Source organism: Staurois parvus, unplaced genomic scaffold (genome assembly GCF_062004578.1).
Source record: "Staurois parvus isolate SC_StPar_1 unplaced genomic scaffold, SC_StPar_1.0 ptg001032l, whole genome shotgun sequence".
NCBI classification, from domain to species: Eukaryota; Metazoa; Chordata; class Amphibia; order Anura; family Ranidae; genus Staurois; species Staurois parvus.
In genome coordinates this window covers 2,028,912-2,101,000 of record NW_028318828.1, presented here as the reverse complement: position 1 = coordinate 2,101,000, position 72,089 = coordinate 2,028,912, and the positions used below count along the sequence as shown (strand labels likewise).

At 46.8% G+C, this 72,089-nt stretch overlaps 2 protein-coding genes across 2 annotated transcripts; one reads left to right on the top strand and one right to left on the bottom strand.

Annotated features, from left to right (window-relative positions):
- Nucleotides 1–25,958: 25,958 nt before the first annotated feature.
- Nucleotides 25,959–53,758, top strand: LOC149441056 (uncharacterized). The gene is made up of 12 exons (XM_089657823.1): nucleotides 25,959–26,039; nucleotides 45,266–45,455; nucleotides 45,568–45,690; nucleotides 47,793–47,819; nucleotides 47,917–47,976; nucleotides 48,080–48,223; nucleotides 48,317–48,373; nucleotides 48,468–48,563; nucleotides 48,661–48,732; nucleotides 51,606–51,740; nucleotides 52,575–52,649; nucleotides 53,586–53,758. Exons 1-12 carry the CDS (start codon nucleotides 25,959–25,961, stop codon nucleotides 53,714–53,716), a joined length of 1,191 nt encoding a protein of 396 aa, XP_089513949.1. The 3' UTR covers nucleotides 53,717–53,758.
- Nucleotides 53,759–59,309: 5,551 nt separating this feature from the next.
- Nucleotides 59,310–62,192, bottom strand: LOC149441055 (uncharacterized). The gene is made up of 2 exons (XM_089657835.1): nucleotides 61,397–62,192; nucleotides 59,310–61,281 (listed from the first exon to the last, which is right to left on the bottom strand). The coding sequence occupies exons 1-2, from the start codon at nucleotides 62,061–62,063 to the stop codon at nucleotides 61,019–61,021; spliced, it is 930 nt and encodes a 309-aa protein (XP_089513961.1). The 5' UTR covers nucleotides 62,064–62,192; the 3' UTR covers nucleotides 59,310–61,018.
- Between the last annotated feature and the right edge of the window lie 9,897 nt (nucleotides 62,193–72,089).

Genomic DNA, 72,089 nt, shown 5'->3' with positions numbered 1-72,089 from the left:
TCAGTACCAGGAGATATTGGATGGAAACGTGATGCAGTCCGTCACACACCTGAGGCTTGGGAGACGTTGGACCTTTCAACAGGACAATGATCCCAAGCATACCTCCAAGTCCACTAGAGCATGGTTGCAGAGGAAAGGCTGGAACATTTTGGAGTGGCCATCGCAGTCACCAGACTTAAATCCGATTGAGAACCTCTGGTGGGACTTAAAGAAAGCAGTTGCAGTGCGCAAGCCTAAGAATGTGACTGAACTGGAGGCCTTTGCCCATGAAGAATGGGCGAAGATACCCGTAGATCGCTGCAAGACACTTGTGTCAAGCTATGCTTCACGTTTAAAAGCTGTTATAACTGTAAAAGGATGCTGTACTAAGTACTAAGATTGAATGTCACTTGGGGGTTGAATAAAACTGATAATGCTGTGAGCACAGAAAAGACATTTGTGGTTATTTCATTATAACTGTTATGTTATATTTGTCTGACCTACAAGTGCCTCTTTAATGTAAATGTAAGCAAGATGACTGAATGATCAAAAGCAATGTCAAACTGGCCAAAACACTCAATTTCAGTGGGGGTTGAATAATTTTGGACACAACTGTATGTGAAAAACCCCTCCCACCTCTACAAATCCCCTCCCACCTCTACAAATCCCCTACACATACATTTGTCAGCAGGTTTGTAAGAAAAATGCATTTGAGTCTAAATAAGCAAGCAAAATTAAAACAAGAGCAGATTTTAAACAAAACGATTGACATGTGTGAGGCTTTCAATGCAAAAAGAAAAAACAATCATTGTGCAATAACACACAAACACACTTTACAAGGCCAAAAATATGCAAACATTTCCAGCCCACTTCCAAACACAGCCTGAGTGGTGTCTGGGGCAATTCAGCACAAAATCTCTTCCTCCCCCCAAACCACTACAAGCAAGGACTTAGTCACAAACCACCCGGCCTAGTAACAGGCCAAATCACTCCCTACTGCACATCTTTATATAAGCTAGGTTGTATTTGGAGCGCGCCAAACAAGGCCCCACACCCAATGAAGCCACACCCACCACTGACCTTAGTTTGGTCAGTGAAAGTGTTTTCACCTGATGAATCCGCTTCCTACCTGCATTAACCCTTGGTATACAGGCCCCACAAATCAGAAAGATATATACAGTGAAATGTACGTGTGCAGCATACAACAGAACATTGAGCAGGGATGTGAAAGGGAACCCCAATTGGAACCTTTATTGCTACTATGGTCACAATTCCCTCCAGATTCTCGCATGAGTTAAGACAGTCACATGACCACATCTTGTATGCAATACTGAAAATGACAAATCGATTTGACTAGTATGGTGAATTTCCCATCAATTGGTAAAACACTCCAGAAATCAAACATCACAAAACATTACACTCTGGGCAAAGCTGATTTACAAATCATGCAACTTACAGTAAAGTTGACCATTTCAATGCAATTTTCAAGACATCTGACACAGATCTCTATGCAAATTGCCACTAAAGTAGTACATGTACTACTATAGAAATCACTGTTTGAAACGCACCCATGTGGTCACTCTAATAGCAGACAATAGGGTGCGACTTTGCAGACGATTTACAGCTTGCATGTTGTGCAAATCACATGCCAAGTCCCACTCAATGAGCACGCTATTGGAGCGTTCATATTGTTGTGGTTCAAACTTGGTAGGAGCCGCAAGTAATAATAGAGTAATGAATACACTACTTTTCATGCAATTTGCTGAGAGATCGATGTCGAATGTCTTGCAAATTGCACTTGAAATCACCATGTACCCCGACTTTGAAATCATGCAACTTCTATGCAAGTCACATGATGTGACTGTGGTGTCAATAACACCACTTAGAAATCTGCTTTAATGTGACCGGGTAGCCCCCAGTAACATTGTTTGCGATTGCCATGCAATTGGCATGACAGGCGACTTGCAAATCGTAGACCAAGTCGCACCCTATTGGCCACTGTAGGCTCTGTTCACATCCAATTGGATTGTGAACTCGTGCAACTTCACTGTAAGTTGGACAATTGCCGCATCGGATTAGATGTGACAGTGGTGTTGGCCCCCAGTAACATTGGGTGCAATTTGCCATGCAAAGAGCAAGCTGCTGGCCATGCCAATCACATGACAAGTCACATCCAGGGTGTGCAATTTCAGGTGCGATTTGTGCATTGACATCGTACCTGATATTGGATATAATGAATGTGAGTGTATTAACATACACCATTTGTTGCAGCGAGAGTTCAAAGGTATTTGAGAATTGTGGCCATTTATTAGCAATTTAACATCTAGACTCAAATAGAAATCGCAATGCTACACACAATTGAAAACACAACTAGTTAGTAATTCTCTAGAAAACACAGTAAAATTGGCAACTTAAAGAGTAATTTTCAATTGCATATAGTGTGAGCGAAGCAGGAAAATCAACAAAGGAAATAAATCTTTGAAGGCGTGCGGTACCTGCCTGCTGGGATAAGGGTCTGCTATGCATTTGGGGGAAAAATGCACGCCAGGATTTGTGACAAGTTTGATGTGTGGATTCACCAACCAAGTCTTTTCTCTCTCGTTCACTCTTCTGAATGTCTCTCTTTATCACTCTTCAGTATGTATCTCTTGCTCACTCTTCTTTGTCTCACTGGCTCGCTCTTCTCTCTCGCTCACTCTTCTGAATGTCTCTCTTTATCACTCTTCATATGTATCTCTCGCTCACTCTTCTTCGTCTCACTCTTCTCTCTCTCTGTCAGCTCTTTGCTTGCCAAATCCTTCACAAAAGTGGGTGGAGTGTAAACCATCATTATCAAATCTATTAGTGATTCAGGCCCTTATCTTATCCCATTGTATGACATTCACATAAGGTGCAGCTTTGAAGGTGTTTCAACAGACAAGGCCTCATTCTAATTCACATTTTAGGGATCATTTAGACAGAATGTAAAGATGTTGCCAGAACATGTATGTGAAGACAGCCACACACGGAGCTCATGCTACTACCTCGCTGGGGTTGGGATTCGAACCGACAACCCTAGAGTTGTGAGGCAGCAGTGCTAACCACTAACCCACGGAGCTACATTGCTAACCCAGCCTGTATTTCTGTGCTGTGAATCAATCCTAGGTCCCTGGGCATGGTCAGTTTAACTAGCCAGATATCTCCAATGTGACACAAATGTTGTGCTATGTTGCCAATTCAGATGTATGTTGGTTCTATGTATCCCAATACAAAGGATTGCAATACTAATACAGGCGTACCTCGGTTTACCAACGCCTCAGGGAACGTCATATTTGGGGTACAAATGTCAAACCATTTCAGTTAATTGGTCTGTTTACAAATGTTTGAATAATTTGGTATGGGCATGTGGCCTGGTATGGTTCAGGAGGGGGGGAGGCACTCGCTCGTCGTCGTCCCCCCCTTTCCTGACCTGCCGGGCTGCATGCTCGGATAAGTATGTGTTATGGATTTAGGGGGGTACCCCATGCTGTTTTTTATTTAATTTCAGCGTGGAGTTACCCCTTAACATCCATACGAGACCCGAAGGGCTTAGTATGGATGGGAGGGGGGACCCCACGCCAGTTATTTAAAGAACTGTTTATAAATCACTGCAATACTTTGACATTCAACTGTCAGTGGGGAAATCCGCCGACAGCTGAAACATGAGCGCTGCATTGGTTTTCATTACTAAAATGCTGCATGAGTTGATAACATAACTCATGCGGGATTGTAGGAGCGACAGCCATGAGTTAATGTTTCATCTGTCAGCGGGGTTCCCCACTGACAGCTGAATGTAAAATAATTCCCTTTATTGCATAAATAATAAAAAAAAAGCGTGGGGTCCCCCCTCCCATCTGTACCAAGCCCTTCGGATCTGGTATGAATATTAAGGAGGAACTCCACGCTGGAATTAAAAAAAAAACCAGCGTGGGTCCCCCTCAATATCCATACCAGACCCTTATCCGAGCATGCAGCCCGGCAGGTCAGGAAAGGGGGGGGACGAGCGAGCGCCCCCCCCCTCCTGAACCATACCAGGCCACATGCCCTCAACATGGGGGGGTGCTTTGGGGCAGGGGGGGCTCCCCCCCCAAAGCACCTTGTCCCCATGTTGATGAGGACAAGGGCCTCTTCCCCACAACCCTGGCCGGTGGTTGTGGGGGTCTGCGGGCGGGGGGCTTATCAGAATCTGGAAGCCCCCTTTAACAAGGGGGCCCCCAGATCCCGGTCCCCCCCCCCCTACGTGAATGATTCCGCAGTACACGGTCCGCAGACTCATTCACAAAAAAACTAAGTGTGGTGTAAAAAAAACACAGTACAGGGTCTTTGACAAGTCCTTTATTAAAACAATGTCCCCCGAAGTAGATCCAACGTCAATCGCGGCGGCGGCGACCCGAAAAAAGGAAACAAAAAAAAGGTTCCGCTCCCGTCCGAGGCTTCCAGCCTAGTGAAGAAAAGCCTAGCTGACAGTTCTTATATAGGTATGGGCGGGGCCAGCCGGGAACAGCAAGCATGTGACATGGGGCGGGTCACTGGGATGATGTCCCCGGCTGGCCCCGCCCATACCTATATAAGAACTGTCAGCTAGGCTTTTCTTCACTAGGCTGGAAGCCTCGGACGGGAGCGGAACCTTTTTTTTTTTCCTTTTTTCGGGTCGCCGCCGCCGCGATTGACGTTGGATCTACTTCGGGGGACATTGTTTTAATAAAGGACTTGTCAAAGACCCTGTACTGTGTTTTTTTTACACCACACTTAGTTTTTTTGTGAATGAGTCTGTGGACCGTGTACCGCAGAATCATTCACGTAGGGGGGGGGACCGGGATCTGGGGGCCCCCTTGTTAAAGGGGGCTTCCAGATTCTGATAAGCCCCCCGCCCGCAGACCCCCACAACCACCGGCCAGGGTTGTGGGGAAGAGGCCCTTGTCCTCATCAACATGGGGACAAGGTGCTTTGGGGGGGGGAGCCCCCCTGCCCCAAAGCACCCCCCCCATGTTGAGGGCATGTGGCCTGGTATGGTTCAGGAGGGGGGGGGCGCTCGCTCGTCCCCCCCCCTTTCCTGACCTGCCGGGCTGCATGCTCGGATAAAGGTCTGGTATGGATATTGAGGGGGACCCACGCTGTTTTTTTTTTAAATTTTAGCATGGAGTTCCCCCTTAATATCCATACCAGACCTGAAGGGCTTGGTATGGATGAGAGGGGGGACCCACGCTGTTTTTTTTTTTTTTTTTTTTATTGCGGACCTTTATTTTTACATTCAGCTTTCAAAATAAATTTTATCCAGACCTTCAAAATAAGTAAAATCATAACAGAAATAATTATAAAGGATAAGAAACAAAAATATAATCACTAAAACGAAGGAAATCTAATTAGATTACATGAAGATATGCTTAATGCTGTTTATTAAACACAATAGTCGCGACCGAGTGCCGGCTGTCAGAGGAATCCACAATCAGATTCACTATTAGTCAGTGGCTAAAAAGCAAACGCCCATGGCAGAGGACTAAAATGTGTTCTGCACATGCTCAGTTCTATCTGCCAAAGACACTGCACGGGCATCTAGATTTTTACTGTGTCGATTTCCTTGAGAAAAACGATTTTTAACACATTCTTAATTTTTTTGGAAATAGCAGATATTGTTTAAAGTGAAGTCCTGATATTTGGCAAAGCAAATTTCTAAGTGAACATGTCTCTACAGTGATTTTTCATGGTGTTAGACGTGCTTCTTAGCAAGTCTGCTTTTGTGAGTCTGATTCCGGGCGTGTGTCTTTTTGTGAATTAGATTGGGCGTCTGCTTATGGGCTCTGCTCAATAGTGAATTAGGTTGCAGGGTCAAAAATGGACGGACGCCCATGAAAATTGGGCTTAAGACCATAAATATGCGCCCACGCCCAATAGTGAATCAGGGCCTTTTTGTTCACATGAAAAAATCTGCATGTTTTGCAAGGAAATTACTTTGAACCCCAAACATTATATATATTTTAAAGCAGGCACCCTAGTGAATAAAATGGTGGGTGCTGCAATTTTTTTTATGTCACATAGTACTCACGCAGAGATATTTCAAATACTAATTTTTTTTTAAAAATACACTGTTTTTACTTTTAATGCACAAAAACACAATATATTGGCCAGTTATTTGGTAAAATATAAAAGATGATGGTATGTTTGGTATAAATATATACCAAACATGACATGTTTTAAAACTGCGCATGCCCGTACAATGGTGACAAACTTTATACATTTTTAATATCTATAGGCAACGCTTTAAAAGCTTCTACAAGCTACCATTTTAGATTTACAGAGGAGGTCTAGTGCTAGAGTTACTGCCCTTGATCTGACATTTGCGGCGATACCTCACATGCATGGTGCAACGGCTGTTTACATATTGCCATGGATATTTTTACAATTTTTTTCGTTATTTTAATTTTTAAAATTATTTTTATACTGTCCCTCTCATTTTTTTTTTTTTTATTGATCACTTTTAATGCTATCACAGGGAATCCAGGTATCCCCTGTAACTGCAATGGGCATTGACATATATTCATTTTTGAGAAATCTGGGGACTTTCAGAATCTAGATATCTCCTCTGCCCTTACATTATCTAATCTCACCAAGATCGGTGTGATCAGATGCTTTCCCAATTTACAAATGGCGCTGTTTATATCTTGCGAAACTGAAGTGATGAAATGCTCTTAGCTTCCATTTTCATAGACTATCGATGATTGGAGCCATTCCTGCCTCCAATCAGCTCTATGGTCAGCTGGCAGAAACACCGGCTGCATTATCAGGTTCCCCCGATGGCACAGGACTGCCCAAGAAGGCTGTGGAAGGCAGCGGGGGGGGGGGGCATCTTCTCCCGCTGCTTGTAAAAGCAATTTTGCAGCTAATTAGCCACTAGGATTGCATTTACATGAAAGCAGATTGCTGGCTGAAAACAATTATACCAAGATGATGCCTGCAGCTGCAGGTATCCTTCTGGTATAACCACTCAAAGTCCAGTGAATGTACCAATACGTCGCTGATCCTTGTTGGGTGTATATGCTATGTTTTTTTTTTTTTTTTTTTTTTTTTATGCAGCCTGAGTGAAAAATAGAGAAGAAATCTCTGCCAGAAAAAGTGTGTGGTATTAGAATATACCTCCCTGCATCCACCCACTTCTAATGGTGGGCACACATGAAATGTTCTTTTTTTGTTGTTTAGCTCGTTGGCTGAAAAAAAAAAAAGAACCTAACAGATACTTCTATTCACATCGGTTGATGTGGATGAAGAATTTTTTTTTTAAATATATACCGAAGCAGAGGGTCCATCCACTCACTGGCCACCGCAGGCTCCCATGCTTCGGCATATATGCTCTTTTTTTAACTGTGGATGAAAAATCTCATCCAACAGGACTGCACACACGTACTTATGTATATTCTGAGAGCAAGACCCTGTTGCTGTCAGAATAAACAAGTTGGTACTGCAGCTGAATGGCATTCCTGCAAAGAAAACAGCAATGGTTAACAATAAAACAGTAACTCAATTAAACAAATGTTTTATTGAAATATGTGCCCCAAAATGTTATAAAATATATATGCCAACGCATAGGGGCCATCCACCCACTGGCCAACCCAGACCCCCATGCTTCAGCATATATGCTCTTTTTTAACTGCGGATGAAAAATCTCAGCCAAAAGCACTGCACACACTGACTCTTGTATGTTCTGAGAGCAAGTTCCTGTTGCTGTCAGAATAAACAGGTTGGTGCTGCAGCTGAATGGCATTCCTGCAAAGAAAACAGCAATGGTTAACAATAAAATTGTAAAATCTTAACAGTAGAACAGTAACAACAAAATAAACTACAACTATTTTTGGTTTTTAAAATTTAAACTTTTTTTTGTACTTGTACTTTTTATTTTTTATGTTTTTTGTTTACTTGAACTTAAACTAGATTGTAGGGCTTCTTAAAATGCAATAGCCACTTTCCTGACTACCTAACATCTTTAGAGAGCCTGTGCAAATATGTGCCCTGAACAGTGCCGTGCTGTACCCTATAGTAATACTCCACTAGTATGTGGTAGTGACGGAAGCAGTCCTTGAGGCAGAGACCCGGTTGGCCAGGACAGGAGGGACAGAAAAAGCGGGTGTCATGCCTAATTCCATATCTGCTACAGACACATCATTTTTTGGGGGTGTCCTTTGGGTTGGGGTACCAGGAGTGTCATCAGGAAAATGCCTCTCATGCAGCTGGCTAACTGCATCTGTGTTGGGGGTTTGGACCACAGCACCTACTGGATACAAAAGAGCCATGATAATCTCTGCCTGGAATTTTAGGAAGGTTCCAATTCGGCCGGTTGCTTTGTAAAGTACAAAAGCATTATATAGAGCCAATTGAAATAAATAAACAGACTTTTTTTGTATCAGCATCTGGCTTTTAGGGAAACTAAGTACGGCTTCATCATCTGGTCATTAAAGTCCACCCTTCCCATGTTAAGGTTATAGTCGTGGACACAGAGGGGCTTCTCAACAACAACGGCTGCCATGGCAATTTGGATGGTCAGAGTTACACAGCTAGTCTGGCTGAAAAAAGACAAAATTCCAACTAGTTCAACCATTAAAAAAAGTTATAATCTTACACCCACAGTTGATCCAGAGAAAGGCAAAAAACCCCAGCAAAGCATGATACAATTTGCTCCTGCAGGGGAAAAAAATTCCTTCCTGATCCCCTGAGAGGCAATCGGATATTCCCTGGATCAACTTTACCTATAAATGTTACTAACCAGTTATATTCTGTGTATCCAAGAAAGAATCCAGGCCTTTTTTACAGCAATCCACTGAGCTGGCCAGAACCAACTCTTGAGGGAGTCTATTCAACATTTTCACAGCTCTCACTGTGAAGAAACCTTTCCGTGTTTGGAGATTAAATTTCTTTTCCTCTAGACGTAAAGAGTGCCCCCTTGTCCTCTCTGATGACCTCAGGGTGAATAGCTCTACACCGAGTTCACTATATTAACCACTAATGTATTTATACATGTTGATCATATCCCCCCTTAATCTCCTCTTCTCAAGAGAGAAAAAATTCAGTTCCACTAATCTTTCCTCATAGCTGAGCTCCTCCATGCCTCTTATCAGTTTGGTTGCTCTTCTCTTTACTTTCTTCATTTCCCCAATGTTCTTTTTGTGAATTGGTGGCCAAAATCGAACTGCATAATCCAGATGAGGCCTCACTAATGATTTGTACAGGGGTAAAATGATATCTCTCTCTCTGGAGTCTATTCCTCTTTTAATACAAGAGAGGATTTTGCACACTTTAGAAACCGCAGCTTGGCACTGCATGCCATTATTAAGCCTATGATCTACCAGAACCCCCAGATCCTACTCCACCATTGATTCCCCCAGTTGTACCCCCCTAGTATGTATAATGCATGCATATTCTCAGTCCCCAAGTGCATCCCCTTACATTTATCAACATTAAACCTCATTTGCCACATAGTTGCCCAATTATACAGTGCATTATTATTGGTCATGTCTGCGTGAATGGAAAACATCCCGTTTGTCCTTCCACTTCACTGTGATCAATTCCTTATTTCTCAAGCTTTTCACCCCTTAATAAGAGGGGTATGTCCAAGCCGTTGGGGGAAGCCCCGGCGATTAGGTCGCACAATGCCACATGCGCCAATGCCAAGATTGTACAAATGTCTAAATAGTGGCACACTTGAACAAAAATTGTCCACGTATAAGTGACACCAAGTTCCAAACTATCTTGCCACTGCTCCCCATGTAGTCTGGGCATCTTTTCCCTCGTAAATCCGAAATTTATATGTATAGCCTGTTGCCCTCTCACAGGTCTTATACATCTTGACCCCATATCTGGCATGCTTGCTGGGAAGATATTGTTTGAATGCAAGGCGGCCAGAAAAATTACTGAGGGACTCATCAACGCAGATGTTTTGCTGGGGAGTATAGACATCTGCAAATTTTTGGTTAAGGTGGTTTACGAGGGGCTGAATTTTGTGGAGCTGGTCAAATTCAGGGTCACCCCGAGGACGACATTGTATTGTCATTGAACTGCATAAAGCGCATTATACTCTCATATTTTGCCTGGCCATGGCAGCAGAGAACACTGGCATTTGATGAATCAGGTCTGTGGACCAATACAACCACAATTAATTTTTTTAGTAATGCCCATGTTGAGGGTTAGGCCCCCTATTAGGAAACCCATTACGGTTTCTAAATTTAAATTCAGAAATCATAATGGTCAGGCAAGGTTTGAATTTGGGTTGGCGGCGATAAACTGTTGTGCATATAAATTGCTTTGATCCAAAATCAATGTCTACAGATCTTCTGTGAAAAAAAGCTCCAAATGAAATCAAGGAGAGTAGTTAAATTTGCTGTTTCCACCTGATTGCTGTGTTGGGCAGTGAATGGGGGAAGTACAGGTGCTGCAGAATTTGTTGGCTGCCAATGGGGATTTGCAAACACATCCGGAAGGATACTAGGGGCTCTATGGTCCTGTGTGCGAATTCTTGGTGGCTGCGGGATACTACTTGTGCTCGCCACCGCACCAGCTTGTACTGCACTTATGGGGCTCGCCACGTCACCAAGTGATATTGCAGTGCTGGTATGTATAAGACCAGGATGTACTAGGCCGCTGGTGCTAGCCAGTTCACCAAAAGTTGGAGCAGCACTAGTACTGGCACTCTGCTTCATATGAGAGTCATCATGCGATTGTAACATCTCAGTAACCTGGGAACGTGGTTGGGTATGCCTGACCTTAGCAGAGATGTCTTCTCCATCGTCTGAGCTATCTGTCAGGGTGCCTCTGCTGTCTACAGGTTCGTATTCTGAGGCTGATTGTGTCAGTGAGTCTTTCCCTTCGCTCTCACCTGACATGCTCAGAATCCTGTTGGCCTCTTCACTAGAGAACCTTTAGTTTGATCTTTTGGCGACTAAATTTATAGGTAGCTAGTGCGACTCACAGGAAAAAGAGCACCTGGCTGTCAGGGACTGTTGAACCACTACAAAGAAATTTACCGGCAAATGCTAACAGAGAACAGGCCTGATTCTGCAAACACTGTGCAATGTATCAAGTGACAGTGATCTACTGACATGGCACTTGCTGGTGGAGAGGGGGGCGTAAGCATAGGGGCTAAACACAGGTTCTGGCAGGGCTGATCCCACTAACGCTGCGTTTGTGGGAACACTATACTAATGTGAACACTGGTATAGTGCTGATCTGATCAAAGATATTGTTCCGTTCAGACACTATACTAGCAATGGAGGTTTATTGTGTATGTGAGCGTGTTCCTGGCAATCAAGGGGTCAAATGTGATGACTGGTGTAATGATGGGCAATCTGCCGCTATCTGGAGGGATGATAACTGACGCTAACGCTATCTGAAGTCGCCGGTGTAGCAAACTTGCTCATCAGAGATGGACGCCGAGTCCCCCTTTTTATTAAAAGTAATCCTTTATCCTCTTTCCCCCTCCCTTGGTGAGAGGCACAGTGACAGATGTGTATGTGTTAAAAGTCACTGGCAGGTAGAGCAGCAGGGGGCCCAGAGCTACAAAGCCCCACCCCCAGAGACAGAGCCTCTCAGAGACTCTCTGTCCAAAGAACCTGTGTAACTTCACACCTCGGGGAAAGATAACAGAGCCTTCTCAAGAGTTCAAGGCATTCCCCAGAAGCACAAACCAGATAACATTTTTAAAAGATCCAGTTTTCCACTATGTTTCATATCTTGGAATATGAGAGACATACATAAAAACCAGACTTATAATCGGATGGGCGGTGAGCCGGCGAATCGTTTAGTAGGTCACTCCACTAGTTTCGCACGCTCAGGGAAGCCAAAACATAGAACTCGTACACCGTGTAACGTACAATTTCATAATTCATCTCTAAATGATCCTTAGACTTATGTACCAAACAAAATACCCGTGGAAAGTTTGTCGCTTGTGCAGCTGGAAAGTTATAGGCCAGAATATAAATTATGAAAGATGCTGGTTCTGATTTTGGGTTCCGCCTGCCAATTCCTCCCTAAACAGAGATTGGCCAGTTACTCAGAGTCACCCCCCTGCTGGGGGACTTTAAAACACAGGCTAGCAGGCCTAGAAGGGTAAGTTGAAGACATCTCCTATCTTTCCATCGTAACGTAGGGAGATCAAAAACCCTTTCGCTCTGCAACTTGGATCTGCTTACATCAAAGGCTTAAATGGCAAGTAACTTAACCCTTTAACTTCTCCCTGTTATCTCTTTGCTGTGCTGTGCTGTTTTCTATGCATATTGTGGGAACTCGCTTCAGAGTGGTAGAGCTTCTTCAAAGCACACAGCAACTCGCTTCTTTTTAAGGGCCTTTTTGCCCAATTTTATTTACAAGAAAGTTCAAATAACAAAAAATGCTTCCCACGCAGGGGTATCCACCATCAAGAAAAACAATTCAGCCTTCTGGCTCCTTCAGCTATACCGCTCTATATCTGTCTCCTACAGACTTCTTCCACAGGGTTGTTTTAGCACACAGCTATTCTCAAACAGCTCCTTGCTGCTTTTGGCTTCCACCTCTCCTTGGTGGAGCCCTCCTGACTCCTATCTGCTGGGGTGGAGCCCTCCTGACTCCTATCTGCCGGGTTGGAGCCCTTCTGACTCCTATCTGCCGGGGTGGAGCCCTTCTGACTCCTATCTGCTGGGGTGGAGCTCAGAATCATGGCCTGGCCTCCACAAAAAGGCCTGCACACACCTGTGCAATCAGCGCACTGGCTGCTCCCAAAATATGGGCCCAGGATTGGAGATTTCATCCCTCGCAAATCTCTTAGAAATCTCCAGGCTACAGGTCCCAAGACAGGCTTTACAAACCAAAGAGGAAACTGATTGTTAGGAATGGACTGGCCAGCAATGGTGGGACTCACCTGCCTTTTGATCTGCAGTACCAGGGCTGGCCAGCGGGTGCTCCCAGCAATCAGAGACTCAACCTTTCAGCCAGCTAACACCTGGAACTGATTATGCTAGGGTATTTAAGGGATGGCCAGACCCACAGACTCTGCCTTGGTGTTGTGTTTGTCCTGGGCCCTGTATCTGTCCTGCATCCTGCATCCTGTTTCTGTCCCTCTGCCTGACCCTCTGTACTACGCTGCTTGTTACCTGTTTTGATCTCTGGCTTGTGACCCTGACCATCCCTCTGCCTGACCCTCTGTACTACGCTGCTTGCTACCTGCTGAACCTGGCCTGTGACCCCGACCATTCTCTGCTTGCTCCCCCTGTACCTACCTGCCCAATTGATATTGACCCGGCCTGCCTGACGACGCTTGCTTGTATGTACTGTTATCTGTGGGTGGTTTGGTTTGGTTTGTTTGCACTGTATTATGTTTAGTATTGCACTGCGTTTATGTTTGTATGGTTAGTGTTAATAAATTGTATTGTTTATCACATATCTGAAGTTTGCGTTTCCCTGCTTCAGTCACACACCTCTGGTCATACCTGGGAGCCCTGACATTACACCAAGGCCAATCCTGACCAGAAGTGGCTGCACAGGGAAGCCATCTTGGCTTGTTGATGGGAAGGATGGATCTTGATGAGGTTGAATATTTATATCTGCTAGTGTTTGATGACAGGGAGTATGCTTATCAAACTCTGAAGGAGTATACCCGGGATGAACTGCTAGAATGTATACGGCTCGCTCATGTTCTAGTAGATCAGGGCACAGAGTTCTCTGAGGTGCAGCCTTTGATTGAGGTTTGTGCTGAGTTGGTTTCATCTGGTTCCCCCGAATGCAGGGATGAATTTTTGCCACCATTTAGTGCAGACCAGGTAGAGTCCCTGGTGTGGTTATTAGAGGATGATGTGGGTTACTTTCTGGAGCGTTATTCCACATGTTCACCACAGACACTAAGAGATTGTATAAACGCAGTACAGTCATTGACCAGACAGGCTTTGTGTAAGCTCAGCTTTGTTCAACCCATACTGCAGACATGGACAGATTTGTTGCACCCAGCCTCAGTCAGCTTACAAAGACCCAGTCCTGCTTCTAATCTATTTCCTCAAAACTCTATTCCTGCATTCCCAACAGCTCCTCCTGCCCTGCTATCTACCGCATGTCAGTACCCTGTTCCCACTCGCTGCACCTATCCTGCCTTTAACCCTGTAAAGGAGCCCTCTGTAGCAACCGCTCCCTCTCCTGTTCCATCCTCCAGTTCTTCTCTGTCTCCAGCTGCTCCATTCGTTTGCAGACCTGCGTTTACTTGCAGTGCTCCAGTAGTTGAAACCAGAAAAAAGCGAAAATTCTTTCCAACCAATACCATCCTGCCAGTATCCAAACCGGTGAGCCTGCCTTCCGTGGTTCAGCCTGAAGCCTCTACTCAGCCTGAAGCCTCTACTCAGCCTGAAGCCTCTACTCAGCCTGAAGCCTCTACTCAGCCTGATGCCTCTACTCAGCCTGATGCCTCTACTCAGCCTGATGCCTCTCTTCAGCCTGATGCCTCTCTTCAGCCTGATGCCTCTCTTCAGCCTGATGCCTCTCTTCAGCCTGATGCCTCTCTTCAGCCTGATGCCTCTCTTCAGCCTGATGCCTCTCTTCAGCCTGATGCCGGTACGCAGCCTGATGCCTCTCTTCAGCCTGATGCCTCTCTTCAGCCTGATGCCTGTATGCAGCCTGATGCCTCTCTTCAGCCTGATGCCTCTACTCGGCCTGAAGCCTCTACTCGGCCTGATGCCTCTACTCGGCCTGAAGCCTCTACTCGGCCTGATGCCTCTACTCGGCCTGATGCCTCTACTCGGCCTGAAGCCTCTACTCGGCCTGATGCCTCTACTCGGCCTGATGCCTCTACTCGGCCTGATGCCTCTACTCGGCCTGAAGCCTCTACTCGGCCTGAAGCCTCTACTCGGCCTGAAGCCTCTACTCGGCCTGATGCCTCTACTCGGCCTGATGCCTCTACTCAGCCTGATGCCTCTCTTCAGCCTGATGCCTCTCTTCAGCCTGATGCCTGTATGCAGCCTGATGCCTCTCCTCGGCCTGATGCCTCTACTCGGCCTGAAGCCTCTACTCGGCCTGAAGCCTCTACTCGGCCGGACGCCGGCATTCAGCCTGATGCCTCTACCCAGCATGATGAACTGTTCCAGCCTGACGATCCTATTAGGCCAGTTGACTCGATGCCCGCTGTTGATCCAGATGATCCGGTACCTGATCCGGTGCCCGCTGTCGAGCCAAATGACCTGATGCCTGGTGACCCAGTGCCCGCTGTCATACCTGGTGACCCGATGCCCGCTGTCGAGCCAGACAATCCGGTACCTGATGACCCGGTGCTCACTGTCGTGCCTTTTGACTCGGAGCCCACTGCCTTGCCAGATGACGCGGTGCCCGCTGTCGAGCCAAATGACCTGATGCCTGGTGACCCAGTGCCCGCTGTCCAGCCAGACGATCCAATGTCTGACCCAGTGCCCGCGGTCATACCAGTTGACTCGGAGCCCACTGCCTTGCCAGATGACGCGGTGCCCGCTGTCGAGCCAAATGACCTGATGCCTGGTGACCCGATGCCCGCTGTCCAGCCAGACGATCCAATGTCTGACCCAGTGCCAGCGGTCATCCCAGTTGACTCGGAGCCCACGGTTGTGCCTGGTGACTCGGTGCCCGCCGCCCCGCCTGGGGGCCTGAGACCTGCCGCTCCGCCTGGGGGTCCGGCGCCCGCCGCTCCGCCTGAGGGTCCGAGACCTGTCGCTCCATCTGGGGGTCCGGCGCCCGCCGCTCCGCCTGAGGGCCCGAGACCTGTCGCTCTGCCTGGGGGTCCGGCGCCCGCCGCTCCGCCTGAGGGCCCGAGACCTGTCGCTCCGCCTGGGGGTCCGGCGCCCGCCGCTCCGCCTGAGGGCCCGAGACCTGTCGCTCCATCTGGGGGTCCGGCGCCCGCCGCTCCGCCTGAGGGCCCGAGACCTGTCGCTCCTCCTGGGGGTCCGGCGCCCGCCGCTCCGCCTGAGGGCCCGAGACCTGTCGCTCCGCCTGGGGGTCCGGCGCCCGCCGCTCCGCCTGAGGGCCCGAGACCTGTCGCTCCGCCTGGGGGTCCGGCGCCCGCCGCTCCGCCTGAGGGCCCGAGACCTGTCGCTCCGCCTGGGGGTCCGGCGCCCGCCGCTCCGCCTGAGGGCCCGAGACCTGTCGCTCCGCCTGGGGGTCCGGCGCCCGCCGCTCCGCCTGAGGGCCCGAGACCTGTCGCTCCATCTGGGGGTCCGGCGCCCGCCGCTCCGCCTGAGGGCCCGAGACCTGTCGCTCCATCTGGGGGTCCGGCGCCCGCCGCTCCGCCTGAGGGCCCGAGACCTGTCGCTCCTCCTGAGGGTCCGGCGCCCGCCGCTCCGCCTGAGGGCCCGAGACCTGTCGCTCCGCCTGGGGGTCCGGCGCCCGCCGCTCCGCCTGAGGGCCCGAGACCTGTCGCTCCGCCTGGGGGTCCGGCGCCCGCCGCTCCGCCTGGGGGCACGATGCCTGTCGCCCCGCCTGGGGGCACGATGCCTGTCGCCCCGCCTGGGGGCACGATGCCTGTCGCCCCGCCTGGGGGCATGATGCCTGTCGCCCCGCCTGGGGGCCCGATGCCTGTCGCCCCGCCTGGGGGCCCGATGCCTGTCGCCCCTCCTGGGGGCCCGGCGCCCGCTGCTCCGCCCGGGGGCCCGGTGCATGTCGCCCCGCCCGGGGGCCCGGTGCCTGCTGCCCCGCCCGGGGGCCCGGTGCCTGCTGCCCCGCCCGGGGGCCCGGTGCCTGCTGCCCCGCCCGGGGGCCCGGTGCCTGCCGCCCCGCCCGGGGGCCCGGTGCCTGTCGCCCCGCCCGGGGGCCCGGGGGCCCGGTCGCTCCGCCCGGGGGCCCGGTGCCTGCTGCCCCGCCCGGGGGCCCGGTCGCCCCACCCGGGGGCCCGGTGCCTGCTGCTCCGCCCGGGGGCCCAGTGCCTCCTGCTCCGCCCGGGGGCCCGGTGCCTGCTGCTCCGCCCGGGGGCCCGGTGCCTGCTGCTCCGCCTGGTGGCCCGCTGCCTGCTGCTTCGCCTGGTAATCCGATGTGCCTCTGCCCGGAGTCCTGCCCGATGTGCCTCTGCCCGGAGTCCTGCCCGATGTGCCTCTGCCCGGAGTCCTGCCCGATGTGCCTCTGCCCGGAGTCCTGCCCGATGTGCCTCTGCCCGGAGTCCTGCCCGATGTGCCTCTGCCCGATGTGCCTCTGCCCGGAGTCCTGCCCGATGTGCCTCTGCCCGGAGTCCTGCCCGATGTGCCTCTGCCCGATGTGCCTCTGCCCGATGTGCCTCTGCCCGGAGTCCTGCCCGGTGTGCCTCTGCCCGGTGTGCCTCTGCCGGTGTGCCTCTGCCTGGAGTCCAGCCCGGTGTGCCGCTGCCCGGAGTCCTGCCCGGTGTGCCAGTCTTTGATATCCCGCCAGTTACCAGACCCGGGCGGTGGAACATTTTGCCCAGCTAGGACTGTTTGGAGCGTCCTGAGGCCGCTCCTTGGGGGGGGGGTACTGTTAGGAATGGACTGGCCAGCAATGGTGGGACTCACCTGCCTTTTGATCTGCAGTACCAGGGCTGGCCAGCGGGTGCTCCCAGCAATCAGAGACTCAACCTTTCAGCCAGCTAACACCTGGAACTGATTATGCTGGGGTATTTAAGGGATGGCCAGACCCACAGACTCTGCCTTGGTGTTGTGTTTGTCCTGGGCCCTGTATCTGTCCTGCATCCTGCATCCTGTTTCTGTCCCTCTGCCTGACCCTCTGTACTACGCTGCTTGTTACCTGTTTTGATCTCTGGCTTGTGACCCTGACCATCCCTCTGCCTGACCCTCTGTACTACGCTGCTTGCTACCTGCTGAACCTGGCCTGTGACCCCGACCATTCTTTGCTTGCTCCCCCTGTACCTACCTGCCCAATTGATATTGACCCGGCCTGCCTGACGACGCTTGCTTGTATGTACTGTTATCTGTGGGTGGTTTGGTTTGGTTTGTTTGCACTGTATTATGTTTAGTATTGCACTGCGTTTATGTTTGTATGGTTAGTGTTAATAAATTGTATTGTTTATCACATATCTGAAGTTTGCGTTTCCCTGCTTCAGTCACACACCTCTGGTCATACCTGGGAGCCCTGACACTGATAAACCAGTTTCCTCTGCATTATGAGATCTGCCTGGAGCCCCTCAACCTGTATGGTTGAGAATAGAGATGAGCGAATTTCTCAAAAATTCGATTCGGCTGATTCGGCGAATTCCAGTGTGAAATTCGATTCGATGCGAATTTCTTCGCTACGAAGATGACTTATAAAAAGGGTTTCTAGGCTTCAGAGAGCCTTTAAATTAGTGCAGAACACTGTACCTTTAATTTAAATGCCCTTGGAGATGAGGAAAGAGAAGGAGAAGGAGAAGGAGAAGGAGAAGGAGAAGGATGAGAAGAAGGAGAAGGAGAAGGATGAGAAGAAGGAGAAGGAGAAGGATGAGAAGAAGGAGAAGGAGAAGGATGAGAAGAAGGAGAAGGAGAAGGATGAGAAGAAGGAGAAGGAGAAGGATGAGAAGAAGGAGAAGGAGAAGGATGAGGAGAAGGAGAAGGATGAGAAGAAGGAGAAGGAGAAGGATGAGAAGAAGGAGAAGGATGAGAAGAAGGAGAAGGAGAAGGATGAGAAGATGGAGAAGGAGAAGGATGAGAAGAAGGAGAAGGAGAAGGATGAGAAGAAGGAGAAGGATGAGAAGAAGGAGAAGGAGAAGGATGAGAAGAAGGAGAAGGAGAAGGATGAGAAGAAGGAGAAGGAGAAGGATGAGAAGAAGGAGAAGGATGAGAAGAAGGAGAAGGATGAGAAGAAGGAGAAGGATGAGAAGAAGGAGAAGGATGAGAAGAAGAAGGAGAAGGATGAGAAGAAGGATGAGAAGGATGAGAAGAAGGATGAGAAGAAGGATGAGAAGAAGGAGAAGGATGAGAAGAAGGACAGTTCTGTGACAGTTTCTGTCTATTTCTGACAGTTCTGGGACATTCACTCCATACAGCTGTTTCAACCGCTGTATGGAGGGAATGTCATGGAACTGTCAGAGTCCCAGAACTGTCATTAATAGTCTATTTCTGACAGTTCCATGACATTCCCTCCATACAGCGGTTGAAACAGCTGTATGGAGTGAATGTCCCAGAACTGTCAGAAATAGACTATTTCTGACAGTTCTGGGACAATCACTCCATACAGCTGTTTCAACCGCTGTATGGAGGGAATGTCATGGAACTGTCAGAAATAGACTATTAATGACAGTTCTGGGACTGTCCTTCCATACAGCGGTTGAAACATTGTATGTATTTGTTTCCATAAATGGATCCATTTATGGAAACAAATACAGTCATGGCCGAAATTGTTGGCACCCTTGATATTTTTCCTGAAAATCAAGTATTTCACACAAAAAAGGTATTGCATTAACACATGTTTTGCTATACACATGTTTATTCCCTTTGTATGTATTGGAACAAATATAAAACAGAGGCAGAAAAGCAAATATGACATAATGTCACACAAAACCCCAAAAATGGGCTGGACAAAAGTATTGGCACCCTTAACTTAATATTTGGTTGCACACCCTTTGGAAAACATAACTGAAATCAGTCGCTTCCTATAACCATCAATAAGCTTCTGACACCTCTCACCCGGAATTTTGGACCACTCTTCCTTTGCAAACAGCTCCAGGTCTCTCTTATTGGAAGGACACCTTTTCCCAACAGCAATTTTAAGATCTCTCCACAGGTGTTCAATGGGATTTAGATCTGGGCTCATTGCTGGCCACTTCAGAACTCTCCAGCGCTTCTTTGCCATCCATTTCTGAGTGCTTTTTGACGTATGTTTGGGGTCATTGTCCTGCTGGAAGACCCAGGATCTTGGACGCAAACCCAGCTTTCTGACACTGGGCCCTACAGTGCGACCCAAAATCCTTTGGTAATCCTCAGATTTCATGATGCCTTGCACACAGTCAAGGCACCCAGTGCCAGAGGCAGCAAAACAACCCCAAAACATCATTGAACCTCCACCATATTTTACCGTAGGTACTGTGTTTTGTTCTTTGTAGGCCTCATTCCGTTTTCGGTAAACAGTAGAATGATGTGCTTTACCGAAAAGCTCTATCTTGGTCTCATCTGTCCACAAGACGTTTTCCCAGAAGGCTTTTGGCTTACTCAAGTACATTTTGGCAAACTGTAGTCTTGCTTTTTTATGTCTCTGTGTCAGCAGTGGGGTCCTCCTGGGTCTCCTGCCATAGCGTTTCATTTCATTTAAATGTCGACGGATAGTTCGCGCTGACACTGATGCTCCCTGAGCCTGCAGGACAGCTTGAATGTCTTTGGAACATGTTTGGGGCTGCTTATCCACCATCCGGACTATTCTGCGTTGCAATCTTTCATCAATTTTCCTCATCCGTCCACGACCAGGGAGATTAGCTACAGTGCCATGGGTTGCAAACTTCTTGATAATGTTGCGCACTGTGGACAAAGGCAAATCTAGTTCTCTGGAGATGGACTTGTAACCTTGAGATTGTTGATATTTTGCCACAATTTTGGTTCTCAGGTCCTCAGACAGTTCTCGTCTCCTCTTTCTGTTGTCCATGCTTAGTGTGGCACAGACAGACACACAATGCAAAGGTTAAGTGAACGTCTCTCCTTTTTATCTGCTTTCAGGTGTGATTTCTATATTGCCCACACCTGTTACTTGCCCCAGGTGAGTTTACAGGAGCATCACATGCTTGTAACATTCTTATTTATCCGCAGTTGTGAAAGGGTGCCAATACTTTTGTCCAGCCCATTTTTGGAGGTTTGTGTGACATTATGTCGAATTTGCTTTCTTTCCTCCCTTTTTTTGTTTTGTCCCAATACACACAAAGGGAATAAACATGTGTATAGCAAAACATGTGTTAATGCAATACGTTTCGTGAGAAATACATGATTTCCTGGAGAAATATCAAGGGTGCCAACAATTTCGGCCATGACTGTATATGTGTGTGTGTGTGTGTGATTTTGCGCACCCGTGCTGTCCTGTAGCAGTATTTCTGCTATAGGGCGCTCGGGAAGCAGTTAAGGGGATTTCTGACCCCCAGGTCAATTGTGGCTTCCCCCCCAGAACTTGTGTCCCCATTGGAAAATTTCCCCTCTACTACTTTTCTGGGGACAACCCCTAATTTGGGATTTTCTTTTACTTTGAATGATAACAGTCAACAGGACAAAGAGTAAATCTCCCTAACAGGGCCACAGACAAAAATTAAAACCTAATAGGTCCTAATAAAAACCTAATCCATCTCCACTCTGTCTAAAACAAAAAACATAGTTTTGCTCACTTACTCACTTAGGAGCCACTAATTGAATAATTTTTGTGGAACTAAAATGTTTAAATATCAGGGTATCCCAACCACTCTGACAGACCCTTAAGACAAAAAAAATTTGAATTTAAATTGTCATTAAATATATTCATAGGTGTGCGCAGGTGGTGTGCTGGTTGTGCCTGGGCATACCTCTGAATATAATGGGCCTAAGCACACCTGTAATCCAGGGGCAGCTCCAGGGGGGTGCTTGGGTTCTGCAACCATCTCTGTCACTGGGTTGGCAAGATCTACCTTTGACATTCTCCCCTGGTTGCAGTGTTCATCCAGGGGTGTGGGGCTGAACTAAATTTTACCTTTCTGTGCAGGGCCCGAAATGCCCGGGACGCTTACAAATTTTTGACAGCTGCCATGGACAGCCCTTGTCCCGGGCTGAGTCCTGAAAATCAAGATTTCTCATGGACAGCTACATACCTCACCTCACTCTCACCACATCTGACAGGACTGTGTACTATGAGTATGGTACATGTATTTTATAATGCTCTTTTATTATCACAGGATCATTTGTTTTAGTATATCACTGTGTTTATTTTTTTTGATTGTTCAGCAGGCGATTTTATCAGCATTTGAAACGCAGTACGCTTGTAAACGTGGAAAATCGCGTTTAAAAGCATTTGCGTCTGAAATGTTTTTTTAACTCTTCCAGTTCCCGATGCTGTCCAGAGCCTTTTTTCATCATGAAAAATGCATGCAAAGCATTTTCAAGGTACTCGGATAGACAAAACACTGAAAACAGGATGTTCTGGGGGGGAGTGGCCGGCTGCGGATCGGGATGGCTGCTTGTGCGGTGAGCTCCGGGAGCCGAGCCATACAACACCAACGTGGGGCAGAGGAGAGTGTCTCTCTCACCCCTGGCTGCTGTCCCATAGTCCCTGGACCTGTTTTGGCAGTCTTGCTACCTCACTTATTTACTTGGTTCTATCTAACATTATAAATGTAATAAGTGTTTACAACCTTTTATCTATACATAAATGTAGCCAATCCTAATGTGGCTATTGTAGCAAACTAGCTCATCAGAGTTGGACGCGGAGTTCCCCTTTTTTCTTTTCTTTTAGGGAAAGTATTCCTCACACTCCCTACCACCTCCAGTCCTGAGAGGCAAACGTTTTGTGATATCTCTTTGTAAATATTTTATTGCACCTGTTCGACTCTTTTAGTAATAAATATTTCTTTCTGAAAGTGTTAAACTGTTTTTAAGCGCTTACCTGCAATTCACGAACTCCTGCCTTTTGAAGAGACGCTACTGTGTTTGTTTACTCCCTGCCCAATTGACCATATTGGACAGGTGACTTTTCAATCATTATAGTGTATTTCTGACAGAGTCCGTCTTCTCTGTACATTTCAAGACGGTGGTGGCAGTAGAAGGGTTAGTTGCGTAATTAACCCAACCCAGTAACAAGCACATTCAGGCTGCTGGCACTGATTGTAGCCCATTAGCTGGACAATCGCTGTGCAGGGTGCAGCTGGGTGGGGCCTTGTTACGTGCGCCACACCGCGGTTTTAGATCAGGCGGTCCTTCGGTCATGAGTTTGGTGAGAAGGTCTGGGGTCTGACGCCGTGGGCGTGAAATATTACTGTTAGTCACGGTCGTGCAATTGTCGCATGTTGGTGGCGGCAACCGTGCAATCGTGACATATTGGCTGGCAGCGTACGTGGGATAATTGCATTAAGAGCTTCAGTGCAGTGTTAAAAATTGGCTCTGCACTGAAGGATTGTAACCTTTGTGGAAACAGTCCTTAGAAACCAGAGGTGCATATTTTATTTTATATATATAGGTTTATAGAGAGACACATTCCTTCCTTTTCCTACTTTTCTCTTCTATCTTTGCTTGCAATTATGCCTGGTGAAGCAGATTACGAGAAAATGAGCAAAGGTGATGTGAAAGCTGAATGCGCCTCACGAGGATTGGACGTCGTTCGCAAAACTCATGAAGATTTGATTAATGATCTAGTGGAGTATGATATCCGAGCAAATCAGAACTCGGGGAAACTTGAACATGGAGGGGTTCCCATTACCCACATTGCCAGTGGCTCAGAGACGGCCTCACAGGATGGGTATACAGAGACTGACACTGGAAGATCACCAAATGTTAGCGTCACACCACCGCCTGAGCGCGCTAGCACCGTGGTGCCTGTAACCAGCAGAGACTCCTCTCAGATGCAGGAGGCCTTGAAACGCCTCATGGAGACAGATCTGGAGGCATACCTGCAGTTCATGGAACGCCAGGCTGACAGAGAAACTGCAGAACGCCGGGCTGAGAGGGAGGCGGTGCAGAGGGAAGCTGATCGTCGGCCCGAGATGGAGATGGCAAGGATCCAGCAGCGACCGGGTCAGAACCTTGGGTCCCTAGATCACAGGGATGCCACTCTTTCCGTGGGCGCAGCCAAGTTTCCAGTGATGGAAAAGGACAGTGACATTGAGACATACTTACTGTCCTTTAAAAAAAGTGCCGTCAGTACCATGTGACCCAAGCTCAATGGGTTCGGTACCTGACACCAGGGCTACGAGGCAAGGCCCTGGACGCATTTGTTGAATTGCCAGAGGGGCAAGATGATGATTATGAACTTTTAAAAGATGTCATTATCCGGAAGTACCAGATGACCCCGGAAGTGTACCGCAAGTGGTTCAGGTCCATGCAGAAGGGACCTGGCGACTCTTACACGGATGTGGTAAGTCGCTTACGCAGCACATTCCGACAGTTGACTAAGGGACTGAAAGCTAATTCCTATGAAGCTTTGGAGGATCTCATGATCTGAGATCAACTCTTGCACATTTGCCCAGCAGACGTCAGACAGTTCGTCTTGGAGAGGGAGCCAGCATCTACTAAAGCTGCAGCAGACCTGGCAGATACCTTCGTCCACATGCGAGTGTCTGACCTTCGCAAGGCTCCTCCAAACAGCTGGAAAGGGGGGAAAACGTCCCTAGCAACCTCTCCTACTTCAGTGAGTCAAGCTTCTCCTCCGCCCACCCCTACAGCGCTTGGAGCCAAGCCATTCCTGCCTGACACCCGCAGATGTTTCACCTGTGGGAAAACCGGACATCTCAGGACCCAGTGTCCTGAGCAGAAGCAGACGACATCATCTGGCCAGCCGGCCAGCAACTCTTCTTCTGTGCTGCTAGTTCGCAGGAAGATGCGCGTAACCCCCGCCAACTTTCAGCCCGTTACCGTGGGCAACCGGTCTGCAACTGGTTTCCGGGACAGCGGGGCAGAAGTCACCTTGATCCGGCCAGAGCTGATTGAGCCACAGAACCTCATCCCAGGAAAGTTCCTGACCCTCACAGGAGTTGGGGGGACCCGTTCACGCATACCCTGTGCAAAGGTATTCCTAGATTGGGGTGCGCGGAGGGGGATGAGAGAGGTGGGGGTCTCAGATGAACTGCCCACACCTGTTTTGTTGGGTGCTGACCTAGGCACTCTTGTTTCATATTATGCCCCTGCCGAGAATACCCGGAAGGGCCCCCTGGAACTCTCTGGACAAGCCAAGGTATTGTGGACAGATATTGGGGTAATGTCTGGGTCACCAGTGGATGGACAGAGGGAAGGGGCTGGGAATGGTGTGGGGCTACAGGATTCTCCATTAGCTGGAGAACAAGAAGAAATCCCCTTGCCTGGGGAGGTATTGAACTCATGTGTCATTGATATTATGAACGTGACTGTTGATGATCGTTGTGGTGACACTGAGGGTGATATTACTAATGTCAGTAACATTGATAGTAAAGTCAGGAATATCATTAATAATGTCAGTAACCTTGATAGTGAAGTCAGTAATGTCGTTGATAATGTTAGTAACATTGAAAGTAAAGTCAGTAATGTCATTAATAATGTCAGTAACATTGATAGTAATGTCATTGATAATGTTTGTATTGTTGATGGCAATGTTGGTAATGCTAACAATGAGTATGAGATTCGTGATGAAACAAAGGATACATTTTCACTGTTGGGGGCTGAGGTACAATCTCTGGGGGCTGAGCAAAGGGATGGTCTGGATAGGCCTGTCCCGTGCCCAGGCTCAAAAGATCGTGCCTTGATAAGTGCCCAGCCGCTGGCCTTGCATAGGATTAGGCAGCTGGCTGGGACTTGTAGTTCCATGCCTCAGGCAGCACTGAAAAGTGAGTCCCAAAGGACCTTCAAAGGTAAGCTGGCTGGGACTTGTAGTTCCACACTTCAGGCAGGCCTGAAAAGTGAGTCCCAAAGGACCTTCAGAGGTAAGCTAACTGAGGGTTGTAGTCCCACAGGGAAGACTGCTCTGGAAAGCCATTCATGTGGAGATTTTAGTCCAGGGCTAAGTGTGAACCCCCCTGCTGGGGAGAGTAAACAAAAGAGCAGGGAGGCTGGAATGACTGGCCTAGTCACTGGGGGCTGGGAGCCTGAAAGCCTGTCAGTTAATCTTATTTGGCAAGGTGTGTTCACAGGCAGACAGACAGATGTCATAGGCAGAGGCAGCATGCCTGGATTACGAGTGGAAGGAGGGTTGATGCTTGGGTTACAGAGAGAGGGCCGCAGGGCCCAGACCCAATCATCCTTCCTTGGCACTCGGGTTCCAGAGCTGCTGGCGAGGCCTCTGATAGATGGTGTCTGGATTCAGAAGGTTCAGGCTGACTGGGCCCCAGAGACAAAGGGAGTGTCTGGGCATTCCCGGTGGGCGCGGTCCTCAAGCAAGATACGATGACCAGGCTTTCTGAGAACCTTGGAAAACTAAACGCCAGCCCGGTGGTTGTGGCCCACCCCATGCCCAGGAGCCATGAGGTAATGGAGCATCCGGAAGGTGCCTACTGTTTTGCCATCATGGACCTGAGCAAGGAGCATGGGCCACCATCTCTAACCCAGCAAGCTTAAGACGAGCCAGCCTTCACTACCCCATGTGGTTTGCCTGAATCCACGGGAAAGCTAGTTGGGGTTGAGAACGCGCTGACTGCCTCGCCAGCGGTCAGGAATGGCCCACAATGCGCAGTGGACCTTGGTGCAGTTGTCCACTTTAGGGGCCTCACGGTGCTTGGCCCTGTCGGGGAAGAGCCACTTGGGCCCCTGTCACTAGTCTGGAACCAACCGCCCGTGCCCAGTCTGACAGACGAGAAGGGTAACTGTCAGAGGGGCATGTCAGTGGTTCAGTTTAGGAACTCAGTAAGAAGAGACCCCCAGAGGTCTGGGCGTGGGGAGACTGAGGCAGTTGAGGCCTGGTCTGCTCCCCAGGCCAAAAAGCAGGTTACGTCAGTCGCGGGTACAGCTGGCTACGGCTGGATGCGATGATCATGGCTCAGCTGGACCTGTGACTGACCTAGCAGACAGGAAACTGGAGGAACTGGTGTCCTGGATGCTAGCAGGCAACGAGGACTGTCCATCTTGGATGAAGGTACCTATGGACACCACTGGGAGGCGAGGTCCAGAATTTGCCTATCCAGTACCGGTGCCCACAGGCACTACTACTTCAGGCCAAATGTAGTCCTAAGCCTGAGGAAGAAGGTAGGAGAGGGAAATCTCCTTCTCTACCTCGACAAGAAGCTACATATTAATATGTTAGCAAATGACACCCCTGAGCCGAAGTGTTTTGTGAACAGGTGGACACCCCTGCAGTTGCCACGGGATTCAGATAGCCACAGCCGACTGGTACCCACCCGTGACCACTCACTTGATTGGCCCAGCAGTGTTGCTGGGGAGGATGGCTTCCTATTCAAACGGAATTCGGTTCTCCCGCAGTACAGCGGTACCAGGATGTCCCAAGAGGAACCTCTGGACAGAGGTCAGTTGCGTCAGGAGGGAACTTGTAGTTCCCTCCCTGGCAACCACCTGAGGGGGAGGTGTAGCAAACTAGCTCATCAGAGTTGGACGCGGAGTTCCCCTTTTTTCTTTTCTTTTAGGAAAAGTATTCCTCACACTCCCTACCCCCTCCATTCCTGAGAGGCAAACGGTATCTCCTGACAGATGGTGTGGGTCAGCCCAGGTTAAGCATCCCCAGTTTGATGCCAGCCGTCTGTGAAAGTGTACTTTCTTCCCCATCGTAATCAAGATAAGATAGCTTCTCTCCCGGACTTGAAAGAGAATTGAACATTCCTCAGGTCAACTGTATGTTTCATATCATATGGTATGAAGCTGTTAGTTTAATTCAGAGTTTCCCATTGACCACTCCCAAAACGTGTAGTCAGAGCCCCCCTCCCTTTGAGAGAGATTTTTAAAAAAAAAGAACAGGCTGCAAGCCTGAAGGCTAGTTTTGTACACAGATCTCCCAGCTAACATCGAAGGAGGAGATGAAGAATCATCCTGCTCTGCAACTTGGATCTGCAAACCCAGGCTTAGGGCAAGTAACTTAACCCTGTAATCTTCTTCCTATTATCTCTGCTGTGCCTTTATATACATATATATATATATTTTTGTGACATCTCTTTGTGAATATTTTATTGCACCTGAAATATAAAAGATGCGGCGCTATATCACAAGTATTTAAGTAAAAAACGTCCAAGATACCAATATATAGTGATTAAGTGACTAATGTGATCCCAAACATTATGTCACAAGCAGAGTAACATGCAGTGCAAAGTGCTGCTTCCATGCGGTGAACGTGAGAAGGATAAGGCTGTGCACTCACCAGATGCACAGTGTAACTGCGCATTTAGAGATAAGTTATCTCTACTAGATCCACTGGTAGCTCCTAAAGGTCAGGTAAAGCCAGATATTCCTCCACCCGCTGGATGTTGCTGATAATCCACAGTCTCTCTCTTAGGTGGCTCTATAGGTGATATGTGACTCACCTATCCACAGAAGCTGCCCCCCACAGTAATACCTTTCTGCCACAAGATGTCATCTGTTCTGAGTTGATTGTTGTCCAGAGTCATTCATCCTGGAAGACTCCAATTTTTGCCTAATATATAAATAGGCAAAAAACAAGATCTGAAGCAGGAGTAGTTTTCATCTGTCCTGTCAGGACAAAAAGTGTTTTTTGCCTATTTATATATTAGGCAAAAATTGGAGTCTTCCAGGATGAATGACTCTGGACAACAATCAACTCAGAACAGATGACATCTTGTGGCAGAAAGGCATTACTGTGGGGGGCAGCTTCTGTGGATAGGTGAGTCACATATCACCTATAGAGCCACCTAAGAGAGAGACCGTGGATTATCAGCAACATCCAGCGGGTGGAGGAATATCTGGCTTGACCTGACCTTTAGGAGCTACCAGTGGATCTAGTAGAGATAACTTATCTCTAAATGCGCAGTTACACTCTGCATCTGGTGAGTGCACAGCCTTATCCTTCTCACGTTCACCGCATGGAAGCAGCACTTTGAAGGAGATAAATTGTCACAAAGACTGTTTTTGCACTGCATGTTACTCTGCTTGTGACATAATGTTTGGGATCACATTAGTCACTTAATCCCTATATATTGATATCTTGGATGTTTTTTACTTACATACTTGTGATATAGCGCCGCATCTTTTATATTTCATGTTTTTGTAAGGTTTTTTGGTATCCTTTTTGATGCTGTGGCTGCTTTACTTTTCACAGTGCTCACAACTTCTTTTATACTTATTTTATTGCACATGTTTGACTCTTTTAGTAATACATCTTTCTTTCTGAAAGTGTTAAACTGTTTTTAAGCGCTTACCTGCAATTCACGAATTCCTGCCTTTTGAAGAGACACTACTGTGTTTGTTTACTCCCTGCCCAATTGACCATATTGGACAGGTGACTTTTCAATCATTATAGTGTATTTCTGACAGATCCCGTCTTCTCTGTACATTTCAAGGCGGTGGTGGCAGTAGAAGGGTTAGTTGCGTAATTAACCTGACCCAGTAACAAGCGCATTCAGGCTGCAGGCACCAATTGTAGCCCATTAGCTGGACAATCGCTGTGCAGGGTGCAGCTGGGTGGGGCCTTGTTACGCGCGTCACACCGCGGTTTTAGATTGGCCGGTCCTTCGGTCACAAGTTTGGTGAGGTCTGGAATCTGACGCCGTGGGCCTGACCTATTACTGTTAGTCGCGGTCGTGCGATTGTCGCATGTTGGTGGCGGCAAACCGTGCGATCGTGACAGCTATTACCAATAATGTTAATAGCAAAGGAAAAAAACTGTGCAAAAAATAAATATCTAATTTATTTATACAGCAAAGAAGCTGACTACTAATCAATAGTAGTAATTTATGACAAAATAAATAGTAGCAGGTATAACTTTAAAAGTAGTAATATTACAATGCAAATACAGAATTTTACCAATACAAAGAAAGATGACTATAGAAATAAAGTTACAGAAAAGAAACACAATAATACATTACGCAGACATCCTGATGACTGCTCTTCCAAAGGGGCAAGGGACACAGAGGCAGAAATGTGAGCAATGGCATACTTTATACCCCCTCCTCCCTCCATTCCAGGTAGTCACACCCTTCAATAGGTTCCAGTATTTTGCAATTTCTGTTCAAAGCGGGGCTCTCTGATTTGTGAAAGATATTGGCCAACTGTAGTTCATCAGATGGAATTTAGGATAGGCCAATATCCAGCGAAGCATACTTCCTTTGAAACCAGTTCCCACAGGAAACTCCCTAGGAGGTGTTAGAAATGACGACTCCAGGGCTTATCCAGGGCTTATTCAGCTGGATGGCCCTACTGTCATAAACCTCTACAGGAAACCTTTTAAGGGGTGGGTGTTGAGGTGATGCAACAGATGGTAAATAAGTTACAGGAATTAAGACCCCTATCAGAAGTTCGCAATAATATTAAAAATTATTGTAGGCCCAAGAAGGTGAAAATGATTATAGGCCCAAAATAGCCATCAAATTTCCCCCTGAAGTTAATTGGTGAACTTATACCCTCCCTCAATGATTTTGTACCCACTCATGACAGCCCAGAAGGCCCAATCCCCCACCACCATTGCGGCCTCCTCTTCTTTCTTGAGCACGATGGAACTCTTTATCTGTAGCAAACAAAGAAGTCCCGGTGCCTCCGAGTCATCACATTCGGACCATGAATGCCTGTGCTGCGATGTTTCCTCGCCCCTCTGCCTTGGAAGGACAGAACTCCCACATCGATGGCGGGATCCTGGTATCTTGAGTCCTGTAGCTTGGGAACACTGTGCGATGTTTGCAAAGATTGGATCAGACCGCAAAATGGCACTATTCAGCACGGTAAAAGATAGTTGAGGAAGATCTAGCTTTTATACCCTTGTCTCGTCTCAAGAGATGACGTGGTGGTTGCTAATTAATAGGTGGTGGTAGAGCAGGCCTCCAGACAATCATACATGGATACAAAAAAAAAGGAGAATGTCAGTGTACAGTTATTGGGGGGAAATCAAGAGTGAAGTAGCTGTTTGGGACTTTAAAGGTTGTGTAGCAGGCTCCTTGTACAAGAGGATTCAGAAGGAATCACACGTTCAGCAGTCGGTCCTTCCTCTCTCTCCCCTATTTGTAAAACCTGGGCATTCTGCCAAGTTCATGACTCATCCACTACACAGCAAAGAACACTGGGAAGGGGAGGAAGCAGGAAGTGAAGGGGAGAACAGAGAGACACGAGGCTGGAGAAAAGACAGGGACACGTGGAGCCCGTCCAAGCAGAGGAGGAGGCACTACAGCACTCAGCGCGGATAGAGGGACCCTGCTGTGTGTTCAGAGTCTGGTGAGCTGTCCCACTGGAGAGAGTAAGACACACCATTTACACTTTGCATATAGACTGGGACATCCACACCCCACTGTTGGGATCTCACCCATCCGGGGCCCTGTGCGAGCCACAGATCCCCCTGCCTGCTTTGCCCCTCACCACCAGTGTAATTGAGACTGTCTGCCCCGGGGACTGACACATACTGGGAGATTGCATCCTGCGACTGCCCCTGGTCTTGTGGTGCTTTGTGTTGCTTTTAGACACTGAGGTTGGACCCTCTCAGCCCAGAAACCTAGTGAAATCTGATGTAACCCACACCAGCTGAAACTCCAAAGAAGCCTTCAGCTGCTATTTACTTCATTGTAAGGACTAAACGTGCACCAACTAGAGCTCCACCGTTACAAGGACTGAAGTGGGGGAATCTGGCTTAGTAGCTTTATTAGAGGTACCTCTTTATTGCATTCTGTTCTGACTCTGAGGTGATTTTTGGCTAACGCCCCTCAGAAGCAGAATCATACACCGGTGTGGGTAATACATTTCATTGATAGAGTATAAGTAAGTATATTTGTTTGATATCAGTTGTATTCTGCTTAAAGTGCGACTCTGCCATCAGGAGATTTTTGGCTGTGAAGCCCTCTAGTGGCAGACCAAATTTACTGCATTGCATAAAAGAAGAAAAGTAAGTTTTGAAGTTGAAAGGGGAACCCCACCCCTCTACACTGCATTTCATTCTCCATAAAATTGTTCTTGTTTCATTTAACCCTGTGTCAGCAAATTTCTTGGTGAGGTATTTGCTATTCATTACCAGTTGTGCCAGAGGGATTGGGTTTGCTTAGGGTTGGATCTCTTGAGCGCAGGACCCATAATATATTCCAGCTTGTCCCAAGGGGCAGTGCTACAGTTGTTAAGCATAGGGGTCTTAATGTGGGCAGGTAAAGTGGGATCTCCACAGGATGCAGAGTCTGAGCAACAGCCGGTATTTACCAAGGCCCCTGAAGGTGGGGATGGCCGATGCTGCATGCTATTGCCAGGTCTCAGTCTCTGGGTTCTCCCCACCCACTCACAGGGCTCAGGTTGAAGCCATAGGCAGATTGATATATGTCTGCAGGAAGCAATTATAAGCATGTGAATCCTCGCCAGACTCTTGAAGCTGAGTCGTGCACGAATGCCACAGCTTTATAATTTACAGCTCATTTATCTAAAAAATTTTATGCTAATGGAATATTAAACAAAGAAAAAGAAAGGAAGAGGGAAGAGTAATAAAAGCAAAAGCATAAAGAAAATGATATAAAAAAGGGTACAGATTTAATGCTCCTCCAACTACGACTTTTACTTTACATACTTCACTTTAGGGTGGAAAAGAGCAATGAATCTGTATTCATACAAAAATAATTAAAAATTAGAAAGGTAAAAAAAGGAAAAATTTAAAAAATAAATACTATATATATATAGTCGCCCTGAAAAACTATTGGTAACTGCATTAAAACACAAAAAAATTGCAAAAATTGCAGCAGTTACTTGATAATAGACAACTTCTCCACCATACTAGTAATCAACAGTAATCAACAGTATATTTGCAGGTCAGGTACACACAAAATGGATAAATAGCAAACTTGGATACTACCCTACTTGTGTCTTTTCCAGTGGAAATGATCCCACTGAGAAAAAGGCAATCATTCCTCTAAGGTCCTGGGACACCTCTGATTGTACCTGGGTACTGGACAGAGCAAGTTGGATTTCCTGACTCCTTCACCAACATGTAGCAGACCTCCCAATTTGGTTCTGAGTACCTCCAGATCCATAGTGTAATATTAGTTGAGGTACACTAGGTGTTTAGGACTGGAAGGGCACCTACGGGTACTGTCTGAGGAGACTACAGCATACCCGCATGTATCACAAGGTGATCAAGCTGACAGGTATGCATGGAGACACACAGATGCTGGGGACAAATACATAAAAACAGCCGTGCAAAAAACAGGAATTTCTAGAAGACAGGGAGAGGTGCACGATGACACTGGACAGAAAACAGGCTTGAAATACACTTGGGGACACACAGGCAGGCTGCTAGGAACACTAAGGTGACAAGCATATGGTAATGAGGCAAGCTTTAAAAAAGATAGCCTGGCTGGGGGGGGGGGTAGCTGATTGAATTAAGAGCAGGAGGTTAACAAGTCTACAACACAAGTCTTTTGGGACAACAAGGATCAGCAAAACCTTACAAATTAAAGCCATGGAACTACATACTATATACCTACTGATCTTTAGGAATAGAGGAAATGGACCATCTACAGACACAGACCTAATTTAAAATCTTAACAACAAACAAACACAATAAATATAGTAACACTTTTTAGCTTTATAGCGAGTATCGATTATATTCAATGCAGTCCTAATAAATTTCCATCTGAAAAAAACTAAAGACGACTGGGAGGTGACCAAACATATTGTCACTGGTAATAGGGGATTGCTGGCTTTACCTAGTCGCCAATCAGTGGAGCAAAGAAACTCGTTAATACCAGAGTTCCATACATGTCAGATTAGGACATACACGTGTAAAATCCAATTGCACACGTTCCTGCATTGCAAATGGCTGTGTATATAAGTGGGTGCTGCAGTGACCGTCGGCTGGAAGCGAACAGAATCAGCAATGGAGAATGTGACCAGCACACCGAGGATCACCAATATGGGCCAAAAGTTTTAATGAACGATCACATGTAAGCATGCCTTGGTTACAGCAAGGCAATTAGATTAGAAAATACAAGACACACAGGCCCTGATTCACTATTGGGCGTGGGCGCATATTTATGGGCTTAAGCCCAATTTTCATGGGCGTCCGTCATTTTTTACCCTGCAACCTAATTCACTATTGAGCAGAGCCCATAAGCAGATGCCCAATCTAATTCACAAAAGGACACACGCCCGAAATCAGACTCACAAAACAGACTTGCTAAGAAGCAAGTCTAAAACCATGAAAAATCACTGCAGAGACATGTTCACTTAGAAATTTGCTTTGCCAAATATCAGGACTTCACTTTAAACAATATCTGCTATTTCCAAAAAAATTAAAAATGTGTTAAAAATCGTTTTTTTCAAGGAAATCGACACAGTAAAAATCTAGAAGCCCGTGCAGTGTCTTTGGCAGATACAACTGAGCATGTGCAGAACACATTTTAGTCCTCTGCCATGGGCGTTTGCTTTTTAGCCACTGACTAATAGTGAATCTGATTGTGGAATCCTCTGAGAGCCGGTACTCGCTCGCGTCTATTGTGTTTAATAAACAGCACTCGGCATATCTTCATGTAATCTAACTAGATTTCCTTAGTTCTAGTGATTCTATTTTTGTTTCTTATCCTTTATAATTATTTCTGTAATGATTTTACTTATTTCAAAGGTCTAGATAATATTTATTTTGACAGCTGAATGTAAAAATAAAGGTCCACAATAAAAAAAAAAAAAAAAAAAAACAGCGTGGGTCCCCCCTCTCATCCATACCAAGCCCTTCAGGTCTGGTATGGATATTAAGGGGGAACTCCACGCTGAAATTTAAAAAAAAAAACAGCGTGGGTCCCCCTCAATATCCATACCAGACCCTTATCCGAGCATGCAGCCCGGCAGGTCAGGAAAGGGGGGGGACGAGCGAGCGCCCCCCCCCTCCTGAACCATACCAGGCCACATGCCCTCAACATGGGGGGGTGCTTTGAGGCAGGGGGGGCTCCCCCCCCAAAGCACCTTGTCCCCATGTTGATGAGGACAAGGGCCTCTTCCCCACAACCCTGGCCGGTGGTTGTGGGGGTCTGCGGGCGGGGGGCTTATCAGAATCTGGAAGCCCCCTTTAACCCCCAGATCCCGGCCCCCCCCCTACGTGAACGAGTCTGCGGTAGATGCTCCCGCAGACTCCTTCACAAAAAAAAAAGTGTGGTGTAAAAAAAACACAGTACAGGGTCTTTGACAAGTCCTTTATTAAAACAATGTCCCCCGAAGCCGGCTGGCCCCGCCCCATACCTATATAAGAACTGTCATCTAGCCTTTTCTTCACAAGGCTGGAAGCCTCGGACGGGAGCGGAACCTTTTTTTTTTTCGGGTCCCTGCCGCCGTGATTGACGTTGGATCTACTTCGGGGGACATTGTTTTAATAAAGGACTTGTCAAAGACCCTGTACTGTGTTTTATTTACACCACACTTTTTTTTTTGTGAAGGAGTCTGCGGGAGCATCTACCGCAGACTCCTTCACGTAGGGGGGGGGGGCCGGGATCTGGGGGCCCCCTTGTTAAAGGGGGCTTCCAGATTCTGATAAGCCCCCCGCCCGCAGACCCCCACAACCACCGGCCAGGGTTGTGGGGAAGAGGCCCTTGTCCTCATCAACATGGGGACAAGGTGCTTTGGGGGGGGAGCCCCCCTGCCCCAAAGCACCCCCCCATGTTGAGGGCATGTGGCCTGGTATGGTTCAGGAGGGGGGGGGGGGCGCTCGCTCGTCCCCCTCCTTTCCTGACCTGCCGGGCTGCATGCTCGGATAAGGGTCTGGTATGGATATTGAGGGGGACCCACGCTGTTTTTTTTAAATTTCAGCGTGGAGTTCCCCCTCAATATCCATACCAGATCCGAAGGGCTTGGTACGGATGGGAGGGGGGACCCCACGCTTTCTTGTTATTATTTCTGCAATAAAGGGAATTATTTTACATTCAGCTGTCAGTGGGGAACCCCGCTGACAGCTGAAACATTAACTCATGGCTGTCGCTCCTACAATCCCGCATGATATGTTATCAACTCATGCGGCGTTTTAGTAGTGAAAACCAAGGCAGCGCTCATGTTTCAGCTGTCGGCGGAGTTCCCCACTGACAGTTGAATGTCAAAGTATTGCAGTGATTTATAAACAGTTCTTTAAATAACTGGCGTGGGGTCCCCCCTCCCATCCATACTAAGCCCTTCGGGTCTCGTTTGGATGTTAAGGGGTAACTCCACGCTGAAATTAAATAAAAAACAGCATGGGGTACCCCCCAAAATCCATAACACTTACTTATCCGAGCATGCAGCCCAGCAGGTCAGGAAAGGGGGGACGACGAGCAAGCGCCTCCCCCCCTCCTGAACCATACCAGGCCACATGCCCATACCAAATTATTCAAACATTTGTAAACAGAACAATGAACTGAAATGGTTTGGCATTTGTACCCCAAATATGACGTTCCCTGAGGCGTTGGTAAACCGAGGTACGCCTGTATTAGTATTGCAATCCTTTGTATTGGGATACATAGAACCAACATACATCTGAATTGGCAACATAGCACAACATTTGTGTCACATTGGAGATATCTGGCTAGTTATACTGACCATGCCCAGGGACCTAAGATTGATTCACAGCACAGAAATACAGGCTGGATTAGCAATGTAGCTCCGTGGGTTAGTGGTTAGCACTACTGCCTCACAACTCTAGGGTTGTCGGTTTGAATCCCAACCACGGCAAGGAAGTAGCATGATCTCCGTGTGTGGCTGTCTTCAAATAGATGTTCTGGCAACATCTTTGCTTTCTGTCTAAATGATCCCTAAAATGTGAATTAGAATGAGGCCTTGTCTGTTGAAACACCTTCAAAGCTGCACCTTATGTGAATGTCATACAATGGTATAAGATAAGGGCCTGAATCACTAATAGATTTGATAATGATGGTTTACACTCCACCCACTTTTGTGAAGGATTTGGCAAGCAAAGAGCTGACAGAGAGAGAGAAGAGCGAGCCAGTGAGACGAAGAAGAGTGAGCGAGAAAAACATACTGAAGAGTGATAAAGAGAGACATACAGAAGAGTGAGCGAGAGAGAAGAGCGAGCCAGTGAGACAAAGAAGAGTGAGCGAGAGAGAAAAGACTTGGTTGGTGAATCCACACATCAAACTTGTCACAAATCCTGGCGTGCATTTTTCCCCCAAATGCATAGCAGACCCTTATCCCAGCAGGCAGGTACCGCACGCCTTCAAAGATTTATTTCCTTTGTTGATTTTCCTGCTTCGCTCACACTATATGCAATTGAAAATGACTCTTTAAGTTGCCAATTTTACTGTGTTTTCTAGAGAATTGCTAACTAGTTGTGTTTTCAGTTGTGTATAGCATTGCGATTTCTATTTGAGTCTAGATGTTAAATTGCTAATAAATGGCCACAATTCTCAAATACCTTTGAACTCTCGCTGCAACAAATGGCGTATGTTAATACACTCACATTCACATTCATTATATCCAATATCAGGCACGATGTCAATGCACAAATCGCACCTGAAATTGCACACCCTGGATGCGACTTGTCATGCGATTGGCATGGCCAGCAACTTGCCCTTTGCATGGCAAATTGCACACAATGTTACTGGGGGCCAACACCACTGTCACATCTAATCCAATGCGGCAATTGCCCAACTTACAGTGAAGTTGCACAAGTTCACAATCCAATTGGATGTGAACAGAGCCTACAGTGGCCAATAGAGTGCGACTTGGTCTACGATTTGCAAGTCGCCTGTCATGCCAATTGCATGGCAATCCCAAACAATGTTACTGGGGGCTACCCGGTCACATTAAAGCAGATTTCTAAGTGGTGTTATTGACACCACAGTCACATCATGTGACTTGCATAAAAGTTGCATGATTTCAAAGTCGGGGTACATGGTGATTTCAAGTGCAATTTGCAAGACATCCGACACCGATCTCTCAGCAAATTGCATGAAAAGTAGTGTATTCATTACTCTATTATTACTTGCGGCTCCGACCAAGTTTGAACCACAACAATATGAACGCTACAATAGCGTGCACATTGAGTGAGACTTGGCATGTGATTTGCACAACATGCAAGTTGTAAATCGTCTGCAAAGTCGCACCCTATTGTCTGCTATTAGAGCAGTGTTTCTCAACTCCAGTCCTCATGGACCCCCAACAGGTCATGTTTTCAGGATTTCCATTATTTTGCACAGGTGATTTGATCAGTTTCACTGCCTTAGTAATTACCACAGCTGTTTCATCTGAGGGAAATCCTGAAAACATGACCTGTTGGGGGTCCATGAGGACTGGAGTTGAGAAACACTGTATTAGAGCGACCATATGGGTGCGTTTCAAACACTGATTTCTTAAGTAGTACATGTTCTACTTTAGTGGCAATTTGCATAGAGATCTGTGTCAGATGTCTTTGAAAATTGCATTGAAATGGTTAACATTACTGTAAGTCGCATGATTTGTAAATCCGCTTTGCCCAGAGTGTAATGTTTGGTGATGTTTGATTTCTGGAGTGTTTTACCAATTGATGGGAAATTCACCATACTAGTCAAATCGATTTGTCATTTTCAGTATTGCATACAAGATGTGGTCATGTGACTGTCTTAACTCATGCGAGAATCTGGAGGGAATTGTGACCATAGTAGCAATAAAGGTTCCAATTGGGGTTCCCTTTCACATCCCTGCTCTATGCTCTGTGGTATGCTGCACACATACATTTCACTGTATATTTCTTTCTGATTTGTGGGGCCTGTATACCAAGGGTTAATGCAGGTAGGAAGCGGATTCATCAGGTGAAAACACTTTCACCGACCAACTTAAGGTCAGTGGTGGGTGTGGCTTCATTGGGTGTGGGGCCTTGTTTGGCGCGCTCCAAATACACCCTAGCTTATATAAAGATGTGTAGTAGGGAGTGATTTGGCCTGTTACTAGGCCGGGTGGTTTGTGACTAAGTCCTTGCATGGTGTGGTTTGGGGGAAGAAGAGATTTTGTGCTGAATTGCCCCAGACACCACTCAGGCTGTGTTTGGAAGTGGGCTGGAAATGTTTGCATATTTTTGGCCTTGTAAAGTGTGTTTGTGTGTTATTGCACAATGATTGTGTTTTTTCTCTTTGCATTGAAAGCCTCACACATGTCAATCGTTTTGTTTAAAATCTGCTCTTGTTTTAATTTTGCTTGCTTATTTAGACTCCAATGCATTTTACTGACAAACCTGCTGACAAATGTATGTGTAGGTGATTTGTAGAGGTGGGAGGGGATTTGTAGAGGTGGGAGGGGATTTGTAGAGGTGTGAGGGTTTTTTTGCACATGCTTTGTTTCCTTTATATTTTGATGTGTAGACTTTTTTTGTGAATGGATCTTCATACTAAGTGATTGTGTGTGTAAGTAAATCTTATGAACATGAAAATGTTACTTGATTCATCTTCCCCTTTGTTTCCTGCTATAACCTGAGCACACACAGTTCATTAGAAGTATCTTTAGATTGTAAGCTCTTATGAGGAGGAGTGTTTCATTTTCGCCACATCAATGCTATTCTTTTTGACTCGCCAAGATATTGACTATACCTACTTGTTCCTGCTGACCAAATAAATGAAGATATATTTGATTAATAAATGTTGGACTGTTGTTTGTGTTTATTTTATGTTCAATATATGACCAACCTTAATAGTTACTTTGTATACTTACAAGCTACATTTGAGTAGATTATATAAAAGTGTGAATATGCAAGTGGGTGCAAACTGGCTTTTTCAAAAACAAAATAAAACAAAAAAAATAACCAGTTTGCACCACAATATTATGTACCAATGAATATGTCACATTCAATGTGCAGCCAGCTACAGCTGTTCTACAATTCGATTTACAGTTATAAAATAGTCCACACTGTGTTGATTTTTGGCCTTTGGAAACCAATATATATTAGCCAAGGTAAACAAATCACTAAGTAACACACATTCACGAAAACTATCATATAAATGCGCGAATAGAGTACAAAATTGCGCGATCGCATACAAATAAGCGCCACATAGATGTACCCCATGGCGCACGAGCGGCTGTCCTCCCAGAAGTCCGTCATCACGTGCGCGCGCACCCGGAAGTGGTTGTGGGGAGTGTCAGTGGATGAGGAGTGGTTGGTGGTTTTCCTGTGTCACATATTTTGAGAACTCTAGTGGCATTTGGACATGGCAAGATCACAGTTCTCAACTGAGGAGATGATCCTTATATGTAAAGTAAGTATGGCCATTGCAAATATGTTAATAACATGTGAGGGACAGGTAATTGCAATTTTGGGGGTGGGGCCTAGCAGAATCTCACTTGGTGCACATGCTACTTATCTGTACATTAGCTCCTGGGTATTGATGGGTCAATTATATTAACCACTTGCCTACGGGGTACTCATACCCCCTTCCTGTCCTGGCCAATTTTCATCTTTCTGCACTGTTACCCTTTGAATGACAATTGTGCGGTCATGCCACATTGTACCCATCTTAAATTTAGATCATTTTTTTTACACAAATAGAGCTTTCTTTGGGTGGTATTGACTTGCTGCTGTGAGTTTTACTTTTTGCTCGATAAACAACAAAATAGCTCATAATGAATAAAAGTCTGTTTATATTATAACATTTGGTAAACCGGTAATTTAGCAACACTGATGTGTGTTGATGAGGCAGCACTGGTGGGTGGCACTGCTGGTCACAGGTGGACGGAACTGTTGGGTGGCACTGATCATCGGTGCTGACCCCTGCTCTGATAACTGCTGGTTCTTGGCAGTACTTTCCAAACATTCTGAGAGCATGAGGAAAGTGCAGCCAAGACCTGGCAAATGCATTTCCCGGTGATCAGCGTGTCATTGGACGTGGTTGATCACATGGTAAAACGCCGTTGTGATTGGCCTTTACCACATCACGTGATCAGCTGTGTCCTTAGGACACAGCAATCACGGAGAGTGCGTTCTGCCAGGATGTCATATGACACCCTCCCAGAGCTGCCTGGATGCAGTGTAGCGTTATTCGGCTATCTGCGGTCGCCCAATAGGTAACCAGTTAGGCCTTCATGGCTAATCTTTGAATATCTGGACATGTATACTGCGTATAATGCATTACAGTCTACAATGTGTTGGTGTACATGGTATTACAGTGTGCAATGCTTTGCTGGATTCTGCATGACAGTGGACAGCGTATCACAGTGTGCAATGCGTTGCTGGATTCTGCATGACAGTGTACAGTGCATTACAGTCTACAATGTGTGGGTGTACACGGTATCACAGTGTGCAATGCGTTGCTCTATCCTGCATGACAGAGTACAGTGCATCACGGTCTACAATGTGTGGGTGTACACGGTATTACAGTGTGCAATGCGTTGCTCTATCCTGCATGACAGAGTACAGTGCATCACGGTCTACAATGTGTGGGTGTACACGGTATTACAGTGTGCAATGCGTTGCTCTATCCTGCATGACAGAGTACAGTGCATCACGGTCTACAATGTGTGGGTGTACACGGTATTACAGTGTGCAATGCGTTGCTCTATCCTGCATGACAGAGTACAGTGCATCACGGTCTACAATGTGTGGGTGTACACGGTATTACAGTGTGCAATGCGTTGCTCTATCCTGCATGACAGAGTACAGTGCATCACGGTCTACAATGTGTGGGTGTACACGGTATTACAGTGTGCAATGCGTTGCTCTATCCTGCATGACAGAGTACAGTGCATCACGGTCTACAATGTGTGGGTGTACACGGTATTACAGTGTGCAATGCGTTGCTCTATCCTGCATGACAGAGTACAGTGCATCACGGTCTACAATGTGTGGGTGTACACGGTATTACAGTGTGCAATGCGTTGCTCTATCCTGCATGACAGAGTACAGTGCATCACGGTCTACAATGTGTGGGTGTACACGGTATTACAGTGTGCAATGCGTTGCTCTATCCTGCATGACAGAGTACAGTGCATCACGGTCTACAATGTGTGGGTGTACACGGTATTACAGTGTGCAATGCGTTGCTCTATCCTGCATGACAGAGTACAGTGCATCACGGTCTACAATGTGTGGGTGTACACGGTATTACAGTGTGCAATGCGTTGCTCTATCCTGCATGACAGAGTACAGTGCATCACAGTCTACAATGTGTGGGTGTACACGGTATTACAGTGTGCAATGCGTTGCTCTATCCTGCATGACAGAGTACAGTGCATCACAGTCTACAATGTGTGGGTGTACACGGTATCACAGTGTGCAATGCGTTGCTGGATTCTGCATGACAGAGTACAGTGCATTACAGTCTACAATGTGTGGGTGTACACGGTATCACAGTGTGCAATGCGTTGCTGGATTCTGCATGACAGAGTACAGTGCATTACAGTCTACAATGTGTGGGTGTACACGGTATCACAGTGTGCAATGCGTTGCTCTATCCTGCATGACAGAGTACAGTACATCACAGTCTACAATGTGTGGGTGTACACGGTATCACAGTGTGCAATGCGTTGCTCTATCCTGCATGACAGAGTACAGTGCATCACGGTCTACAATGTGTGGGTGTACACGGTATCACAGTGTGCAATGCGTTGCTCTATCCTGCATGACAGAGTACAGTGCATCACGGTCTACAATGTGTGGGTGTACACGGTATTACAGTGTGCAATGCGTTGCTCTATCCTGCATGACAGAGTACAGTGCATCACGGTCTACAATGTGTGGGTGTACACGGTATTACAGTGTGCAATGCGTTGCTCTATCCTGCATGACAGAGTACAGTGCATCACAGTCTACAATGTGTGGGTGTACACGGTATTACAGTGTGCAATGCGTTGCTCTATCCTGCATGACAGAGTACAGTGCATCACAGTCTACAATGTGTGGGTGTACACGGTATTACAGTGTGCAATGCGTTGCTCTATCCTGCATGACAGAGTACAGTGCATCACAGTCTACAATGTGTGGGTGTACACGGTATTACAGTGTGCAATGCGTTGCTGGATTCTGCATGACAGAGTACAGTGCATCACAGTCTACAATGTGTGGGTGTACACGGTATCACATTGTACAGTGTATTACAGTGTGCAATGCGTTGTACACTGCAGTGTGACTAAAGCATTTTACACGCATGCACTGTACACACTAACGCATTTGACATTTCTAGTGTGCAATGCATTAGTGTGCAATGCCTTGGACAGTACAATGCATTTGCAGTATTGGTGTATGTTTATTAAGCACAGATAATTAATCTGATTTTAGTTACAAGGAGAAGTCTTCTCTGTCCCCCTGTTTATGAGGTGGAGGACAATTGTTTTCCGAAGAAGAGAGGAGACATTTTTTCAAGGAGATCTGTATAGATTTCCAGAGATCTGTGTAGATGGTTGAGGGGCTGCATGTGATCTCTGGAGATAATTGGGATTAACGATCACCTGAGTTAAACCAGTGAATGAAAAGTGTAAAAAAACATGGATTGAAAATAATCTGCACTGACCACTGTGCTTTGTCAAGCCACATATTGGCACATTCTGGTGTCACACAGATCCGATGTGAAATTTGCAGTGTTTTCTGTGCAAGCGCTGCACCGCATCACAACCGCAACCCCTTCATGCCACCTGCTGCGGCTTTCTAGGTGAAGTTACCAACACACCAAAATTGGTACACAAAGCGTATTGCGATTTGCCAAATTGGATGGCATGCCTATTCACACCCATGTGCATACCCTGAAAAAGGGTCCTGCACATTTTTGGCCCGGATGCGGTGCAATTTGAGGTGTGCAAAATGTTTGTCTCTAATTGCAACGCACACAAATTGCATGTGATTTTCCCAGGAGTGCGGTGTTAGACCACAATGCATGTATGTGAAGCCAGAATAAAAGGATGTGGATTTTGTCTACTTTTACTTGCGCATGTTAACATTATGTAAGTGCGTTATTCTTCTGTTTAACATGCTATAGAAATGGAACATGCATTTGGATGGACTGTTTTTGTATGTGCATTTTGGAAGTTTTCTAAACACACATTGACCCTAGGGCCACACCATATCTTAAGCCGCGTTTGTCAGAAATGCTGTACAGGACATTTAAAGCGGATTTACACTCCACCTATCAAAAAATAACAGTCATCAGCTACAAAAACGGTAGCTGCTGACTTTTAAAAAGCAGACGCTCACCTTTCCCTCGGTCCTGTGGTGTGTCCCCCGCAGCTCCTTTCACCGGCTGTCCTGGGTTCCAGGAGGACGGCATCTTCACTGTGGGAACCCAGCTGTGACAGCTTGCGGCTTCACAGCCGGCTACCCACTGTGCATGTGCGAGTAGAGTTGCACTTCATGAATGGTCACATGTCAAATGTTCCCAAAGACTACAAGGAGGGAGGATACCTTCCGTTTCTAAACATCTAGGCGATTGTACTGGAAGTAGGAGCGTGTATCTGTCAAATTTGGGGACCCGCTACCCAAGGGTGCCAATCCTTAAGGGGGAATGGGGGAGCAGTCCTTAAAGCGGAACTTCCCCTTTTGGATGGAGCTCCGCTTTAAGATGATTTCCTATGGGATATGTTTACACATGTGCTTTTTCACATGGCTTGTTTTTTGGGAAAAGGTCAGAGCCTTTTTGGAAATCCAAAAGTGTCATGTTTTTGTCAAAATACTTAAATGGAAACACTGCAGACAAAAACGTATTTCATGTTGTCTTCGTTTTGCCGTTTTAGATCTGAATAGCAACAAAAATGAAAACAGTAAGGCACAAAAAATACATAAGAAACAAAAAACAGCGCAAAACCCAATGCAGAGACGGCTACAACACAACCTGTGTTGCCTTAGGCACTTGAGTGCACACATGGCCCCAGGTGATTTTAACAGGTGTTTTTGGGGTCAAAGCATGTGTGTTTGCATTTGTGGAAAGTGTATTTTTGAATCAATTTTTGGTGTTGTTTTGTACGTATACTTTGGCAAACTGCACATCTGCATTCAACTTTGTGGTGAAAATTAACCAAATAATGTCCCAGCCAAAATGACATGCATTTTGCATGTGTGGCCAGAACACACACAAAAATGCTGTTACAAAATAATCCAAAATACAGGCTCAAACAAGACAAACATGCACATCCAAATTTCAAACAACCTTTTACAAAACATATCTAATGACCAAAAAGCACCAACAAAGTGGATTACAAAATACACCACAATGAGAATTCTAATGTCCAAACAAGCGTAAATTGCCCTTTTGTGCCCATGGAGTGTTGTGTTTTCTTTCAATTATCATTTAGGTGCGTGCCTAGCATATTTGTTAAATGCCAAAATGTGCAGCAAAATGCATGTTTGCTAACAACACTTGGGGTGCCATTAACAATGAATGGCACACAAGAGCACAATGCGTATTCAAAGACCATTTGAGCACACTTTAGAAGTGCTGCAACAATTGTGCAATTCTGCCAACAATTATGCAATTCTACCAACAATTATGCATTGCTCAGGTGAGAATGCATTGAAAATGACAATACAATACAATTATACTGTATGTACGTATGTATGTGTATACACACACACATGTAGATATAGTTCATGTTTTAGCTTGCCTTTTGGGACAATTATCCCCTGCTTTGTGTCTGATATTTGGTATGTTTGATTACACAAACCTCTCACATTTAAATTCTTGACCTTTTCTTGTCACCCACAGGTTTTGCTGTTACGCAAGTATGACGGTGGCTGTTCGAATTTTGCCAAGCAGACCATCGTGCGCCAGATCAAGCATCGGCTGTGGCAGAGATTCCACCACCGCTCCACTGTGCTGCAAATCCAGCACAGTTGGAGCGATGTGAAGCGGCGCAACCCGCAGTTTTTGAAAAAGGTTGCCCGCCGAATCTCTGGTAAGTCAAGTTATTAAAAAGTCTACTTTCAGTTTTGTATTGTGAAAAATGTTTTGCTACATTCATTCTGAATTTGTTTGGCAATAATGTTGTCTTTGTTGACTTGTTCTAGCCACAGCTGATGGGCGCCAGGCGGTGGTCTGCTTGGCAAAAAAACCTCACAGGAGGACAGCCACCGTCCACTTCTTCCAACCACAGGCGGGGCATCCCCTGCGGAGACTCCGCATTGTGGAAGGTAAGCACAAGCTCTAGAAGCTTGGACCTCATGACTTTGCCATTGTTGCCATCTCCACACTGATCTCCACTGACTGTCAATTGTACATTAATGCCACACACATTGCTTGTAAATGACATGATAACTGTGACGGAAGCGTAGGCAGGACAGAACACACGGAGGATGCTAAACACACCAAGCGTTATTGTTATATGGAAAGCACTCAATCAGGGTAGGAATTTAGCATCCGGGCACCCAAAATGGGGGAGGAGAGGGGAGTAGCTCCAAACAATTGTAATTCAGCCCATGATAGGGCAATTTGTGTAGCGATGGCCCAAGCATATATTAATCCAAGCAGGCAGCTCCTGCAAAAGTAATAGGGAGGTTCAATGGGGCAATCCAGGCAAAAAATGTATGCGAGTTCCACGGGACAGTACAGGCAGGGAAAATCGGGGGATCCAGGGGGGTAGTTCAGACAGGAGGATTGGGGCATTCACGGTTTAGGCAGGAGTATCCTCGGGCACACAGCAGGTAGCAGGCAGGAGTACCCTTGCACACAGCGGATAGCAAGCACCTCTAGCCCCCCAGGTATCAGCAGAGTACTCAGCGGGTTCTTGGAGGTGGGGAGGTCTGGCCTCAGCTCAGACTTCCCAACAGCTGCTCATGGCGACATACCAGGGACCAACAGTGGACTGGGTCCTGCTCCGGTCTTCTTAAGCCAGAGCAGGACGCTTCCCGGTTGTCCTGGCAATGGCCGGCCCAGCGTCAGGTCGCCAGGGCAACAAGGCACGCCCCGCTCACTGGGGCCGCGCTCAGGGAGCATGGCCTTTGTCTCTGGCGGCCGCAGAGTGTGGGAAGCCTCGTGGCTGCGCTGTGCCCACCGGGGGGCATGCAGGGACACCCCGGCGGCCTGTGCCATTCGGGCCAAGCGGGGTAGCTGACTCCTTGGCAACTTTGCTGAGGAGAGGTGCTACCCGCACCACAGTGGGTGTTTCCTCCCCTCCTGAACAGCTTTTGATGTAGGCTTGTGCAGGACCCTAGGAATCTGCAAGGGGAAGAGAGGGGGGATGATGAAAGGAGAGCAAGGGGGGAGGAAGGGACAGCAGGCTGGAGGGGGACTGTGACAAGAACCTTTTGTTAATCACTAATAGAGCTGTGTTTGGTGTCATTTGATCCCCAATGGCTGTTTGTTTGTGATACAGGATTTATGCCTAAAAATATTATGGCTTAGATGTTCACAAACATATCCCATCAAAATCGCAGTCATAACATTTTGTTTATCCATTTGACAGAATTGGACTTCTTTTGACCCATTAAATTACAATATTTGTATGTTATGTATGCTGTTTGAAAGTTGCAGAGTATACAAATTATGGAATATTTTGGACTAAAATGCAACTCCATGGTGTACAGCCAATCTCATTTGGTGAGGCCCCATAAAATGACAGAACATGAGAAATATTCTACAATGCATAGTACGTTATTATTAACACATTAACACATAAATACAGTATTATAGAGAGGGGACATCTGGGGGGATTTCTGGTTCATTTTGGGGATGGGGGAATTTCAGAATCTTGGCTTGTCCTTACATTGGGAATCATTCTAACGGAAATGTTTAACATTGTCTTGACTTGCTTACATTACTGCCATGTGGCCTTTTTGGTGATCTGGTATATATGGTCTACAGCCAATCATATTGACCAGGGTGCTGTGATTGGTCCAAATACCATGTGATAAGTGTGGTCCAATCCTATTAGGACATCCAAGAGTTCCTAATATCTAAATTGACATTGTGATCATGTCATTGCATAGCAAATGCATGATCAACAAGATTAACAAATCATCCTCCTACCATGACTTGCTATCTGCTGTAGTGCGGTGGACAAAGTTGTGGAAAATGATGCAGTCTGCCCCAGTGGATGTACATCCAAAGTCAAAACACAACAAATTAGGGACACGAACACAATTGTGCCTGTATGTGTGGCCTGACACCAGGAAATGGACAGTTGTCATTCAGCCCTGTGGCCTTAGCTTTGGCACACAGGTTTGTGAGAAATGACTAAACTTCTGCCATGTTTTTAGGTTAGTAATGTTACAATTCTGTGTTATTCTTTTTGTAGAACAAGACAGTGAAGAGGAGGGCCAATGTAAGTGCCTTGAATGTGATTGGCTGTTCTCTGTGTGCATTATGTAACTTTGATGTGTGCAATGTGTTTGTTGTGTTCTATCTTGTTGTTTATGTAGCACCAGCTATGTTGGAAGAGGGGGATGAGGAGGAGGAGGGCACATCCTCTCAGGCTCACTGTAAGTGCATTGAATGTGCTTGTCTGTTCTCTGTGTTCCTTGTTGTCCTTGGCTCTCTCAAAGGGGTTGTTGTTGTTCTTCTTCTTCTTTCTTGTTTGTGTAGTACCAGCAAGGTTGCCCACAGTGGAGGAGGAGGAGGCGGCGGTGGCACCACCACCACCACCATCACCACCACCACCATCACCACCACCACCCCTGTCTCCGCGGTCGCCTGTGCTGCCGGAGACTCCCTCACCTCCAGTTCACTGTAAGTGTCTTGGATGTGCTTGCCTATTCTGTCTGTGCATCATGTAACTTTGATGTCTGCAATGTGTTCTGTTCTATCTTGTTGTTTATGTAGCACCACCAGCCATGTCAGAAGAGGGAGAGGAGGGGGATCCCTCTTCTGAGGCACACTGTGAGTTCATTGAATGTGCTTGTCTGTTCTCTGTGTTCCTTGTTGTCCTTGGCTCTCTCAAAGGGGTTATTGTTGTCCTTTCTTGTTTGTGTAGTTCAAGCAAGGTTTTCTCCGGAGGAGGAGGAGGAGGCCCACCAGCCACCTCCAGAATTTAGTCCACAGCAGGAGGCCCCCTCACCTCCAGCTCACTGTAAGTGCCTTGGATGTGCTTGCCTGTTCTCTGTGTGCATTATGTCAATTTGATGTTTGCAATGTGTTGGTTTTGTTCTTTCTTGTTGTTTGTGTAGCTCCAGCCATATTGGAAGAGGGTGAGCTGGAGGAAGAGCAGAGGGAGGAGTGGTCACCCCCTCAGGTCCACTGTAAGTACCTTCAATGTGTTTGGTGATTTACCTTCTGTACAATCATGCTGACCATAGCTGTAGGCTAATTTGACTGCTTAATATTGGCCAGACTGTAGTTTCTTATCTAAGTCTGCCTTATTTTTGTTTCCACTACTGCAACTTACCTAGGTGGTTGAAGCATTGGTCCAATACTTCATCTGTCCCCCCTAGGTTGTAAGGGTGGTAACTCCGCTGTGATGGAGCGTAGGCAGGACCAAACACACAGAGCAGATGATAAACACACAATGCTTTCTTGAATTAGGACAGTCACTCAATTTGGGTATGAAGTTAGCGTCCAAGTTCTCGTGGCAGGGGAAGAGCAGGGATGGCTCCTCAAAATATTGTAATTTGGCCCCAAGAAGGGCAAACTTAGAGTCTCTGTTAAATTGTAATCCAGGCAGGGAAGGGAAAGGAGGGAGAGTTCACAGCCCTTCCATACAGGGGGGAAAACAGGGGCAGAAACACTCACAGTTTCGGCAGGGGTTTTCCTGGCTCACAGCGGCCTACAACAGGGGGTGACACTTAGCACACAGGAGAGGGTCCACTTCTACAGCACACTGCAACACGTGGCCTCACAGTATTAGGCAGTGTAGCAGCGGGTACTCCTCCTGAGCCCCGAGTATTAGCAGAGTGTTCAGCGGCTAATAATCCTGGTATCCCTAGAGTATTATGCAGAGTGGCTGCGGGGGTCTCGCCTCAGCGCAGACCTCCCAGCAGCTTCGCAGCAGACAAAACACCCTGGAGAATCCTGCGTCGGCTCCCTGTTGTCCTGGCAACGTCCAGCCCAGCGCTGTGTTGCCCAGGCAATGAGGCACACCCTCTTGACACGGGCCTTGCTCTCTTTGTCTCCAGCGGGTGCAGGTGCGGGAAGCCTCGCACCCGTGCTAGAGCCGCCGGGGGGGCGCGCAGCGACAGGACGGCAGCCCTGCTCCGGAACCCACTGGTGGGAGGCTATCCCTCTCCTGGCTGTATGGCCAGGAGAGGTGTGACTCCCGCTACAGGGGGTCACCTTCCTCCCATGGGGCTTTGCAGGATGGGAGGAAGTGACAAGCAGCGGGGGGGAGAGGTGACACCTCTCATCCTGTGCAGCCCAACTTCAAAGGCTGCTACAGGATGAGAAGGGGGTGGGTGAGGGGACACAGGCACCAGGAGGGGGTGGGGGTTTCTGGGAGTTCAGGCACACTGTGCCATCTGCAATCACATGTTTGCTGTCAGCTCAACCCCCCAGCACTTACTGTGCTGTGGAGGGGGAGGCACTGGCAGGCTAAACTCTTTGTTATTCGTGGCTAGGCTGATCCAGTTGCTGCTCCGGAGTCTGCAGTATATCATGACTTGAAAGTCAGGATCTTGATCCAGTCTGGCCATGCTGTGTGACTTCAGTGAATAGAATGCAGCTGTCCCCTGAAAATGTGTCGCAGGAGTGCCAAATGAACTACACTTCTGTAATCCACAGGAGAGGTACAGTCCAAAAATCTTGGGCTGGATTTCCCTTTTAATCTATGTATGTCAGGCTTAGAGTGTAACTAAACCCCGAAGCCTGCATTCACTCTATCTGGTCTACGCAGACCCTGCATTGACTATATCTGCTCTCCCTGTACCCAGAATTCACTCTGTCTGGTCTCCCGCAATAAAACAGAACATGGCAGTGCAAGTATTTAAGGCCATAAAAAAAGCTAAATGCCTTTTATCATCAGCAGTTAGAGCAGTCTTGTGACTTCAGCAGAGCTCTGTTAAACTTTGAGTATTTGTCTGTCTGCTCTAGGATGGTGTGAATCTTCTGGCCCTCTATGTGAACAGTGCTGATTGGCCCTGTGCTGATCACATGCACCCTCCCCAAACAAACACCCAAAAAGTATAGCAATGCACAGCAAACTGAGCATGTGCATGTGATTACGGATTCAGTCTGTATCAGTTGGTCATTTCAACAAGAGGAGGGGCAGAGAAGACAGGATCAAACAGCCTTCTTACACAAGACAGAGTATTAACCCCTTAGTTTACACAGCGAGTATAACAAGGATGATTTACTGCATATTTACACTGCTTGGACTGTTGTGGGTATAGTAAGACTTTAAGTAATATTGCTTGCTTTCTTATCACACATGGTCAAGCAGTTTTGAGAATACAGCTTCCAATGTGGATTCTAGTGTAGTGGCCAGGCAGTTATTAGCTCAATATGTGTAGGCCTGTACACATCCATACCTTTCGGAGACCAAGTTCTGCTCTCTAGCACAGCATGGGATGATAATTGGCAGCAGGTCAGTATTTTTAGAGCCTGAGGAGGATGCCAAGCAGTGGGGCTTTCATGCTGCGAATGCATGAAGCCAAGAAACTTTGGCCTTTTGACCAAATTTACAATGACCATCCAACACAGGATATGTGCCCCCAAAATCCACTAGCAGAGGGGTGGGAGAGCCTATCTCTGAGGAGCTTCTCGGCTATTAGTGTTTGGGAAGTGTTCTGAGTTGTGTGTCTTTGAATATCCAAGGGTTAAGGCCTTTCCCTTGTGTCAACCTTTGAAAAGGTTGCAGCTAAGGGCACAGTGGCTGTTAACACCACAACCCCTTACAATATCCGACATAAAGATTGGACTTTGTACATTTTCATGAGTGCACCCTCTTCTATTTGTACAATCATGAGCCAGAATTTCACGTTCGACTTTCTTGGACATCCATGGCTCCCTAGGGTCATACACTATCGAAACTTAGCTGGAGTTAGTCTGCACCTTGTACTTCAAGTCTGAGAGAATGTAAGGCTTGGTTTTAACAGTGTGTGTGTTTGTAGTAAACTCTTAAGTTTACAAAGCCTCGAATTATACTGACATGTGGAGCTCTTTTGCTTGTGTTTTTTTCAAGTCACCTTGCACTCAGAAAGGGAGTGGCTGCACTTCAGAGCCCACAGGAGGCAATGGATGGAGGAGGAGGAGGAAGAGGTGGAGTCGTTGGAGGAGGGCCAACTCCCCTCCAGTTCCCCTGAGCCCCAGGACCCAGGTATGTCCCATTTGTGTGAATGTGATCAACTTTACAATATTTGCTTTTACACAGTGTCTATGTGTGGGGGTGTCACATGAGATGTGTTGGGTAAAGGGTGGTAAGCCTGGCACCAGACTTATTTTTTCTAGTGATTCCCAATCTGCTCCAAGCTACAAATGCCACCTTGCAGTGTGCATGTGTTAACACTTGAGGGGGCATTTGTGTTTTGGCATAGGGGAGGAGAATATTGTATGGACTAAGCCCTTTTACAGCTAGACTGTCAAAGACTTAGACCTTGTGACGTCTTCCTGTGAAGCTTCAGGTCTGCTGCCGACCTGTGACCTTTGCTTTGGGATGATGTAAGTCACTCTATTGTAGACCCCAGAAAGGAAAGTGAGAATGGCTGCAAAGGCTGACCAATGAGTGTTTCCACTATTACTGTAGTGTAAGCGTAGCTAAGCTGATGTGTGTGAGCCAATTCCTCTTGTCAAGAGCAAGCCTCTCCAACATTGGAATGCTGGCACCACACCACTGGCAAGGGAGACCTTTGGGTTACGTCCTAAGGTGATCTGAAACATCGTCAATGGACAGCCAAAGAGTATGTTAGCATTGTAGGATATGAGCAGCTTGCTGGAGTGTAGGTGCCAACAAGTGGCCAAATGAATTTGGCCTTAAGCTCTTCTGGCCATCTAGTTTAGTAACCCAAACCGAAAGAGGACTTTGCTATGTTGGGTAGGGCTAGGGCTTACTACCTGGGGCCTGTACTATGTGACTGTTTAACATCCATGTGTTTGTCAAATGTCAGGACTCGCAACTTTTTCTTGTGTCTTTTTTTTGTTACTCTTCATGTAGTTGTACTTCCCAATGCCCCACCTGCTATGGGGGAGCTACAGCCCCCACTGGATGCAGAGGCTGACATCCCAGAAGGTCAGTTTCTGAACTGTTTACACATATGCACATGTAACGTATGTAGAAGGCTTCAGCTCCCCCTTGTCTAAACTGTTTGGCCTCGTCCTGTGTATAGGATGCCCCCCACAAAGAAATAAAACATTCACACTAAACAACACATCAGGCAGATAGGGGCTTAATATTCACACTTAGACCTGACAGCTGAGTTGTTCTACATAGGCATACATTAAAGTGTTTTTCTAATTAAGAAAGGGCAATAAACAAAGAATATGACACAATAGTCAAGCACTAACCTGACACTCCAGTGATCCAAAACCTGCTTCCCAAGTAACTAGTGTTTGTTCCACTCTGGTCTCTCCACTATCTTAAAGAATCACTCCTAATAGATGCAGCTGACACATCCAGCTTCCTGGGAGAAGGACTGCCTCCCTTCAAGGACACACCTGGTTAATCACACTGCCAGCTCTTTAGGAATCTCTGGACCTGTGTGGAGGGAGTTGGGCCACTAGGCTCCAATAGGCTCACAGAATTTGCTCAGCTCTGTGCTCTGGCTGAGGTGCATGTGTGTAGGGCCCCACCCCTCCCCTCTCTGCAGCTAATAGAAATCTAGGATAGATGTCTTTGGGAACTCTGTGGAGGAGATAGGTGTGGCAAAGTCATCTGTTGCCCTTACTGATGAGATTGCCCTTTTTGCTGTTGCCCACAGATATATTTGTAGTCAGTGAGCAAACACTCTAATCTAGGCCTAAGGATTCCAAACTCCCTCCCTGGCCCATGAAATCCTCCCAGGCAAGAGATGTAAGCTCTGTGTTCCAATGATAAGTTGAAAACAGCATAGAGTGCTTTCAGGATAATTGACAAAGTTAGACAAGTATTGCATGCTGTTGTTTGTGTGGAAGCAAGTGTCTCCTTTTTTAATTGCAGCAAATGCATTTATTCTGACTTTTTCTACAGTGTTCAACCACCCAGCCATAAGAAGCCTCATGGGCTGGGTGTGTGAGCGCATTGGGACGCTGGAGCAGGCATTGGAGGTGGGGCCAGCCGAGAACCAGCCAGACATTGTGGCCTATTTTCGTCAGTTTTAATGTTTTTAAATGTTTTTATGAATAAATGTTATTTATATTTGACAGTGGACTGTGCTGTGGCCTTCTTTAGCCTTTGCAGGTAGGCAATCATTTTCATTGCAGTTGGAGCTGATCTGCATGTCCCTAAAGCATTGCAGTACACGGCTAGCTCCAGCTGCAGTGGCCAATCTTGCTTACCTTGAACAAAGTCTGGCAAGTCCAGCTTTAGAATTGCATGTTTCAAAGAGGTAAACCAGCTTCTTCAATCCTAAACTCGGATATATAAAGATTGCAGTTGACTGCTTGCTGTCTGCAGCTACTCCCAATCTTAGTTTGCTGCCGTTTGTGAAATGCCGCAAGAGTTTACACAGAATACTCCATTCATGTTACATTGTTTACATTTGGAGTAGCTCTTCAGTCCATCCAGGGACTTCAAGGTAGCTTGGTGGAGTGTAGTTGTGAAGACTGGCAAAAGGGGAGGTGCAACCAAGTAGATAATGTGTGGGTGGATCCTGTGGGCAACTCTGTCAAGATGTTACTCCTCACCTCATTTGTAATTGGGATTGGCATTACACAGAAGCCACATGACTTGAAAGCTGCTCTGGGAAGGACTATCAGTTATGGATGAGACCACTTGCATGCAATGTCCCGCAGCAAAGAAAAGGGACAAATTGACTTTCTGCTCAACACACACCACTTGGATCCAATTTGTTGCTAATTCACATATCATTGTTTTGTCAACAGAAAGTGGGAAGGGAATGAAGTGAGGAACAAGTGTCAACTGGGCACATAAATTCCATAGGCACACACATCTAGAATCAGGCAGCGTAAGATCCTATGCTCCCAAACCAATTCCGAGGCTAGATGTAACACGGTGTGTAAAGCAAACTTAGTCTGGGTCTAGTAAGTCAAGCAGAATGATAGTCCAAACAACAAAAGTCCTTTGCTTATTCTCACAACTTTTAGGTGTCTCTAGCTTTCCTTGGCAGGCTTAATGTTTGTAAGTCGTGGCCTGGTTTTGCACATGGTGGCCTGGCTATTGACACACTTCTTCTATAGTGTGTGTCAATGTAGTAGCCCAGGGAACGTATTTGGACAGCAGTGTCAGTCTCTGGGGGAGGCAAGTGTTTGATGCAGGAGTCTTCTTTAAAATCAGCATCCCATAAAGAGCAAAGCTAGACAACAATTTGCAAGCAAGCTGCAATATTTTTTGCCCCATTTTTGTGAAAGTTAGTCTTGCCCACAGAGTCCACTGAGCATCCTTGGCTCAATTTGGTCAGCCAAATTGAGAGCAGACAATGCCCAACTGCTACATGTGGCAGAGAACTTGTTTGATGTGGAACATCTAGAACTCTTTGACACACCACCAGGTCAAAACAGCAGAAAGGCCAAAGAGTATAACCACCAATTCCTTGGGAAGTGTCAAATTTGAATGTTATTTAGTATGTGCTGTTTTTTGGAGTGTTAACTGTAGCAATTGTGCCCACAGAGAGGCACGTGCTCATCCATTTTGCTCCAAACCCCTCCATATTGTCTCTCTCTCCAAAATCCGATTCCTCTGATATCCCCACCCCCCTCTCTCTCTCTGTTGAGTGACGTGGTCTGGATGATGACAGAGATCACAGGCAGCAAACTCATTCCAAGGAATCGTAAAACAGACTTACATTTTCCAAATCCAGTTTTACATATAATTTTATGTCTCTAGGAAATAATTACACAAACATGGAGCACATATTGGGATGGCTCACTTTAAGACAAGTCGCCTGGTATATTACACACCCTAGCTGTCATATACAGGAGAGCAGAAAATGATATCTCCTTAAGCATCCAAGCAGGTATCTCATATGTAGCCGTTTAGCAGAAGATTGTGCGTATTAATCTACTCGTGGATAGAATGTTCTATGTATCCTGGCTAAGTTATGAACCATAATATAATCAATGAGTGATTTTTGGTCATGGATTGGGTCTCCACCTGACACCCACACAAATGAGGCAATTGGCTCTCTGCTTCAGGGAGACACCCTGCTGAGTTCCTAGATAAAGGCTGTGATGCTTGACATTAAGCCAAGTTGACTTGAGAGAAAAATGGTAGAATCGCCCTTTTAACATAGGAACGAACTTTGGGAAATAAGCCCCTTTTGGCAGTGAAACATGATCTGCTTAACCCAAAGGCAAGTACTTTATCCCTCTAAACTTCTGTTCTCTTTGTTCTATCCATTTATCTGCTACATCTTTTTCTGAAAATATTTTGCTTACACCCTCCTGACCTTTTAGTTATGAAGCTTACTATCTGGAAGTGTTGAACTGTTTTTTAAAGCTCTTTAAAGCAATATAAGCACCCCTGTCTCTGAAGAGCGCTATTGTGTGTTTTAAATTTCAGTATATCGCTGCCTGTGTTGACAGTGGTATACCAATGCTTATGCAACCATCATAGTGGTATTGCTGATATTGCCAAGTTGCCTCTTTCTCTGTGCAAAAAGGAGGTGTTGGCAGTGTGAAGGGTTAATTGCGTCATTAACCTGACCCAGTAACAATTGCTCCCAGGCTGGCGGAACATAGAGTGTGGTCCATTAGCTGGGAAAGGTTTGTGCAGGGTGCAGCATTGTTACGCACTTGACAGCGCTGTTTTAGATTGGCTAGTCCTTTGGTCACCAGTTTGTTGAGAAGGGCTGGGGTCTGATGATGCAATCAACATTAACTATTTAGAATTACTGGCCGCAACACTAAACCTAAAACACCTGTGTTGGATTTCCTACATGACCAACTCAACATTATTAGCCCAAACACATTTGACAATATGCAAGACACGTTCAGCCACTTTGAACAAAAGAACATTTATTTAAATATAGGCAGGGGGGGGGGGAAGGGAAGGTCATGGTCGGGCGCCTCGGGCTCCTCTGGCGCCTCGGGCTCCTCGGCCTCCTCCGGCGCCTCGGCCTCCTCCGGCGCCTCGGCCTCTTCCGGCGCCTCGGCCTCCTCCGGCGCCTCGGCCTCTTCCGGCGCCTCGGCCTCTTCCGGCGCCTCGGATGGTTCCTGCTGCTGCTGCTGCGGGGGGAGGGGTATGAGGGCGGGGGGGAGGGGTATGAGGGCGGGGGGGAGGGGGGTATGAGGGCAGGATGGGGTATGAGGGCAGGGGGGGGGTATGAGGGCAGGGGGGGGTATGAGGGCAGGGGGGGGTAGTGTCCAGGGCCTGGGTAAGGGTATTGGGTGGAGGCAGAAGAAGGGGATAACCTAAAGTGGTGCTGGAAAGTGGTGTAAATTGGTTGTGGGGCTGTGAAAGAGTGAGAGGGAAGGACTACAGAAGAAGGGGTTGAATGTGTGGTTGGGAGGGGTGTGTTGGTAGGGGCATTGAAGTGTGTAGGATGTGTTTGGTAAGGGAGGTAGTGGTATTGTGTGGTGTGTGTAGGAACAGTGTGAGGGGCTATGAAAGTGGGGGTGTGGCCAAGGGGCAAAGTGGAGCGTGAGGAAGATGAAGTGTGAGGGATGACGGGTTGATTCTGCACCTGGGGATTTAGGGGCTGGGGTGGGATTTGAGAGGGCTCCTCCAGAGTGGGTGACTCCTGAACAGGCACCTCAATATGTAGTTCCCCTGCTGCTTCCCCACCACTTCCAGCAGGGGAACTGTGTAGCACCATTGGCATTGACTCCAAACGACTACACAAGGGTTGTGAGCCGCTGGTTGATGGTGCATTTTGATCAGGCCCTGCTTGACACAAGGCTCGGATGTCATGCAGCAGGTGATTGTTTTCCTGCATGATTGCAGTCTGAGCCTCAACTGCAGTGGCAATTCGAAGCAGGGTTGAGTGTTGGAGCTGCAATAAATGTTCAAAATCAGGAGGGGGACTGTAATTCCTCCTTTGCTCCAATAATCTCTCCAGATTGGACATCAGCCTTTCACCAAGCACAAGAAGGGGGCTGTGTTCAGGTGGATGAGGTGCCAATCCAGCTGAATCCAATGTTGGCTGCAAGAAGAAACAAACAAAAAAATTTATTCAGAGAGTGTTTTAACACACAGCACAAGCATACAGTAGGACAGGGGGCTCATCCGACAACAAACACTAGCTCATGTTCTTGTCCCACCCCTAGGACCAGGTATTGGTAAATGCCTTTCCCTGACATATTACACTGGATGAACATCTGGCCAAAATAAATGATTTGGCTGCTTTACCCAGACTGATACCTTCTGGGTCTGTAATGTGATTGGACTGGGATTTAGACAAGTGAACAGCTAAAATTCCAAATTGTCACATGCATATCACTCTCTCCAGCTCATGACTAAGCAATGATCCCAAAAAAGTAAGTTACACATCACGTTGCCAAATCCTGCCCAGCCAGGAACAGTTATGCTCTAAATGGGTAACTCATTATGGATAACATCTTTAGCATCTCTTACCTGACGTTGAGGCAGCTCAGATGTCGGTGACGGACTTTGCTGAACTATTGGAGTGCCTGAACGTCCCTGCACCACAAAAACAAAAAATAGGGCATGAGATTCCACAAATACACATGCAACATGCATTTGAATATCCCCACCCAATTACAGCAGTTCCCATACCCCAACATCGGATGCAGATTGTTCACCCACTCTGTCAGCTGGGGCATGAAGAGCTGAAAATAGATTTCAAGATGATTAGCAACAGACAGAAGTTTGACTGTATGTATGATCTGACATTTTTGTTCAAGGTTTGAGGGTTTGTTCATTATGTTTTTCACAACAGTTTATCCAGAGAAATAAGACACTGGCAGCTACAAGCCACGAGACTGTTTGGGAGTAGAAAGAGGCATGGTAAGGCTCAGGAGCAGGGGCCACGAGAATTAGTGGGCACCTTTCCTGCCAAACAAGGAGGCAGATGTGTTAGGATGGCTACAATATGCCGATAAGCTACTGCAGGCTTTTAGACCTTGGCCTTCAAACATTTAATCCAAAGATATAACATTTGTTAAGGCAACATTCCAAAAAGGCTTAAATATCAACCCAAAATGATCTAATCAGATATAAAGGTGCCACAAAATATTTACAAAGCACAAACGCATGTAAATGCATCCCAAAGAATTGTTGATATAACCGTGGATTTGAAGAGATCAAGACCAATGCATACAAAAATCCTTGAATCACTTTTAAAACATAGGTCTCATGACAACTCCATGTGAAAAAGATAATTATTATCTCATGTGCCAGTCTAAAAATATCCAATAAGATTAAACAGCCTTTCCAGACAATTTGAAGCTCTTTGAGCTACAAATGGCGGGTCTACTCAGTATTAAACCATACGGACTAAGATTGAAATACCATTCAAGTTCATGTGTGCAGAAAGGAAGGCATCCCAGCAGTGTTGCCAATATAGTGTATTTGTCAGTGAACAATAGATTAGTCTTTATGATGCCTTTTGGGTTTAAGGCGACTTAAAAGCAGAGGATCTGGGTGGATAGGTCTGGCAAAGGAAGAGATCTTCCTGCTAGTAATGTGATGTGCCAAGCTCAAGCAGTCTAATTATTTACCTCATGTCTACATGAGAGGCCAAAAACATTATTTCATTTACTTTGTTTTGGGGGGGGGGGAAGACACAGTAAAAATATTTGCCCCTGGAGATTCCTTATTCGTGACTTGGAAAAGGAGCAATTGTGGGTGCTTTTAATTGTGATCTGGCTGTGTTTTTTGGCTTGGGGAAGATGGTTCCAAAAATACTCAGTGTTGGTATCTCTTTGATTTTGCCTCTGCATTTTGAGCTATGGTAAAATGGACGCCATCACTTTAAGCTTTACAATTGGGTGAGTAGCTACATTTCTAGATGTTGACCCCTAAAGTTTTACTGGGCTTATGTCCCAGATGACATGATGAAACAAGTCAGGAGAGGGGCCCACTAGATATTACTGGCAGACGTGTCAGCACAGATATTTTTAAACCACTTGCCTACTGGCCAGTTAAAATTCCTTCCTGGGCTGGACAACCTTCACCTTTCAATGCTGTTACACTTTGAATGACAATTGTGGTCAGGCAACACTGTACTCATCTGACATTGTTTTCAGACAAATAGTGGTTGTTTTGGGGGATATTTAATGGCTACTGTGTGTTTGTTTGGTGTTCGTAAAAATACATAACCACCTAAGAATGTGGAAAACTATGTTTCTCTTATCAAATTCTTCAAACAGGTAAGTTTTCACCTTCACTGAGCTGTTGATGAGACTGCAATGATGAGGTGGCACTGATCTGCACCAATGATGGCCACTGGTAGGCGGCACTGACTGGTGGCAAGGCTGGGCATTGATCATCATGGCAATGATCATCAGTGCCCTGATGATCATTGGCGAGAAATCCTCTACAAATTGTCAGTTGTTTGCAGTACATTCTTCACATTGACAGCGTGAGGAAGGTGCAGGCAATAACTGGCAATTGCATTGAGCATTGATCTGCCATGATCAAATGGTAAAGGCCACAGAAGTTGGCAGGTGTGAGCCCCCAGGGGCATGCAGGTGGGCGTCATTTGATTACCTCCCTGGACTGTAGGCCAATGACAACTACAGTGCAGGTGACAGGTGTTTGAACACTACTCTGGAAATCAGCATCCTTAAGGTGCCCAATAAACTTATTGAATGGAAATGTAGACAAGCATGAGCTCTTTTGGTCTTTACTTTGTCCATGTATTTGCCTGGAGACCTGCAGCTTCAAAATGCTACTTACTGATTACAATAGAATTTGAGAGATGTTGCCAGTTCTGCCAACCATAGTGTTGACCAAAGTGTGTTTGACCTTCCCTTTGTGTGGGCAAAAACCTGAAGTTGAGCGGCACAATTGGGAAGTGATGGGTCCCTGTAGTGGAGCACATCATTTCCTGTATATTGAGCAGGCATGATATATGCACACCAAACACATTGGATATTCTGGGACTGTCAGAGTTGAGCATTTTGACATTGGTCAGATTACGTGTATGTGTTTACATGTGTGGAATGTGTTTGTGCCTGGGCGAATTTCTGAGGTTACGAGGGAGAGTCTGATTTGGAACGCTCAGGAGATGTCAGCTAATTAGTGATGTTTGGAACTTTATTACTCTGTTTGTTCTCACATTTGGTTTTATGGTGTTACCTGCTTGTATTGGTCTGGGGAAACTGGGCCCACAACATGTGGCAGGGATGAGACACATTTCTTTGTGGTAACATTTTTTCACATTGATTTCTCTATGGTTTTGAGTGCAGCACAGTGAGGAGGCCCAAAGAAATACAGCGTGTTGTGGAGATATATTTGTGTTCACACAGAGTTTAGCATTTGGTTTGTTCTGCATTCCTCAGAGGATGCTCATTGGTTCATCCTGAGTGATTATGATTGTTCTAGGCAAGCACATTAATACATACCCAGACCTTCCTCCTGGTCTGACTGCAGTGGGTGGAGCCTCTCCTCCTCCTCCTCCTGCTGATGTTGTGCTGTGAATAGGACATTGACATGTAAGATGTTTGATGTTTTAGCAGCTTGTTCAACATTACGGGGTGCATTCCCAATGAGTACTTACCAGGAGTGAACACCTCTGGATCAGCGTATGCGTGATCCGAGTCGTCTGAGGGGCTAGCAGGGGCAGCACCTGGCTCGGGACGGGCTACAACACCAGACAAAATGAACAACAAATGTAAAGCTACACTATTTCACACACTTTGCTTTTCAATAAGATAACACAACTTTATAGACAATATGGACATGTGTAGTGTACTTACCACTCTGCAAGTCATCAGTGTCTACACGAGCCGTCACCCCAAAAATCGTGGACATGCTGATGACTGGGAGAAGTGCTCGTTCGTCCTGAGACAGGCGCTCATAATATGCGGGATCCACACCTTCGTGGGTAACATGCCCCTGCTTAGCCCACTCAGCCAACTTTGACTTCAAATGACGTCTCAGATCACGCATACGCTTCTTGATGTTCGGGAGGGTCCGGCGTACCGTCCCCACTGCATTCACAACCACCGCAATCTCCTCCCACAGATGGTCCTTGGCCGCCTGACCACTGCGGGAGGAGCTGGACCCCAGAATGCCTTCTTGCCTTTCCATGAAGGCATTTATCAGGGTCCAGTTCTCTCTGTGGGAGAAGGGTGGAAACCTGGCCTCAGTAGGGGCCTGAGGCCGGGCCTGGCCCCGGCCCCAGCCCCGTCTGCCTCCCCTTGATGTCCCTTCACCAGGACTAGAAGGGGAGGCAGCAGCCGCAGCTTCCACCTCTTCTCGGAGGGAAGCCTGGCTCCTTCTGCCACCAGCTTGGCGCCCCCTCACACCAGAGCCAGACCCCCGGCCCTCCATGCCGCCCCTGCCAAATGGCCCAGGGGAAGGCTCAGTGCCCTGACGGACACCACGGCCCCCCCTGGGTCCACGGCCTCTTCCTCCCACCATGGGATGACAGGTGGGCAGGGGGTCTGGCTGGGTGCTGTTTGCAGCAGCAGCAGGAATCTATCCAACCAGATGATATCTGAAACACAAAAAGTGACATAAGGGCAAGGGTTAGGTGTCTGGCCTCCAAAGACAGCACATGCCCTGGAGGAAGGACCACACTTACCAATATGAAGAGCCCCTGCCTGGGGGTGGGGTGGAGGTGGGGGTGATACTTCAGCAAACTGCAAAGGGAGACAAAAGACAGGAGGGCCAAAGTCACATTTCCACTCTCCATACACAGCACGTGCCCTAGTGGGGACCACACTTACCAATATGAAGAGCCCCTGCCTGGGGGTGGGGGTGATACTTCAGCAAACTGCAAAGGGAGACAAAAGACAGGAGGGCCAAAGTCACATTTCCACTCTCCATACACAGCACGTGCCCTAGTGGGGAGCACACTTACCAATATGAAGAGCCCCTGCCTGGGGGTGGGGGTGATACTTCAGCAAACTGCAAAGGGAGACAAAAGACAGGAGGGCCAAAGTCACGTTTCCACTCTCCATACACAGCACGTGCCCTAGTGGGGAGCACACTTACCAATATGAAGAGCCCCTGCCTGGGGGTGGGGGTGATACTTCAGCAAACTGCAAAGGGAGACAAAAGACAGGAGGGCCAAAGTCACATTTCCACTCTCCATACACAGCACGTGCCCTAGTGGGGAGCACACTTACCAATATGAAGAGCCCCTGCCTGGGGGTGGGGGTGATACTTCAGCAAACTGCAAAGGGAGACAAAAGACAGGAGGGCCAAAGTCACGTTTCCACTCTCCATACACAGCACGTGCCCTAGTGGGGAGCACACTTACCAATATGAAGAGCCCCTGCCTGGGGGTGGGGGTGATACTTCAGCAAACTGCAAAGGGAGACAAAAGACAGGAGGGCCAAAGTCACATTTCCACTCTCCATACACAGCACGTGCCCTAGTGGGGAGCACACTTACCAATATGAAGAGCCCCTGCCTGGGGGTGGGGGTGATACTTCAGCAAACTGCAAAGGGAGACAAAAGACAGGAGGGCCAAAGTCACGTTTCCACTCTCCATACACAGCACGTGCCCTAGTGGGGAGCACACTTACCAATATGAAGAGCCCCTGCCTGGGGGTGGGGGTGATACTTCAGCAAACTGCAAAGGGAGACAAAAGACAGGAGGGCCAAAGTCACATTTCCACTCTCCATACACAGCACGTGCCCTAGTGGGGAGCACACTTACCAATATGAAGAGCCCCTGCCTGGGGATGGGGGTGATACTTCAGCAAACTGCAAAGGGAGACAAAAGACAGGAGGGCCAAAGTCACGTTTCCACTCTCCATACACAGCACGTGCCCTAGTGGGGAGCACACTTACCAATATGAAGAGCCCCTGCCTGGGGGTGGGGGTGATACTTCAGCAAACTGCAAAGGGAGACAAAAGACAGGAGGGCCAAAGTCACATTTCCACTCTCCATACACAGCACGTGCCCTAGTGGGGAGCACACTTACCAATATGAAGAGCCCCTGCCTGGGGGTGGGGGTGATACTTCAGCAAACTGCAAAGGGAGACAAAAGACAGGAGGGCCAAAGTCACGTTTCCACTCTCCATACACAGCACGTGCCCTAGTGGGGAGCACACTTACCAATATGAAGAGCCCCTGCCTGGGGGTGGGGGTGATACTTCAGCAAACTGCAAAGGGAGACAAAAGACAGGAGGGCCAAAGTCACATTTCCACTCTCCATACACAGCACGTGCCCTAGTGGGGAGCACACTTACCAATATGAAGAGCCCCTGCCTGGGGGTGGGGGTGATACTTCAGCAAACTGCAAAGGGAGACAAAAGACAGGAGGGCCAAAGTCACGTTTCCACTCTCCATACACAGCACGTGCCCTAGTGGGGACCACACTTACCAATATGAAGAGCCCCTGCCTGGGGGTGGGGTGGAGGTGGGGGTGATACTTCAGCAAACTGCAAAGGGAGACAAAAGACAGGAGGGCCAAAGTCACATTTCCACTCTCCATACACAGCACGTGCCCTAGTGGGGAGCACACTTACCAATATGAAGAGCCCCTGCCTGGGGGTGGGGGTGATACTTCAGCAAACTGCAAAGGGAGACAAAAGACAGGAGGGCCAAAGTCACATTTCCACTCTCCATACACAGCACGTGCCCTAGTGGGGAGCACACTTACCAATATGAAGAGCCCCTGCCTGGGGGTGGGGGTGATACTTCAGCAAACTGCAAAGGGAGACAAAAGACAGGAGGGCCAAAGTCACATTTCCACTCTCCATACACAGCACGTGCCCTAGTGGGGAGCACACTTACCAATATGAAGAGCCCCTGCCTGGGGGTGGGGGTGATACTTCAGCAAACTGCAAAGGGAGACAAAAGACAGGAGGGCCAAAGTCACATTTCCACTCTCCATACACAGCACGTGCCCTAGTGGGGAGCACACTTACCAATATGAAGAGCCCCTGCCTGGGGGTGGGGGTGATACTTCAGCAAACTGCAAAGGGAGACAAAAGACAGGAGGGCCAAAGTCACGTTTCCACTCTCCATACACAGCACGTGCCCTAGTGGGGAGCACACTTACCAATATGAAGAGCCCCTGCCTGGGGGTGGGGGTGATACTTCAGCAAACTGCAAAGGGAGACAAAAGACAGGAGGGCCAAAGTCACATTTCCACTCTCCATACACAGCACGTGCCCTAGTGGGGAGCACACTTACCAATATGAAGAGCCCCTGCCTGGGGGTGGGGGTGATACTTCAGCAAACTGCAAAGGGAGACAAAAGACAGGAGGGCCAAAGTCACGTTTCCACTCTCCATACACAGCACGTGCCCTAGTGGGGACCACACTTACCAACTCGCACTGGTGTGATGTTGAAAATTGTGGGGAGAATAAGGGCAGACATTAAGAGCAAAAGTCTTGCCAAAAATGCAATTTTTGGCCAGGCAAACAACACATTATAAGATAAGTGAATGCTTTGGGCACTGGCACATTACAGGTGCTACAACCAGCTAAAAATGAGCTAAATGAAAAGCATATATACAATCCAAAAAATGTGTAAATTAAGTAGAGAAGGATACATTTGTTTTCACATAACAATTGTCTAGCATATTTTGAGCTGTTTCTAGTAACAAATATCAGTAAAATTATAGTTTTAAATAACTTTGTAAGCTTACCTTCTGATAGCTTCCTCCAGACATCTGGTACATGAGAAAACTGACTTTCCACGTGCTCTCATTTATAGTCGTGCGCCAGTGACACGTATGCGGACGCTAGTGACGAGTATGAGGGCGCCAACGACAATATTCATGCGCGTTATTGCCATGTGCGTTTAAATAGGCGCGAAATCTGCTTAGTTTGTGGGTTAGAGACATGAGTATGAGTTGGCAGGAGAGGCTTGCTGAGTTGGATGAGGCATTCGATGAGTGTATCAACGTGGCAGTAGAGGTTTTCAACCAACTTTTTTGTGCTGCTGCTGCTGCTGCTGCTGCTGCTGCTGCTGCTGCTGCTGAGCAGGAAACTGTGCCACAGGCTTTGGTGCCCTTGCACCAACCAAGGCTTTTTTTTCAAAGAGCACATTTTGAGAATATGCGGGACTCTGATATCCGGCGTTGGTTCCGTTTAGGACGAGAATCAATTCTGCACCTCTATGACCTCATAGAGGAAAAGATTGTGCCGACCACAAGGCGCAGTCATGCTGTACCCGGGATGGTCAAATTGCTGGCGACCCTCTACATTTTGGGTCGGGGCAGCTTCCAAACCACCTCTGGACTTGTGGTTGGATTGAGTCAGCCAACCGTGTCCAGGGTTTTTATGCAGGTCATATATGCCATTCTTGACCTGGTGCCACAATTTATTCACTGGCCACAAAATGAAGAGGAGTGGAATGGCGTGAAGGTGGATTTCTACCGTCGGGCACAAATGCCACGAGTCCTGGGTGCGATAGATTGTACCCATGTTGCAATACGAGCAACCAAGACAGGAGAAAGAGATTATCGCAACCGCAAGCAGTACCATTCCCTCAATGTACAACTGGTTTGTGACGCCAGACAGCGGATTATGAGTGTCAACTCAGGTTTTCCAGGGTCATGCCATGATGCTTTCATCCTCCATCGGTCGGGTGTATTCCAAAAATTCGAAAGTGGCCAAATGCCAGATGGCTGGCTTCTTGGCAAGTTATTGTGTGTGTTTGTGGCTACACGTGAACTATAATATTGCATGCATGTTACCATAGCTGATATAGGCCCAGACCCTGCAGTTAGGAGGCCACTATGCTTGCCAATCATAGCAATAACATGATCCTAAAGCTAACCTTTGCACACATACATATGGCTCTTTCTTTAGCCCCACTGAGAACTGTGCTGGGAACACCCTCTCAGCCCATCCAAAGATTCAAGCCATATAGATGTGGACTCTAGGCCCTAAACCAAAAACAAGGGCATACATATATGCACCAATCAGCAGATAATGTGAGAAAGACATAAGTAAGGTCCATGTATTCCAACACTGACTTCATGCTCTAAAATACTTTGACATTCACATTGTACAAAATTTGGTCACTTTACAATGGAGACAGGCTATCAATTGTGTCTAGGTAGCAACCAACCTTAGAGATAATGTACGGTTTGAACGTCTATATAATGTATGACCATACTAATGCAATGACTTGACCACATTTGTTCTTTTTTTTGCAGGGGATGCCGGCTATCCGCAGCTGACGTGGCTGATGGCTCCAGTCAGGTACCCCCAGAGCCTGGCCCAGAAACGCTACAACAAGGCTCAGGCCAAAACCAGAGCCATCATCGAGCAGACCATAGGTCTGCTCAAATCCCGTTTTTTGTGTTTGGCCAGGCCTGGGGGGGAGTTATTATACTCTCCTCAGAAGTCTGCCAGGATCATCCTCGCCTGTTGCCTCCTACACAACATCTGCCAGGCGAGGAATGATTTGTGGGAGACTTCTGAGGAGAGGGAGCCGGAAGTCCGTCAGCTGCGCGTGTCCCGAAGCTCCAATACAGATGATGGGATGGCTACGCGAGCTGACCTGATCACCCGCTACTTCACATGTACGTATTCTACCATAGGTAGATTAAATTTGTTGCAGTCAATTTGGTCCTTGTTTTGGTCTTGTCTAATCGTTATCCCAGAATTTTAGCTTTCATTTGGAGTAATTTTGTGACCTGTGTGTTTTGTAATTACTTGTGCTAGATCACCCAAGCCATTCACTTTTGTGACTCAAGCAATCTTTCTCCCTTTTTGAGATTAAACATGTCCATTTCTGTAGTGCAAAATGTATTCTGCTCCATGTCTTTGCTGCCTAAAATCACAATACATGTAAATTTTGTTGCTGCTGTGAATGTTCGAGTGTCTACAAATGGCAGAATAGATCCTGTTTTAATGGGGTTATTTGTATTGGTAATGGTGGGGAGCAGTAATTTATAGCGGGACTGTGGCAGACATTCTTGCCACTGGGGGGAATTAACTTGGTGTCACTGGGGATGTCAGGGACAGCAAAACAGTGATCACTGCTGACCAAAAAGCACTGGCACTGTACTAATGGCACTGGGCAGGAAGGGGTTAACATGTGGGGCGAGGCAAGGGTTACCTGTGTGCTGTTTTACTCTGTGCTGTCTGTGTGCTTCACTGTAAGCTGACAGGGAGGAGAACTGCCTTGCTTACATGCAGTTATCCTCCCCATCAGAGATGCTCGAGAATCATCGGGCACAGCCGAGTCATCAGTAGCAAGGACCCAGGGATTGACAGCCGAGAAAAAATGGCAACACGGCCAAGGTACGAGCACCCATGATGCCCTGTAGCAGGATATTGGGTAGAGGGTGGGTGCCAAGCATTGGTTGCCATTTTAGCCAGGGTGTATTGGTTGTCCTGGCCAATCAAACACTACATGAAGAAATGCTGTGGCTTTGGGCAAGAGAGTGAAGAGGAAGTAGAACAGCTGGCCAGTTGGGCCTATTGTCTGTGCCACCTGTAGATTTCTGAAGGAATGAATCTCTGCTATGGATCTAAATGTTTTTTTTTTTTTCAGCTGATTAACTGCTGGAGGGGAAGGCAGATGTCTGACGTCACAGGTGGGTTTGGAAAAGTGATCTTAACAATTGTTCCAAACGACAATAATTCACATGTAAGACTAATGCCAGCCATAGACGGGTTGACAATCGGATAGTTTTTAGAACGTTGGTAACGTCGGCCCATCGAACGATCAAATTTTCTTTTTGTGTTTTTTTATTTTGAAGATCAGCCAATTTTCAACCCGTCTAAGGACTGCTTTACCTGCTCTGAACAGCCGCTTGCCACAGAGCAGCCAAGATCATTCATTTAGCTGCTCCCATGCCAGCATTCCTTGGCCCCTCTCTCCTGTCCATTGCTCCCCGAACAAGCACCTTGTTTTGGTGTGATCCCAAGAACACTCCTTCATGAGCCACGTATACCAGAGAGGCAAGCTTTTAAAGCACATCATGAAATCAGGATGGGGCTCCACTTCAAGTAAGCATTAGTGTGCCTGGGGGAGGGGGGGACCTTGGTCCTTTCCAAACACAGTAGATGCTCCAAGAATGTTTCCTTGAACTCTTGAAATGGTTAAAAAGGAAAGACACTCTAGATAGCCTGCACTGAGAATTGACTGTCATGATGACGTGTCAATGATTATTTGCTCTCATTTTTCAGGAGTGGTACTGCTTGCGGTTGAAGCTGGTAGAAATCCACCTTCACGTCCTCCACTCACCTTCACTTGTGGCCAGTGGATATTTTGTGGCCCCAGGCAAGAACTGGCATCGAGGACCTGCATAAAGACCCTGGCATGCCAGAGGTGGTTTGGAAGCAGCACAGCAATTTGACCATCCCTTTCCTCTGTTGGTTTTAGGGGTGCAGAATTGCTTCTCGTTGGTGAACGGACTGTCGCCGGATATCAGAGTCCCCATATTTTCAAGATATGTTTTAGCCATGTTGGCTTATTTTTATGTTGAGTCAATTAAAGACTATTTTTTGTTACCTTAAAAAAGTGTGAGATCCTCTTGATTGTATTCCCGAGACTTCAGATGGCCAGATAATATGCAATCTGAGGAAAAGTCAGTGCAATGTCCTCCACAAGTAGCTAAAGTCTGTCATAGAAGGACCTACCAGAACAATGCATTCATTTGGAGTGGGCCAGGCCCATACAGTACATCATGGAGGCTTGCTATGAAGGAATATTCACATTTGGATACTTGAGCTCATGTGGTTTGTTTCCAAATATTTCTGCCCATTGCAGCGTATTGACTATTGCAGCTCAATAAAGATCAGGCATACAGAAAAGTGTACCTTGTCCATAGAATAGCCACTAGGAGGTCCTATCTGGGCACACAGATCTGGCCTATGCATAATTGTGGAAAATGCCAATTCGGTCCGCTTTATAATATGAAGGGATCAGTTCACGCTTGCTTCAGGGGAAACATTGTAACAAATTTTGTTATTTTTCATAGGAAAACGTGGCCGATCCCTAGATGCATTGAGGTACATAGCAGAGGTTCAAGATACTCCATAGAAGAACTTATTGTTCTTCCTAACTATACAGGTGGCACAGACACAAGCATACACCCAGGGCCACTGTTAGATATCACGGGGCCCCATACAGCATACCTGACAGGCCCCCACCACCAGAGAAAATATCCAAATTATATATATATATGGTAACAATACACAACATTTTCTTCATGGACACAATCACAAACAAATTCCTGTTCAATCCAAATGATAAAACTGTACTGAGTTAATAAATCAAATGTTGTGTAATTGAGGGCTCATTCACATGGGTGCTGTGGCCTGTAGAGTGCGAATCAGTGTTTGGTTTTCGTGGCTGTCGCCATTAGCATGCAACCTATGTTACACTATGTGAATACTGCAGATCCTGCATTCAGGGCCACTTCCCCACGCCTTCACACTTGTCAGATTAAAACCTGTGTTCATACAGCTGCTGTGTCCCCATAGTGTAACAGGTGGCTCTAGCCACATAAACAACCCACTCATTCATGCTGTACAGGTCAGGGGACCTGTGTGAATGTGGCATTTTGTGTTTGTTATATTTATTTTTTCCCAAAGCCCATTGAATTCAATGGGCTGCTTAACATGTGCAAACATGCCAAAATACTGCAGGCATGTTATTTTCCAAGTGTGTTGCACCTAACCGCACAGTATTGTGGTGCCATGCGTTTTTGTGGCTGTGAATGGGGCTGTTTTTAATAGACATGTGTAGGTGCAACAACGTTTGATCATGGTACCTGCGCACATCTACAGAGGGCATTGCATTTCTTTGCTGTGCTGGAAAATGTGTGTTCTTCATGCGTTTCTGCACCACCAATGGTGTGAACAAGTCCTAAGGGCCAGTTCACACTATAGAAACAGTCTAGATGTGTTCCTGATGGGTTTTTTTCATGCCCTTTTGGCATGCATGTTTAGTGTGTTCCAGTACATTTTGGATGCGTTTTGGACATGTTTACATTGCATTTTTGTATCCCTTCCACTTATTTTTTTCTATTTTCTTTGTATTCAATGTAGTTAGGGACATGTGCGTTTTTGTACATTCAAGGACATTTCAATGTGTTCCAGTACAGTTCTGTGCAGAAACAATGTAGCATGGTCAGCTTTGTTTACAGCACCTGCAATGCACTGAAAATGCAAGCGCTGATGTGAACTATGACAATGACAACCACATAACCTTCTTTCTGTGCGTTTGTGATGCCGAAAAAGCAACTGAAACACATGTAGTGTGAACTGGCCCTAAAGGTTATTAGAGGTCAGGGAACGGGACTGACCAGGAATTGTGAATTCAATCAGACTAGTGGTGAGATACAATCAGCAATCGTATAATAATGTGAGATCTGAGCTGCAGCTGATAGAAAATGAGACACATTCACTTGATCAGTAAATAGATAGTTAAAGAGTGGGGCGGTGATCCATAGATTTGCATATGGGACAGGTGATGGCGGGGTGGGGGAGGGGGTCAAGTTGTATAAGGAGACAGATTTAAAAGAGAAAAATGTTACAATGAAATATACACGGCATGAAACTTGCACATTTCCTAATTGGCAGAAGAGTACATTCATCCACTTTCTAGTCATTAGGCAAAATCATAATTGTTTGATCAATATTCCTGGCACTGACACAACCCAGAAAATTGATCTCCATTTTTTAGGATGTAGCCATGACTGGGATTAGAACCCATGACCCAAGTGCTGTAAGTTCTGAGCTCTAACCACTAAACCACTGTGGGAGACACAGTTTGAGCTACAATGTAGAATAGTTACATTGTTTAAAAATGATAGAGCGAGCGCTGGTCAAATGATATAGACTAGTAAAATGGTATTACACAAGATAAATATAACCACGAACAGTAGTGCATGAACTCGTGAAAGGTCATCCACCCCTGTGACAGTGTACTACACTATTGAGCACCTTTCTGGCTCCTGTGGCTGAGCTAATTCCTCCCCAGGACCATTTGGGCACCCACCCTGATGGATGGATGGATGGATGGAGCTGGATGACTAACCCATAACTGCCAGCATACCGCTGCACCCCCAGATGTGTGGAGTGTATAACCCATACACATTAATACTTTTGTTCTGGTGAGTGTAGACCAGTCCCAAGGGTGGTTTACCTTTCACGAGTTCATGCACTACTGTCCGTCACGGAGAGACCACACGTGCCATTCATAGGCACTCTCTGAGTTGGTACTCTCACACGAAGGACATTCCATTATTCAGGAATGATTCTATGAACTTATTTTAGCACCATTTACAATATTACATCATTGTTGCAATTCTTTGCACTTTTTGGTTTTTACATGCGTTCATTATTGATCACATGCATTTATAGCGCTGCACTTGTCTTTACCATAGAATAGTTACGTGATTAAAGAGAATGAAGATATATAATTATATTGGGAAATTAGAAGTATATAAATTATTTGAGATATAAGTGTGTAAATGTTTAACATTTGAGTACAGAATGTTTGACATTCATTAGTAA

Coding starts and splice junctions, on each gene's coding strand:
- LOC149441055 (XM_089657835.1), bottom strand. CDS start 62,063: ATGGTGGGAGGAAGAGGCCGTGGACCCAGGGGGGGCCGTGGTGTCCGT. Junction 61,282..61,396: donor CACTGATGACTTGCAGAGTG/GTAAGTACACTA, acceptor CTGGTGTTGTAG/CCCGTCCCGAGCCAGGTGCT.
- LOC149441056 (XM_089657823.1), top strand. CDS start 25,959: ATGACCAGGCTTTCTGAGAACCTTGGAAAACTAAACGCCAGCCCGGTG. Junction 48,564..48,660: donor CCCCTCACCTCCAGCTCACT/GTAAGTGCCTTG, acceptor TTGTTTGTGTAG/CTCCAGCCATATTGGAAGAG. Junction 52,650..53,585: donor AGAGGCTGACATCCCAGAAG/GTCAGTTTCTGA, acceptor CTTTTTCTACAG/TGTTCAACCACCCAGCCATA.